Source organism: Urocitellus parryii, chromosome 4 (assembly GCF_045843805.1).
Source record: "Urocitellus parryii isolate mUroPar1 chromosome 4, mUroPar1.hap1, whole genome shotgun sequence".
In the NCBI taxonomy this organism is placed as follows: Eukaryota; Metazoa; Chordata; class Mammalia; order Rodentia; family Sciuridae; genus Urocitellus; species Urocitellus parryii.
In genome coordinates, this window is record NC_135534.1 from 27432397 (window position 1) to 27504485 (window position 72089).

Consider the following 72089-nt stretch of genomic DNA (forward strand, 5'->3'; position numbering starts at 1 on the left):
TCCAGCGTCAAATATATAAAGAAAAATTTGTATGTATATATATTCATGCATATGTATACATATTGGAATACATATAATTTATATATATGAAAATACATAATATGTATTTTAATATAATATTTTAATTTATATGTAACAATACTCAGTCACATAAAGGAGTGAAATTCAGTTATTCTTGATAATATTGGACATGATTGCTAAATGAAATAAGTGACACATAGAAAAGAAGTACCATATAATCAAACTCATATTTATTGAGGTTGATAATGTTGATGATGTGAGTAGAATGAAGGTTAGAGAGACTAGGGAGAAAATGGAGAAGGGGAAAGATTGATCACTGAATATTCAGTTATAGATACATAGGAATAAGAAGTTCTGGTGTGCTATTGCACAATAGGATGACTGTAGCTAACACATATGTACTGTATAGTTCAAAACTCAAAAATAAAGAATTTTGAATCTTTTCATCATGGGAAAGTCTTGGATATTTGAGGCGAGAGATTGAACGTGTGACATGATTTGGCACAGCATAATGCAAACATAATTGATTCATTAAATGATACCCCATTAAAATGTACAGTTTTATGTTTCCTATATAAGTTTAAATAAATTTAATTTGAAAATAAAGTCTAAAATAAGCATGATAAAAGGGTGCTATGTAAATGAAAATTTTCTGAGCTCTGGAGACGAAGTAGACATAATCAGATTGTACATGTGGTTAGAAAACAGTAACTAAAAACCCCAAGAAAGTTGCAGGGAAAACTATGTAGGGTAATTGCTAGACTTTTAGAAGTTTATAATGAGGATTTCTGTGAAAGATAAAGAGAAAAGTTAAAAATATTTTTATCGCTATCTCTTCCATGTCTCCCTTTTTGCTGTCATAAGAAATTAATTTTGTCTTATAGTGGCTATAAGTAAACATGATCCTTCTTGAATTTTTCCAAAGAATACAAAAACAATCAAATTTAAAAATATTACTACTATCTATATATCTCAAAAAAACTTACTATATTATTCTTTATCACATACATATTATGTGGTTTTTATCATAATGACTTTCTAATCTCTTCATGTTAAATTTTTCCCCTTTACTCCTATTTGAAAGTGAAAAATTAACTTTCTTTAGTAATCTTCTCTTTATCTATTACTGTTCAATATGAATGGATAATGTTAGGTAAGTGTTATTATTGTAAAGAAAATTTTAAAATATATATTAAACCATTATGTTGTTCCTGAAAATTTATTACACATTGTAATTTAACCTCATCAATGTTTTACGTAAAATATTTTATTTAATCAATATAATCAATAGTTTGGTAATTAAAACTTTCTTGTCTATGACATTATACCTGGTTTCAACCATTCTCTTTTATCTGTAACCAAGCCAATTTTGGTTAAATTGATCTTTGATTTTATAGTTTCCAACACTTTCCTGGTATGTTTTTCAAAGAGCTGAAAAATAATGCATAATTTAATGATGATCCAATCATTTCCCTTACCTCCAGGTTTAAATTTCCCCAGAAATAACTTTGAATGTAAAATCACAACCTTTGGTGAGACATTTTGTGCTTTAGGCAAGTTTTTTATGAAGTTCATCTCTGACTCTCTGGTTGAATCTTAACCAGTGTATATTAAATCAATTGCAGATCAAATCAGAGACTCCCCCGTGCTGTTTCAGTACCAAATGATACTTTGGGTGTTCCATGTATCACCAATTTGATATTTATATATCAGATTGGTGCAAAGCTGAAATTTGTTTATCATTTGTGGAAATGATGATAACAAGGGAAACTTTGAATTAAAATAAGTAGGTCAGCTCATTTGTGTTTCTGGCCTGATGTATCAAATTGACTAAATTTTAATCATTTTCATGTGATGTGTAAACTACCTGATCTTTTTTTCATGAAAGAAGATTTTTCTTAAATTTTTAGTATTAATAAAAATATTTTATTAGGTATCTTAAATTGTATTTTAAATTTCATTTCATTTTATTCTTGAAATACTGTTCCTTCTCATAATATTTTATGCTTTAGTGTAGGACAAACATCAAAGCAGAACTCCTTGGGAATAGAGGAAATTAGCAATTAGAAAATTATTTTATGAGTAGTCACTCAGAAAAAAAAGTCTGTCAAATTTCTTTTCCATTTAATTAGTTAAGCTGCACATGATTTTGAAAATTTGATTGATCATGTTTGCACTACAGTTTATGCTATGAAATTATATACTTCAGCTATTCAAATAGCTCCGCTAGTTTGTAAAAAGTATTGAGCACATACTTATTCTACTAGAATTGTCTTAAGATTTATGAAGTACAAGTGGGCAATGCTGTTTTATTTTAATGCCATTGAGGCCCATATCATTATAAGGATAGGTTTGAACACATTTTGTAATGATTTAATTATAACTATAGACTCCTAAAAGTACTATTCACTGAAATTAATCAAACTCACAGATAGGTTTACAGATATTGGTTTACAAATTTAACCAAAGCTATATCATACACTTATTTAGTCTATGTATGTATTCAGATGTTAATAATATAAGTTGACAATATAAAAGTGTACCACCAAAGGTGAAAAATGAAAAGTTAGGAAATTTTCTCTCTAGTTACTGAAATATACTAACTTACTTATTTTTTTTTTTCCTCTCTTGGGAGTAGAGCTTTTTGTTATTTTAAAGTAATACATACATGCAAATTTTGATGAAAATGTAATTAACCAGAAACTATGGATATAATTTTTGGATTTGTGATAAAAGTCAATCTATTAAAATATATTTTACATGTAATTTCAAAAAATTTATAGAAAAAAAGTGAAATTGATTTTAAAAATTATTTCTCCAGGAAGAGATATGACAGAAGAAACTGAAAAATTTTCTGAAGCTGTCCTCATTCTGTCCACTAAATTCTGTACAAATATGTTCATCAATTAAGTGAAATGGAATCACTGGTTCCTTTGATTAATATCATGTCTATTTTTTGAATAAGACAGGCTATCCACTTCGATTCCTCAATCTTGGCTGTATCTGTGATTTTTGTCCTAAATTTTTAGAAAATGTAACATCTAATTCTAATTCAATTCTAGAACAAACTAATGCAAATGTATTCTTTTGCTTTCTATCCTAGCCTATCTAGACCATGCTTAATAAATGCATCATTTTGGATATATTCAGGCTTTACTCTTAATGGATTTTTTATTTTCATTATTTTTTCTGAATTACACTCTTTACAGATGCATGACTTATCAAAAATAAATACCATAAGAATGCCTTAGTTATTGCCTGCCAGGAGTTTTATTAAGTAATCTGCATTATGACAATCAACAAAATAAGTTTGTAAGGAAGGTCTGGCAACAGTAGCAACCAAAAGGAGGCAGATTTAAAAAGGCAGCTTAAGGAGGCTTTATTGAAATGTCACTCCTGAATGAAACTCTATCATACTGGCGCAGCAGATAGGAAGAGGGTCTGAGGAGAAACCACCCGGGGGCTGGAAAGGACTAGAATTTTATGGGGCTTAAAGCAGTTAGGGAAGGGCTTGGGACAGGAAAAGGTGTTTTTAGAGTTCCTTTCCCATGAGTTGGTAAGGGGAACCAGCTGAGATCCAGGATTGTCCAGGAGACCCTGGTGATTGACAGGTCATTTCATGGGTGCTTAATTGATGTTTCTTTTGTGCACAGGCTGCTTGGTGCTTTGTTCCTAAGTTACTGCCATTGACCTGACATTTCACCTGAAATGTCCTTCAAGCAAATTAACAAGTGTCTTTATTCTATATCATTTTTCTAATTCCAACTCACTAATTGCTAATAAAAATGCACATTTTTTTCTAGAGTAAACGACAAGATTGACATATTTATCAATGTTAGAGGAAATGAACCACATACCCTGGTCTAGAATTCCTGTAGTAGAGAAGTCTTTATAAATGGAGAACTTTTTTTTTCAAGAACTCGTGGCACTGGCCAAGATAATAGTTCTGGAAAACTTAAGATCTATCTAAAATTATCTGTAAAACCTGGGATAAATTACTCATCTGCAGTTTCCACACTTGTGAAACTGAGATATGATTCACATAGCTGTGGAGAGAGCTAATGAGCTAATAATAAGAATCTTACATGAATAAGATTTCATCATGAGGTTTGCTATGCTTGTTAGAAATATTGGGGTGCTGCAAGAAATCAGTTATGTGCTCAGAAGTTATTCCGCAAGGCAGAAGGGTGTGCTACCTGACAAAGTTTGGCAAGCAAGCACCCTTGGGCAGGCAGTCAGCCTGTTTTTATTTCTGACATAGCACTGCCCTGTGCTCTGAAAAGAGCAATTTGAGATTATAATCTATGTGGTAGGCTAATTTTAAATTGAGAAGGAAAAAGGGAAGGCTATAGTTAAAGTGGTTATGACTGGATACAGGTTTGGAAGATCAAAATGGCTGATTGAATCTTACATCCCAATTTTACATTTAAAGCTAAATACTACTTTCTGAATATGGATCACTGGACTTTCTATTTCTCACACCAGACACTAAGGGTTGTAATTTTTTCCCATTTATTCCATTTTTTAGTTCTTACATTTTCTTTTTCTTATCCTTTCTTCATTTCTTTGATTAAAATTTGTTTTTCTTTCTTGAGAGTTTTTATTTCTTTTTAAATTTTTTTTTCCATTTACTTCAACTATTCTTCTCATAAATAACAAATTTGATCATTGAAGTATTTTTGATCCTGGTTTCTTTAAAATATTTATCAGAAAATTCTAATATTTCTGTCAATCTTATTGCTGTGTTTGCTGGTTATCTTTTTTTTTTTTTCATTTGCTTTCAGTATCTTCTTTGTTCTTGGTAGTGATTTTTGTCTAAAACCTTCATATTTTTATAGTATGCTATGAAACAGGAACTCTTTTAGTTGGTTCCAATGCATAACTTGCACAGAAATTTCAGTGGTGACAGATACTTAAAGGCTTTCTAAGGTCATTGCAACAGAAGAGAGAAAATTAGTGTTTTGAACTCAACTGCTAGGAGAGTCATTAAGAACTGCAGGTTGGGGAATCTTAGGCCATCTGTGGTTGCTAATTGGCCTTTTTGAAAGGCAAAGTAGACTTTCTAGAATCCTCAAGACAGAAGGCAGTTTTACAAGTTGGAGCAAGTGCCAATCAGGGAACCTAATTAAGGGATAGGTGGGTTAAGTCCCTGGAGGATTACATTTCAAAGAGAAGGTCCCAAGGCATTGAGAAAGATAGCCCTCAAGTCTGTACAATGGGCAAATAGCTTTTAAAACATTTCAAAGGAACAGAGATAGAATTTGCAAATATGAGGGGTTTTTTTTATTTTATTATTATTATTTTTTGTACATGCTCTAGGAAACTAAAGTAAAGGGCCTAAAGGCAGAAAAATGTTGTCACAAATCTGGTCAAGGAGAGGAAATGATATGGCCATATTGGTCACTGGATGTTTCTGACACTGCTGCATCAGGAAAAGGGAGGAAAGTACAATTTCATTATTTTCAGGTGGAAACAGAAGGTAGAAGGCCAGCTTCCCCACTCTGCCACCTATAACATTCAGGAAGGTAAAAGCAGTTTTTTTTTTTTTTTTCCCCATGTGGTGATAGGCATTCATTTTCACACTTGCTCACCATTGGTGTCATTGTTGCTCATGTCTCCTTACTTCAGGTGGTAATGAAAGTGCTGCTCTCCACTAGACTTTTCTAAGACCTGGTGAGGAGAGGAAGGAACAATTTGTTACCATTAGCTAGAGTAGAAGTCAGTTGACTCCCTTGATACAGAACAGGGGGAGTTTTATTAAGTGTGGAGCAGGGATGAATGCCTACCTAGCTTCCCCCGACTCCAACTTCAGGGAAGGATTGGCAATCCTATTTAAAGCCTGAAATGGTTTCAGCTTTTCTGCATGGGAGAATAAAGTCAAAATTTATTCTTCATGAGATTTGACTGGATTTCGGCAGGGACAGTCTAAAGGTTTTGCTGTTGTTGTTTTGTTTTGTTTTCCTAGCTCTTCAATAAGACAGCAGATATTTGATGAGGTTTCACTTGGTCTGTGTCCATTAGTACTTCTGGGTTGCCCACTTCCTTATCTCCAAGCATGCACTGTATGAAACAAAAGGAAAACCCAGGAAAATGGTCACCACTCTCTCTGAGTCCTGAGACCCACCCGCTTTCCCACTTTGAGATTCGTCTTCCACTTCTGCCCCCTTCTCTTTCTTCTGTTAATATAATGACCAGTGCTTTGAGTTGGGTTAAACCTAAAAAACTACTTAGGGAAATGAATGGGGAAAAGTATGCCTACTTTATATTTCTGGAAGGACAAATATTATTTAATATTATGTAGATCTTGTCACCTTCAACTGGAAATTTGGTTTTCTGAAGAACAAACTTCTCTTCATTCACCTAAATTGTGTTCCTACTGCTGAAGATCCAAATGTTCTATAGTTTCTTTTTTCAAGAATGTTGAATATTATCTTTGAAACATCAATTCTTTTCTTCTCTCAATTTTACATGATAAAAATTTAAGGTGGGCAAAATAATTAACCTTTTGTGACATAGAATATACATTTTTAGAAATAGGCAACTTGCTAAAATTTTAGATTTGATCCATTTGCTTTAGGTCACCAAAGTTCTATTTTCTTTTTGTAATGAAAATTTAAAAAAAAAATAAAATTGAACTCAGGTTTTAGAAATATTAAAGACAGTTATAATGTCAATTTATCAGCATATTGCACTGTAAGTATATATGCTAATACTCTTATTAGTATATAAGTTACCCCACTTTTTCCACTCTGTCTTTAAGTGTATAGTTTTTGAACTGACAACTGGCAACTTCAACTGGTTGAGATGAGTTTCAGTTTCAAGTATATAATGTGGGCATCACTTTGAATATTATGTGATGAACTAAAAAAGTATTGGCTTTCTATAGGCAAGCTCTACTTGTAAGTGTAAAATTTTAAAACATGAACACAGAGATTTAAAAAAATCTGTCTTAGATGGGAAAATCCCATGGATATGATGCTCTATCACAACCTAAGCAAAGAAATAAAAAATGAGTTGGGAGTCTGCGCTTATGAGAAGACAATAATTCACTAGTACTATATAAATTTGTTTTTATGTTGATATTTTTACATTTGAAACATAGCCTTTTCTACTAAAAATATATAATACAAGTGGAAGAAATGGTTTACAGTAGAGGAGGTAGAGAGAGAAAAGGGGAGGGGAGGGGAGGGGAGGGGAGATAGTAGAGAATAGGATAGAAAGCAGAATACATCAGACACTAGAATGGCAATATGTAAATCAATGGAAGTGTAACTGATGTGATACAGTAATCTGTATACGGGGTAAAATTGGGAGTTCATAACCCACTTGAACAAACTGTGACATATGATATATTAAGAACTATGTAATGTTTTGAACGACCAACAATAAAAAAATAATAATTTATTTAATTTTTAAAATTTATGCACATATGTATATAATGTATATTTATACATATATATGGAGAGAATTGTGAGCTGATGGTGATGATAATTCATAATTTTAAATGCTTTATTTTTCTCAGCACTAAATAATAATTATTTGTTTGCAGGTCAATTTTCACACTGTGGAAAGTGATTGACTCAAAAAGTCCTTTCTATTTTATGCCTAGTATACTGTCTGCACTGCAGGAAGAAGGTAATACTTTTTTTAGTATGAAGAAAACATAACAGCTTTCATATGACTACCTTAAAGCACTCTCAATTTTTCTCTTTATCTTTTGCCTAAACCTGCACTTTATTTCCGCTTGCTCCAAGGAATCTCTTCACTGTGCCCTTCACCTCCTACATTAATTCTTCCCTTGAAGGATTTACACATTGTTTATATAAAAACAGAGTCACAGTTTTTGAGATTTTTTTTTTCCTTCTAAGGATATGACTAAGGGCTCCTTCCTTGGCTCACCCCCAACTGCACAGAAATGTCCTTTGAGGCTTTTCTCTTCAATCACCCAAAATTCACTTCCTATTTAACACTAAGGCTTTCTAATCAGTGCACATGGATGAGATTCACTGGAGACTCACTTGGCACCCATCACCACTATGTCCCTAACAGGACTTTCTCTCCCTTCTCTTTTCTCCTAGCTCTATGAGCATGAGTAGTGCAAAGCAAGTGTGGGAAAAAAAAATCAAACACACAGTTCTCCACCCTTCTCCATAAGGCTCAGGTGAGCAGAGATCTCTGCTGCCATTCTTGGAAAAAGGCACTTTCATGGTCTCTTTCTCAACATTGGCAAAAGAGCTTTGAAGGTACTTTGCGAAATGACTCTGAATCTCATCAAAGTAAAAGTGAAGGTGAAAAAAGGACTTCCCCGTCAAAGGCATGTATCCCTATGGAATTGGGAGAAATAATAACTCACAGTTATTCTTAATTAATCAAATATTATGATAGCTATTTACTTGGCAAAATGGTCAATGAGACAAATATTAAAACCTGCCTTACACAATACTGCTGGAGTAGAGAATTTCCATTTCTACCATGTAATCAAATGAATAATCAATTGATACTGTTTAAAGTGATTTTCAATTCTTTTAAATTGTTGTTTTGAAATCTGGGCTGGTTTGTTATAGATCAGAAGTTAACTAAGGCAAGGCATTTCACATGTAGACTCTCCATTTTTAAACAAAATCTTTCAATACGAATTTCCTGATTCCAATCACTTTCTTCTACTAAACTCCTCTTCAGTCAAAATAGGAATAGCCATTTATTCAGGTGATTCAACCAAAGCATTTGAATTACCTAAATTATCGTCTCATACTCCACTTGGCTGTAGGTGTTCACATATCCATGATGCCATTTGACCTTTAAATTCTCAGACTGACACCTATTTGTCTAGGTTAATTTCAAGGCAGTGTACTTGGAGTCAAGAGAATTAACTATGTGACCTTTGAAGTTTCCTTCCAGCAGTATGATTGTATGATTAACACGGGTTCAACTTCTTTCATGGTAACTTCTAATGGCATTAATTCACCATATGGAGAATCAGAACCTGCAATGCTGTTTTATAACTACTTGCAAAAATTAAAAAGCTTAAACCTCTGTTTCAAGAACAAAGAAACAGAAATGGCAAATAAAACTGCGATAGAAAACATTCACTATGCATGTAATTCAATGCTCCTGGGTAAAATATTTTGATTATTAAAGTAATATCTCAGAGGTAATTAATATGTACATGAACATTAGTGAATCCAATTCAATAGGCAAAGGATTATCTTAAAGTTAGATTATGGAGGTACTTTGGGCAGAAAGTTGCTTATGGTATTTCAGGACTACATGCATAAAACTCCTAGACAGTGCTAATAATGACAAGTAATCGATTCACAATCTGTGTTCAAAGAAATATATCTTATTATCTGGTCTTTTTAAGTCACTCAATAAAGTTTTTTTTTCCTCTAGCTCTTAATTTAAAATGCTATAAAACATTAAATATCACAATATTTGAGCTTACTGCCCCCATTCTCGGTATTTAGTATGTGAGGCAAGTTAACCACTTCCACTTCCATGATGCTACAAAATACTCCTTTTCAATTTCCTTCTTGCGCAGCACAAATCCCTAAAGGTTAAAATCCCCAGAATGGGAGAGAAAAGGAGATGGAAGGAGAGAATAATCTTACAAGAACCATAGAATTTCCAAAAATTTGAAAAATTCCCCAGAAAGATAATGCTGAGAAGACAAAAAAGCATTGATGAATTGTATACCTCACTGCAAAAAGAAGAAAATTGTATTCAAAGAGAGCTAGGCATTTTGGTAAAACTAATAAGTGCATTAGCATTTTAATAAGTACCAAATTAATAAATGTGTTTAGAACACAGTCCTGTCTTTCATGCATGAAGCACTTACCTAAAAGAACAGGTACAGCAGAGTTCATTAGCTATTGTAAAGTTATTAGCCCTCTTTTGGAGAACTTGACAAATATATTTTCAAGTCTAAATTATGCTGGGCAAAATTAGTTCAAGAGAAAACAGCCAAAATCTAGCCCTGTGAAATTCAATTAAAGTTCTTTGAGTCATTTAAAAGTTAATGTAATTTTCCTTAGTCTCTGGTTTCTAATGTTCTGACTTTCTGACAAAAATTCCCCAAATCTATCAGCCACAATTGACTTGAATTTGTACACACATAATTTGATTTTCAGACAGACAGGGATTGTGTGAGAATTGTAGTACAGTGATCAAGAGTGTTGGTCTGCAGTTGGATTACTTGGGTTCAAAATCAGGCTCTGAGAATTATATTGGGCAGGTCACTTATTCTAATCAATTGGTGGAGAAAGAAGTTATTGTAGAGGGTTATCGTGAGGAATAAATTTATGCACATACATATATATTAAATTTACAAACACACACACACACACACACACACACATGCGTGCGCACTCTTGAAACAGTAACTGAGACATATATAAACAATTTCTCTTGTCATGATAACCAACCAAGCTCAGTGTAGAAGTATCTCTTGGTGTCTGTTGGATGTGCATCTGGAGAACCACTGGCTCCACTTCAACTTCTGTGTAATACAAATAGAATGAACAGACACAACAAATTTTGTACCTGAGAATTTTTATGACACTCTTTTATTTTCAAGCAGCTGCAACTGCTATAGCTTGTTTATTAATATAACCCAGTTCAGCAAGTAATTTGAATTATTCTAACAATGTTCACTCTCTCAGTCTTTCTTCTCTTACACTTACAGTATCCAAACTTTCTTTTTTAAAAATAACTGCCTTTCATAGTTCTATAAAAGAATGGATTACTAAATAGATTTGTCTGAAGTATATTGATAGAAATTTAACACCCATAAGAGAAAAAGTTATTATTCGAAGCCATTTAATTTTTTCTTTATCAGGCAAAGCCATAAAATTCCATATTTCTCTATCAGAACACATCTAATAAAAAATTGAAAAGTAATATCAGTGTTATGAATTTTGTCAATAAAAGAAAGGCCTGTAATCCTGTGTGCCTAAGGCTGCTTTGACATCCTGGTATAGAGGAAGTCTGAAAACGCTGTGGTTTCTTCTGTCACTCTGTCATTTCCTTATCTAACAAATATTTATTGAGTACTTGCTAAGTGACAGGTGATATTCTGTACTATGGAGGAAAAATAGTGAACCAGCCATTTTCGGTCTTCATGGGTCTTATAGGAGAAGATAGAAAATTGGAAAATGCATAAAAATGATAATTTTAGTAATAGGAGTCCTAGGAAACATGAGAACAGTGTGATGTGTTGGAGGGTGACTGGAAATGCAGAAATGGTCAGGCCCCATGAGAAGTTCATAGTTCAGCTCAGGAGAAGATGATGGCAATTTGGACCCATGAGACTGTGGGAAATGAAATTTTAGCCCGGAAAGAGTAAGTGCCAAAACTATAGGAAGAGTTTGAAAAAATGTTCGTCAGCTAAATCAGTGATCTAAGTTAGTGCCTTAGAGAGTGGGATGGGAACTCAGGCATGGCTTCTTCATGTAGGTCCTACAATACCTAGTAAGGAATTTGGTTTTTATTCTAGGCACAATGGTAATTCATTGAAGTTTAGTTTTTTTATAATTACAATATTACTGTATTTACATTTTTTAAAATGTTATTTTGACTTTTTAAATAATTTATTTTTGTTGCTGTTTTTATTTACAGTATGATCAAACTGTATTTGACCATGAAACAAATGTTTCTCACACACAAAAGGATTTTATTTAATCTGAATTTTTTTCTCTTCCATTTTGAAGGACTCTCTGTCCTGAATCTATTTTCTCTCTTCTTTCCATGATTTTTGAATATGGCCAGGTAAGATCTCTGTATTGGGAGAAATCGGTCATCTCCATTTTTGTTGTTATTTAATGGCAAAAATGTTTTACATGAAAGTAATAATTTTAGTAATATAGTCAATAAAATGTAATGTATTCACAGATAATTGAATAATTCTGAAAGTACTATCCTTCTTTCCTACCTGTTATATACAAAAGCTCAAATAAGAATCAGTGAGAGGATATTATGATTGTCAAATTATTACTATCAAATTAACAAATAATTATCAAATTATTCTACTATACTTAGAAAACTATCAATTTTTTATAAAAAATAATCTTTGTGAATAATTTATTGCATCATGGAAATATGCAAGAAAAGCTTTAGGGGATGTAGAAATTTCTTTGAAGTTCAAAATAGTAACAGGTCACTTTGACATTGGAAAGAGGAGGCACCAGTTGGTGAACATAAGAGAATTATATGAAGAAATATCAAAAGTAAAATGTGACATGAATGATCCAAGAGCAGACAGTTTAGAAAACTTACCTGAAATATCTAATGTATATATGGCTGAGAATCATGGAAATAAAATATTTGAAACTAATAATCTAAGTTTTGGTTGTTTGTCTTAATTCTGCTACTAATTATAAAAGTGATTATGTCCCTCTGACTTGAATTACAGTGTAATTGGTTATAAGACATCCCAGGTTTAAATAATTTAAAAATTAACATTATAGAGTAAGTATATGTTCTTCCAACTAATGTTTTAGAAAGCAGCCAAGTCTGAGTGCATTTTTTCAAATGCAAATTTTATCAGGGCATACTCCAACACAATATATTTTGGTCATTTTTCTTTCACTTAATACAAAGAGTACCTGAATCCGCTTGGATTGGGCCTACCTACTTGTGTGCCCATATCTTGAACCATCTTCCAACATTCTCTTATTCTCATAAAATGAATTTGAATTCTTCACATTTATAATTTATTTTCTCTGATTCCTGTTCCTGAAATGCTTCTTCTCTTCTGTTTTTCCTTTTTCCTCCTATGAGTCATTTAATACCCTGCTCATTAATTTTAACAAAATCTTCTTTTACAAAATTTTCAGCCTCATGCCACTTTTATAAATAGTACCTATCACATTGACAAAGTTTCATTGAGTTTTATAGAACTAGCATCCTTGAATGACACAAAATTGATGGTCCGTGTAGGTAATAGATTTGCCTGTGTTTATTCCCAGTGGTATTTTGGCACCTTATTTGTGACTAATATGCATTATTACATGAACAAACAAGCCATTATGTAAAGAAATTAATGATGGCAATTGGAATGGAAAGAATCAATATAAAGTTTATTTACCATAGTATCTTCTCTAATGTACTAACTCTCTAATACTGTCCAATAATATTACTGGTTTTCATTAGCTCCTTTCCAATTACTAATGTAAACACAAGAATCAGGAATGGCTGTTGAAAATAATCATCATAATAATTATCAAAGTCGTTTTTGGTCATCATCATCCATGTGATCATCTATGTCCTTATCAACATCATCAGTGTGATCGTTGTCGGTCATCACTGTCATCATCATTATCATCATCATTATTGTGATCAAAATTATAAAACCACATCTGTACAATAGTTTAGCTGAATTGAAATTTAAAGCATACACACATAGTGTCAAGCATATTTTTCACAAATAAAGAGGATTAATGATCATATGAAGGGGAAGAAAGTATAAATCTGTAGAATTTATTCATGGTTTGAGGTATAATGTAAAAATTTAGCTTTGAAAGGGAGCAATAAAATTTGCATTTTTAAATTTATACCTAGTTTGGCACCCTCTGGGCTAGGACAAGGAGCAGATGCTGTCAGTACAAATTGCAATACTTATGTAGTATTGTGAAATAGTTGAGTGAATGTAAATATTTTCCTCAAAGATCTTTCCCTTGTATGGTAATTAGTTTTTTATATTTGTCCTTCATCTATAATACATGATCCTTATCACCTTAAAACTTTACACAATACCACCAAATGCTGCAAACTTTTCAACCTGAATCTATACGCTCAGTATATGACATATTGTCTCTGCTTAGAACACTTCCTTTTTAATATAATACAAATGCACACCATATCTGTCCATGATAGATTATTATAAACATTTTTACATCTCTTTTCAGAAAAAAATAATTAAAATTTATATTTTCAAAAAAGCAGCAACTGTTCAAATTTTACATCATAGTCAAATTTGTATTCTGTAATATGTAGTTTGTGTATATGTTAAATTCCAGTAGATTCCACATACATGAATTTTGCACTGCTCATAACTGGTATTCCAAATTTGTAAGAAGAATAAGTGAATTCACTATACAAATCAATAATCTATTTCAGCAGTTTCATTAGTGATTAAGAAACTGCAATTGCTAAGCACAATTTTATATTTGAAGCATAACCATAGAAGAAAACATGTTTTATTTTAAAAAGAATGCATGCTTTTTTCAAAGGAAAAGAACTGCACATACACAATACCAATTTACTACTTCCTAGGTACAATTACATAGAGTTATCTGTCATTTACAACAAAATGAAACAAAACACACATATTCAAATACAAATGAAAAATTCCAATTTGATATCCAACTTTTAAAAATAATCAATAGATAGCTTGAAGTAAATCAATACATCTTTAATCCTTGTGCTATTTTTATCAATACTAATTTTATGTGTTTACACAATACTAATTTTATTTGTTTGTACAGGACTTCCTCCCCAGGAAAACCCTTGTTCCCTTACCTGTTCCTCTACTCTGGACTAAATACCATCTTCTCATTGTTGCCTCTAGAGGACAGCACTCAGCTGAGTTAGAGAGAAACCTACTGGATCCTCCTTAAATACTAGGAAAAATGGCCTTTTAATCCTGTAAAATACTTGCTCTTGTCCCTTATAGATAGATAGGTTGCCCAAATGCAGGATCTTGTCTTGACCTACTACAGGAACTGGTTCTTTCTTTTTTCTGTTTTTTTGGTCTGTTTGTTTATGCATTGCTGAAGATTAAACCCAGGGACTCGTGCATGCTAGGCAATCACTCTGCTAAGATAAAATTACAGCCCTAGATCTTCAAATTATTATATATTTTTAATAATTGACAAACATTAAATATGAAGTCTTCCCTCTTCATTTGTAAGCAATTCTATTGGCTTACATCACAAGGAAATAGAAAATTTTCACTCATGAAAATGATTAAATTTGAAACAATTAAAATTTGTGATAGGCACATTAAAATTAAATTCTCACTTTTTCCAAGAATAAAACACTTCCTCTACTTCTGGAATTTCCTTTCCTAAATTAAGGTTATTGCTATTAACTATTTCCTTTATTCATTAACCTATGTCATTGTCTGAGAAGTCTGTGATTAACTGATTTTTAAGAAACATAAATGGGAACATTATGAGTGGGCTCACATTTTTAAATCTAATATTTCAAAATTCAATTTTTCAAATTAAAAATATTTAATTACTACTTCCTCATTATTTTCCTTTTCCCATATTATGCCCCCTCTATATTCAACTAGTATCTAAGATGAAGCTTTGAAAATCTATTAATACAAGATACGACTTTGGTCTATCTTATTAAGTTATAATTTTTTTACTGTGACATATAAAATATTGATAATTTTTAAAAGGATGCTAATTGGCAAATTACTAGGTGAACTGAACACTAAAACCAGACTCTGACTTTCACTATAAATAACAAACTTTGATTATGTACAATAGTCTGTATCAATCTCTATTCCATAAACCTTTAAGGTAGAATTGAAATTTAATTTCTCAAATTCTTTTCAGTTATCCTTCTGTTAATATGCATTAATCTTGATGAATTAATGCAGTGATTATCAAGACCAAGTGGTTTCCTAATATGAGCTAGTGTTAGGATGAATTGATAATAGACAAGTAATTTTAATGGCTCAGAAATTGAAGCCTTTTCCAATATTTTGGAATGCCCAGTCATGTAAAACTGAGTCTTTGTCTCACAATATTAACTGTAAAGCTAGATATTGGTCTTCCATCTAAAATATAAATGCATGACTTAGACTTAACCAATCAAAGGCATCTATCCTAAACTAGATTTGTAAATGGAAGATTTTAGAGAAGAAGAAATATTATATATCATTCTGTCAATGATGAGTCAGTAGTAACTATATCCAGTTTCCAGTGGCAGTGATAGAAGAAAATACTGGGAATCATGTCCTAACATTGATATAAAATTGAGAAAAGTAGGAAGGAAATAATCAAGCCAAAATTGATCCCATAATTAACACTAAGAGAAACACATACAGCTTAGAACAATAAACATCTAGTCCTAAAAATGCTTTCACAAATACATGGATTTAAATAAAATCGTGTTACAACAATGTTGTGAGAATGAGGAAAATGAGACAGTGAGAAAACTAGAACTTTATTTTCCAAATTTGAAAATCATTCTATTTATCTAAGTCTCTATCTACCTATTAGGGTATCCAAAGAAATAGAACCAACAGGTACTAACTAGATGGTAGGTAGATAGAGATAGATAGATAGATAGATAGATAGATAGATAGATAGATAGACAGAAACAGACATAATTTATTTTGAGGACTTGGCTCACTTATTGGGGAGGTTTAGTAAGTGCAAACTCCACAGGACAGGACAACAGGCAGAAGGCATTGGGAAACAAAGCAGTTCAAGTTCAAACTTGCAGAATTCCTTTTTGCATGGATCCACCAATCTTTTTCTGCTAAGACCTTAAAATGACTGGATAAATCCTTCCTATGCTATGGAAGATAATCTGCTTTACTGAAACCATTCTAATTTTAGAGTGATCTCATCTAAAAGGTATCTGTCCTCAATATCTTGATATATGCTGAACAAATACATGGGTACTGTGTTCTACCCACCTTGATGCATAATATTTAACACCAAAATATATAATAGCTAAAAATAAAAAAAAAATATAAAGAAACAGTATGAAGAAGTGGGATTGGGTATGGGAGATGATGGAATATAGGACTGTGTTATTTTCATTTTAAGACCGGTGGTGTTCACTGATTACTGAACTTCATGCAACAATTACTTGGATAAAATAATAATTTTTAAGATGATATTTCAGTAAAATTTAAAGCATGTCCCAATGAAAATTTAATGTGTACAATAAGGATCCTGTTGCCTTCACCTCCTCCAAAAGGCAATCAATAAAATAATAACAATATTAATAAAACCATCCATCTATTCATGTCTAACAGGAAAAGGGAAGCCTAAAAAACAATAAATAAATAAATTCTATACTTTATAAATGCTTGCCAAGTCCTAGAAATTGTTATGTATGTTCTGCATATACAATTTTATTAATTTTTTTTAACCATTAATGATATTGTGCTATTATTGCACACATACCAGAAATAAGAAAAATTAAATGTGGAGTACTATAACTTTTCAAGGTCTAAAACTGACAAGAGTATCACAGGCTAAAATCATATCCAGACTGTCTGACTCCAAAGCCATCCTCTTAATCATTATGCTGTTCTGGCCATTTTCCAAAATTTCTGTCCAAAAAGCTCTCTATGTGTTTTGCTGGTGGTTCTTACCTAGAAGACAGACATCTCTGGATGGGCACACTGCTACATGGATTAAAAATCAGAATGTTAATACATAGAAAGAAAGAAGGAAGGTTTTAGCAAATTAGCATGAGTACATCCTACGCATTACAAATTCTACTCCAGATGTAAGTCCTTCTGAAAACTTATACAGTGTATGAGACAAAAAACTATGCACAGGACCTACTCTATAATAATAAATAAATTGGAACTAGTCAGCATAAATTAGTGGGATGCAAACATAACTGCTTGTAGTCAGTTAAAAATAAGGATACAGACCTACATATATGCTCAGGAAAATTGAAAATTGGTGTTGAGAAAAAATAATATTCAAAATAATAATACATTCAACTTGTTACTATTTAAAGTTTATGTACATACCAAGCACCATTGTTCTTGCTACATGCCTCTGTACTGAAATTAGATAATCCTACATGACAATACATATCAACATTATTAATAAGGCAATAGAAAAAGACAATAAACATTACAGGCAAGAATTTAATAGTATCTTTCTTGTTTTATGTCATTTAAAAAGTGGTGATAAGTTTGTCATACAATTACATTGTGTTCAAGGTTATCATGACGGTTCATAATGGGACATTAGTCAATATTTTGAATTTTGTCTGTTTTTAAAATAACTTATCATGATGATATATCATTGTTCATCACAAATTGAAAATACTAATAGCTGCATATGAGGTAAACATTTTTTGTTCAATATGGTTACTCATAATAACAGCCTATGTTAGAGAAGTTCCTTATTCCATGAATCTTGTTGAAAGCCAAAGACTTGCCTACACTAGGAAATCTGTACTCCTCCTTGCCAGAGCCCATAGAATGAGGCAAAATGATGGATGCCTATGACAGATTGAGTCACGAGCTATGATACAAATGAAGGAAAGGGTAGGGAGTTTTCCCTTTCTTACTACAAGGATAGTAACTCTAGCCACAGAACCACACACCTGCAAAGTCACATCCTCAAAGCAGAAGTGGAGTTAAAACAAAGCACAGTTTTCTCCACCTGCAAGAATTGGCAGCTGCTTCCTCTTATTCTAGCTCTGCATTATAGCTTGAGGAATTATTGCTAGAAGCTTTGTCTGAAGCCTAATTGCTAAGCTCTCATACATATTTTTAAAATAATCCAATTTTTGTTCAACCTTTTGGGTGTGTTTGCTAAACCAGAGTCAACTTTTGTGAGGAAAAGATAAACTAGAAATATATTGCAGCCAAAGTAAACTTTATAGTGGAAACAGAAAGCAGTTTGAAACAGAAACGCTATGTAAAACACTAATGGTGCAGACAACCCGCAGATGGAAAACACAGGGCAATAAATGTTATTCACCACATCAATAGACTTAAAGATAAGAACCACATGATCATCTCGATAGATGCAGAAAAAGCATTCGATAAAGTACAGCATCCCTTTATGTTCAAAACATTAGAAAAACTAGGGATAACAGGAACTTACCTCAACATTGTAAAAGCAATCTATGCTAAGCCTCAGGCTAGCATCATTCTAAATGGAGAAAAAACTGAAGGCATTCCCTCTAAAATCTGGAACAAGACAGGGATGCCCTCTCTCACCACTTCTATTCAATTTAGTTCTTGAAAAACTAGCCAGAGCAATTAGACAGACAAAAGAAATTAAAGGCATAAAAATAGGAAAAGAAGAACTTAAATTATCACTGCGGATGATATGGTTCTATACCTAGAAGATCCAAAAGGGTCTACAAAGAAACTACTAGAACTAATAAATGAATTCAGCAAAGTGGCAGGATATAAAATCAACATGCATAAATTAAAGGCATTCCAGCAACAAAACTTCTGAAATGGAAATGAGGAAAGCCACTCCATTCACAATATCCTCAAAAAAAAAAATAAAATACTTGGGAATCAACCTAATAAAAGAGGCGAAAGATCTATACAACAAAAACTACAGAACCCTAAAGAGAGAGATAGAAGAAGATCTTAGAAGATGGAAAAATATACCCTGTTCATGTATAGGCAGAACTAACATCATCAAAATGGCGATATTATCCAAAGTTCTCTACAGGTTTAATTCGATGCCAATCAAAATCCCAACAGCATTTCTTGTGGAAATAGATAAAGCAATCATGAAATTAATATGGAAAAACAAAAGACCCAGAATAGCAAAAGCAATTCTAAGCAGGAAGTGTGAATCTGGAGGTAGAGTGATACCAGATTTCAAACTGTACTACAGAGCAATAGTAACAGAAACATCATGGTACTGGTACCAAAACAGGCAGGTGGACCAATGGTACAGAATAGAGGACACAGAAACCAATCCACAAAATTATAACTTTCTTATATTTTATAAAGGGGCTAAAAGCATGCAATGGAGGAAGGATAGCATCTTCAACAAATGGTTCTGGGAAAATTGGAAATCCATATGCAACAAAATGAAGCTGAATCCCTTTCTCTCGCCATGCACAAAAGTTAACTCAAAATGGATCAAAGAGCTTGATATCAAATCAGAGACTCTGCACCTGATAGAAGAAAAAGTTGGCTCCTATCTACATATTGTGGGGTCGGGCTCCAAAATCCTTAATAGGACGCCCATAGCCCAAGAGTTAATAACAAGAATAAACAAATGGGACTTACTTAAACTAAAAAGTTTTTTCTCAGCAAGAGAAACAATAAGAGAGATAAATAGGGAGCCTACATCCTGGGAACAAATTTTTACCCCTCCCACTTCAGATAGAGCCCTAATATCCAGAATATACAAAGAACTCAAAAAATTAAACAATAAGATAGCAAATAACCCAATCAACAAATGGGCCAAGGACCTGAACAGACACTTCTCAGAGGAGGACATACAATCAATCAATAAGTACATGAAAAAATGCTCACCATCTCTAGCAGTCAGAGAAATGCAAATCAAAACCACCCTAAGATACCATCTCACTCCAGTAAGATTGGCAGCCATTATGAAGTCAAACAACAACAAGTGCTGGCGAGGATGTGGGGAAAAGGGTACTCTTGTATATTGCTGGTGGGACTGCAAATTGGTGCAGCCAATTTGGAAAGCAGTATGGAGATTCCTGGGAAAGCTGGGAATGGAACCACCATTTGACCCAGCTAGCACACTTCTGGGACTATTCCCTGAGGACCTTAAAAGAGCATACTATAGGGATACTGCCACATCAATGATCATAGCAGCACAATTCACAATAGCTAGACTGTGGAACCAACCTAGATGCCCTTCAATAGATGAATGGATAAAAAAAAAATGTGGCATTTATACACAATGGAGTATTATGCAGCACTAAAAAATGACAAAATTATGGAATTTGCAGGGAAATGGATGGCATTAGAGCAGATTAGGCTAAGTGAAGCTAGCCAATCCTTAATAAACAAATGCCAAATGTCTTCTTTGTTATAAGGAGAGCAACTAAGAACAGAGCAGGGAGGAAGAGAATGAGGAAAAGATTAACTTTAAACAGAGACGAGTGGTGGGAGGGAAAGGGAGAGAAAAGGGAAATTGTATGGAAATGGAAGGAGACCCTCAATGTTACACAAAATTACATATAAGAGGTTGTGAGGGGAAAGGGGGGGGAAACAAGGGAGAGAATTGAACAACAGCAGATGAGGTAGAGAGGGAAGATGGGAGAGGAGGGGATGGGGGATAGTAGGGGATAGGAAAGGTAGCAGAATGCAACTGTCACTAATATGGCATTGTGTAAAAATGTGAATGTGTAACTGATGTGATTCTGGAATTTGTATTTGGGGTAAAAATGGGAGTTCATAACCCACTTGAATCAAATGTATGAAAGATGATATGTCATGAGCGTTGTAATGTTTTGAACAACCAATAAAAAAAACAAATAGTCAAGATTGTTGAGATCTCATATAGTATTTTGTTTACTTTTTTAATTTATATAATTTTATGTTGTTTTGTGATCCAAATGTGATCCAATTTTATTTATGCACAATCACTAAGTAACCACTCTTAACTTTTCTTAAATGAGTGATAAATCCTAGATTATAAGGGAGGCAAAACAGATCATTTCAATTTTTTTAATAAAATGTTGTGTGCTATGCACATACTTGGAGAAAGGTTTGTTCTCTGATCAGTAGACATGTAATCTCAGGTCCCATATGGAGTACACACTATTAATATCCTGACTTGCAGATTATGAAAAACAATGATACTGAGGCAAAGAGTCACACAGAAGCTGATAGAAGTAAGATTCAAACCAAGGCCAACCAATACCAGTGGTTATTAAACATTAAAACATATTTCCCCCTAAATGAAGAAGAAGGGGGCAGAAAAGGAGGGGTGAGGAAGAGGAGCCAATGAAGAAGGAGAGATGAGGGAGGGAAAGGAAGAAAAGAAAATAAGTAGGAGCAAGGATATATTTTTCAGTAATGTTTCTTCTCTTCCTCTCTATCCCAAAGACCTTAAAGAGAAACATCAAAGCAGTTAAAATGAAAAGCAGAGCATATTCACAAGTAAATTTGGTCAAAGATAAAGATAAACATTTGCTAATACAGGCTAGGCATTGGTCATCTTTTTTTAACAAAAGGTGCTTAAATGTGTAATGATTGGGGTGATATCAGGTTTAATCCTTTCTGTAAATATCACAATAGATATTTCAATGTAATGAACTGCTTTGGGCCAGATGAATATTTAATGCATCAGCACCAGATGGACAGTGATTAGAGAGTTGCTAAATATAGAATCTCACATCAGTATTTGTAAAACACATTTCTATTTGAAAACAACAATATTAATACACCACTCTGCAAATTATAAACTTCAACATATTAAAAATGTCAGCAGTTAATTTAAAATTCTCATGTAAATATATATATATACACACATATCACAACAGGAACACACACTTTTTAGAGATTCAAGTACACATCTTACATACACATTTCGTATCTCAGTATTCTAAATATTGTTAACAACATGGTGTTTCTAATTTGCCATTGCCTTTAGGTAGCTGAAATTTCCTAAATACATTATAATTCTATAGGATAACTCAATTAGAAGCCAAAGTGAGGAAACAATGTCTGATACTAAGATTTTTCAAGTTGGAAGAAAGAGGAGGTTCAGAAGGAAGGTAGGTGAATGACATGTTGAATATGACTTACTGTCCACATGGAAACTTGTCAGGTAAATAACAGCAGTTGCACTTATTTCTTATTTATAAATTTAATATAAGAGTCCCCCTTACTGGTAGCAAGTTTGCATTCTGAGTGATACACATGCTGGTGGCCCGGAGTGACTAGATTATGCATCTACTTTTACATTCTAGGATGTGGGCTCCACCCAGGCTGTTGCAAAAAGTGCATACAATTTTCTAAAACATTTGCACTTTCTTCACCCCAGGTATTAAAAAATACAAAAGCTATTTGCAGAAGGATTGGGAGTATCTGAGCTCTTTAGATATTTTCTTTTCTGAAGCTTGTTTGAAATTCAGGTCAGAAAAGCTAGTGTAATATTGGAATTGAAAAGAGCAACAGTGTTTTGACATTGTATATCTTGGCATAAGCCTTGCCTCATTCACAGTGTGAGATGTCATGAAACTCAACTCAGCATAACATAAAATCAAACAGGCTAAAGGAGTTCAAATAGCAAACATCCAGGTATCTATGGTGTCCAGCATTTAGTAATGGAAGGAGGTGGGGACAGAATAATATCGTGCTGTTTCTCATTCTACATCCAGCATTTATCTTCTACTTGAAATGTGCCAAGAAAGGTGTCAAAGACATACACATATAAAATAATAAAATACATTTCTTATTCTTCAGAAGGGAACAATCTAGCAACAGGCATTCCAAGAAAAATCAGACACTAAACTCCTACATTTTATATGTATTGCTTTTCCTAACATTAAACACATGAATTTGATTATACTATCATTTTGTACATGTGGAAAGATGTCCCAGAATGTGATTTTCTTATGCTTTTAGTTATAACATCCTCTCTCAAGCTACTAATTGAGGCAACCTATCTGTGGAAACAATTAATTCTCAAATATATTTTTGTGCAACTGTATGCAAATAACTTTTCAGTGAAAAGGAGGGAAGTACGTAATTATACCCTGAAACTCTTGCTGTTTTGTTCTTGCCTGGTGATAGTGATGCATGGAGTGGTTTTTTAACTGGGCTTTTAGAAACCAGTTGAGCAGTATTTTCCAGGAAAAGAAAACGGCATATAAAAAGCATGACGTATTCACAGAATCACAATTGACTTCTTTATACAGAAGACAGAGAAAAAAAACAAAAACTAAGATCATACAAGAAATATCGATGGGATCACCTGTGAAATCATTATAGACCATTTAAAGAATTTTTTTTGTATAGGAAATAAGGGGGTCAAGACATAACTTTAATATCAGAAAAGGATAAAAATATCTACATATATTAACATTGTATATATTTAAAATTTTTAAATATGCAATGTGATTTTTTACCCTAATGCTGTATTTATGTGCAAACATCTTAGCATCATTGACTTACACAATAATGATAGCAAGTATTCAAGGGTTTCTAAGAAGAGAATAGTTTGGTTTGGGATCAAACTCTCAGTGAAAGAAACAAGGATGAGAAGGAGAGGTAGGTAGAGAGAAAGGGCAGAAGATGCAACCCGGGTGGTAAGCATATCAATTTTGGTCGAGAAACCCTTCATAAGTATAGCATTTTACTTGCAAAAGAAGTTTCCTTTGTGAAAGTGGGTGTAGTAATGTCTTTGAAACTTTTAAAGTTTAAAGGAGATAAGAAACAACTCCATCATTTTTAGGACAAATGCTATGTCAGCAAGAAAGGCTTTTGGGGATCCTTGCCTTCTTTTACTTTCTGTTTCACTGGTTTGATACAGAAGTATTGCTACCTTTACCTGCTACTGCCCCTTCCAAGGGAGGCTTTTATAACACCAAGTGAAACCTGATGCTACTACATGCTGTTCTCATGTTCCCGGAATTTTAAACTTTATTCTTAATCCTCTGAAAGTGCTTATCTTTCTACTAACATGTTGCTAGTGACATGTTAACACTGAATGTCCTTTATAGCCATGGATTTATATATTTGTTTATGGTGCGTATTCTTGGATTTTTAAAATGATCTTCATGTAAAAAGTACACAAATTTGGGTGAATTTTCCACATCTATTGTAGGATAGTATATATTGCTAACTGATATAGAGGAAGAAGAGGAAGGACAAGTGAGTATACACCTATTTTGAATATTCTCTCCTTGCTCACCACTTTCAGCTGAGTGGCATTTTAAGCCACTGGATTGTGTTGGCAACAGAAAGCATGTTCACTTGGTATAAAAATCAAGTGCTGGTGCCAATTTACATTTTGGTGATTTTACTCCACTAGTTCGTGTAATATATATGGAAAAAATACACAGTACAAATATTGTAACAGAATCCAGCATGTGCTTACAGGAAAATGTTAGGAGATTTCAAAAGATATATAATATGAAAGGGCAATTTCTCTTGCCTCACGCCTACACTTGTTACTCAGCAACTGCCAACTCTAAAAGATTTTAACTGTGTCCATAAATATACCATGTATCTAAATTCATAACATCATTAGTGAGTCCATTCACTGAGGACTTTTTAAAAAATCTATGATTGGAAATGTAGTATATATCTGTTTCTGCAGCTGTCTCTATTCACTTAAGTCTCCATCTTAGTAATTGTCCAACACCAGTACAAAAATTGACTCAGTTTTTGTGACTTTTTAAATATTTAAAAGTTTTTAATTTGAAATCTATTTTAGTGTAGGGTAAAAATAAAAATCAACTTGTATAGTTTCCCTGAGAAGAATGCTCAACTGGATGATGTGTATTTGTAAATAGAAACACAATTATTTACCCCGAATTTATTAACAATTTTTAACTATGTATTTCAATAAAATATTATTATTTATAATTAATTCAATTTAATATAATAGCAGGTAATTTTTACTGGAAATAGCCATTAGTTTTTTTTATGGGATGAGTTTTTTTTGAGACATAAATCTTATAAGGAATTATCTTAAAACATTTAGTTTCATTGAACCAACCTTGCATTTCTGTAATTAGTGCTATAAGACCATATATAATTTTCTTTACTCTGGTATTGAATTATGTTTGTTAATATTTATTGATTTTTCCATTATTGATCATAGGCAAGTTTGTTTAATTCTATTTAATTTATCTGTTATTATCTCTGAGACTGATTTTGAGTGAATTAAATCACAGAACAAAATTATTTAGGGATATCATTGGAGTGATCTTTTCTTAAAGGCTTGGTATTATACTTTCTGTGAAGTACTTGGGACCTAATTGGGCAATTTTTTATAATTAATTATTAATTTCTATATTGATTATAAATTATCCATAGATATTATTGTTGTTTGGAAGCTTATTAAACTCTTATTTAGTACTCAATAATATGAAATTGATTTTTATGAATGCTACACAAGCACTAAAAAGTGGCAGTCTTTGCTCATCGAACACACATTTAAAATGTATTAATCATGTCAATCTAAAGACTTATGTTTCCAGGTCTTAAATGTCCTCATTAATTTTTAGACAATTCCTTCAAAAAGGACCTCAAAAAGATTAATTAAATTATTGACAAATGATGTATTTTTATTTTCTCTATTACCATTATTTATTCTGTACTAAATAGTGATCTATTTAATTAGGTGCATACACATTGATTATTTTAAGATATTCAAGGGTAACTCAACCACAGTTTTTCATGAATGATAGAATGACGCTTTTCAGTTGCACAAAACAGATTCATTTTTTAAATCTCAGATAGATATCTGATAACTGTATCTAATCCTGCTGATTATTTCTTATTACATTTCTGTGTTCTGGTACATACTTGCACCTCTAGATTCATTTAATTTTACAAAAATGTTTTTAATTTTTATATTAGTATATTTTACTTTTATTTCTCAGTGGGCTTATTTTTTAAATAGGTTTTTTTTTTTTTTCTGAATTCTACAACTCACAATTCTTCCCCACTTCACTAAATTCAGCACCACCTTGGGGCTTTCTTTGAAAGGACCTCTTCTTCCATGCCAACCAACTATTTTCTGAAAATATTTCATGTATTTTTGATTTAATTTTAGCTATCCATTCTTGATTCTTGAGGTGTTATTTATACAAGCATGTTTGGACATGCTTCCACAGCCAGCTTATGTATGTATCTACTTTTAATTTCAAAACTAAAAAAAAAAAATTAAAAAAAAAATTAAGTTTGTTTTGATCATGTTGAATTGAGTTACCTCTGAGATTGCAATTTCTGCTGTCCATAAGACATGTGAACATGTAGGGTGAAAAATACTTCAATAAACAGGGTATCACATGCCTATGCATAAGCCCAGGAACTGGGAAGACTGAGGTAGAAGGCTTGCACTATTGAGAACAGCCTCGGTAACTTAGCAAGACTTAACAAAAACTGGGAACATATATTGCTCAATGGTAAAGTTCTCCTGGTTTTGATGCTCAGGACCAGTAAAATAGTAATAATAATAATAGTAATAAAAATAATAGTACTAATAAGTATTTAGATAAAATTTATGCAAAAATGTTCTAGTAATGGAACATTAAGAATTTAAAAAAAAAGCCAGGCACAGTCACTCACACCTGTAATTGCAACAGCTCAGGAGATTGAAGCAAGAGAATCAAGTGTTCAAAGCCACCCTCAGCAAAAGTGAAACTCTAAGCAACTCACTGAGACCCTGCCTCTAAATTAAAAAAAAAAAAAAAATTGAGCTACAAATGTGGCTCAGTGGTCGAGTGTCCATGAGTTCAATCCCCAATTATCCCCCAAAATATTTCAAATATAAAAAAAATAATAATTCAGAAGACAAGTATGTTTCTTGGAAGAAGAAATGGTGAACAGTTTTTTTGTTGTTGTTGTTGAAAATCTAGTTAAGTAATGAATATTCATGATTGAAATACCAGAGATGTTAGAGGTTAGAATGAGTAAACTTCAAGGAGCTAATAATGTAATTGATATATATGTTGTAATATGAAATATAGAGTCTTTCTGAGTCATAAGCTCTGTGTCTGTAGAAGATAATTTAAAAAAAAAGAAACTCTCAATGCACTGAAACTCAAATACATAATAATAAAAATTTGCTTGAAATCTCCGACCTAAACCAAATAATTATTTGTCATGATTTTTCACACTTTTACCAAAATTTTATGTGGGTGAATTTTTTAAGCATCCAAAGTCTAGAATATTTGAGAGTGAAAGGGATATTGAAACAGTTAAATACAAAGCAGGATATTCCTGGGCAATGGGGACACGTGGTCAACTAATTTTTAGGTCCTCAGTACAATCCATTGTTAGTGGAATGGGCATATCAGATGGTAATAATTTGATTTCATACTTAGTTAATGTAAGTGATCAACAGCTGCTCTTTTTAATATTTGTTCTTTTTTAAACATACACGACAGTAAAATGTATTTTGATATATTGTCCATACATAGGGTATTACTTGGGATCTCATCCTTGTGGTGGTACATGATGTGGTGTCGGGGGCTTCCAGGAACAGGAAGGAGCTGAGCACAGACCATTAGCCTTGAGCAGTGGAGGTGTGGAACTGGCTTCCACTCACAGTTAGAAAGGAATTACAGCTCTGGGAGTGGGTGTCACCTAATGGAAGAGGACTACACCCCCCTGAAACCCAATCCCTTGTCTCATTTGGGTGGAAATTTCTTGAGTGTCTTTCCCCCAAATAAATAGGGTTTCAGGAGCGTGTGTCCTTTTCCCTGACTCTCTGCCTCCTTTGTGAGAGCTGAGGACAAGGAGCCCGCACTTAACCCCAAGGAAAAAGTACTTTCTGTCTCTGGATGGTTATTTAGTAACCAGCCCAATTCGCCTATAGTGACCCTGACTGATTCCGTTTTGTGTTGCAGCAATGTGCAGTTTCACTGTGGTACATTCCTATGTAAAAATAGGAAATTTATGTCTGATTCATTCTACTGTGTTTCCTATTCTCATCCCCCTCCCTTTTCTTCATTCCCCTTTGTCTAATCAGCTGAAATTCTATTTTTCCCCTAACTGCCCCCACCTTATGGGTTAACATACACATATTAGAAAGAACATTGGCTGTTGGTTTTTTGGGATTGGTTCATTTCACTTAGCATAATAGTCTACAGTTCCATCCATAAACCAGAGAAAGTCATAAAGTCATTCCAATGTATATATGTAGCACATTTTCTTTATCCATTCATCAGTTGAAGGGCCCCTAGTTTGGCTCCGTAGTTTATCTGTTGTGAATTGAGCTGCTATAAATATTTATGTGGCTGCATCACTATGGTATGTTCATTTTAAGTCCTTTGAGTATTTTATGAGGAGTGGGATAACCAGGTCCAGTGGTGGTTCCATTCTAAGTTTTCTGAGGAATTTCCATACCGCTTTCCACCACCTCTTAATACACTCAGGTCTTTTCCTTATGTTACATAAATCTACTGATACTTGGTTTCTAAGCAGACTTTCCTGCCACAACAGAGATAGAAGTGACTTAGTTCTCAAACCATGTCTATGTCAGTGCAAATAGGTTAATTGCACACATGCGTACACACACACACACACACACACACACACGTGCTTATCATGAGTGGATGAAGCTTAATTGCTGACCAAGAATGTATGAGGCCAGAGATCTTGGCATATTCCAAGAATAATGAACACAGCAGCAGTGCATGAGCAAAACTTCATGAAATCCAATTTTGGCACCAGTGATCCAAATTTCTTAAAGGATAGCTCCCATCATTGCCTACATAGGCTACTAAGCATCCTCTTCATTCCCATGAAGCACTGAGAAATTATATGCCGCCTTCATCCTCATCATTGATGCTTCTTATCATTGTATGAATTGTCACAGGTCAAACATTTTTTTTTCTGAAGCTTTTTCCACATAGACTATGGTGATTTTAAAATCTAAACAAATGTTCATTTTCCCTTTTCCTCAGTCCTCTATTCATTGCACATATTTTCAGTTCTCATTCTTGTCTCATTTATTTATGAAAGGAGAGCAGGTCAATAAAGTCGGAGATTTGGGCTCCTTTTTTATTGCATTCTTGGTAGTTCTAATCCCCAGCCAGACTTGCTAAGTGACAGACAGCAACAGTGGAGGTAATAAGAATATCTTGATTCTAAACCAAAGTAAACAGGCTATCATAAAAATATGGAATTGAATAGATGACAAACTAAATTCTCTCTCTCTGAAAGCAATTATTTCTGAACCTCAGATTTAATCATCTGCAATTCTGAAGGCCTACGAAAGTGCTCATTTTTTGGTTCAATCAATTTAAAACAGAAATCCGCAGGACAGTGTACACAGCAGCTAAGGGAAAAATCATGTTTCTTTGCTCTGAACAAATAACAGATATCTCTTGTAATACTTATTGGCTTTCAATTTATTACAACAATAACTCTATTATGAAATCACCTATATCATCAAATTATGACTCTGCTGACGAGTATGGCATTTTTGTGCAGTAATACAAAGGCAAATGAATAAGTAAGATAGTGCCTTTCCCCAGGGAGATGGAGATACGTCCCATTAGGCAGACATTTATTTAAAACAATTTAATCTCTGTTTTGGGATTTTTTAAAGTAATATGTTTAAGTGTAGCAGTATGTTAGATCAATAGTAAATATTTGTCTGTTTTTTTTAAAAAATTGGCTTTCTGAGAAATTCAAAGTAGAAATTAAATCCAGTGTATTATAATTGTGTTATACTATGTGATAATTCTTTTTTTTTTTACTATGTGAGAATTCTAAGTAGAAATGGGTCAATATATGGTTCTCATATACCAGAGCTAAATGTTATACTATTTTTAATCCCCAACCAATAAATAACTATCATTTCCATTTTCAGCTTCAGGTAAAAGTAAGCTCAGTGTTGAGAAATATTTATATGACTTTACATTTAAAAATTACAAAGTCAATTTGCACCCATCTGTCAATCATATTCCAAGACCCAGAAATATTCTACTATATTATCCCTACTTATGTTATAGTATAGACTGAATCCAAAATGTACTTTTTATATATTTATAGGTGATCTTATTGTAGTTTCAAAACAACCTTACCCATCAGGTACTATAAGCCCATTTTTTATGTATGCAGAAAAACAGAGGCACAGATAAAGTGATCTGCTGTGCAAACTGAGATGAGAAATCTGATTTAAACTCAGCCTGTAAACCTTGAGGCTTTTGTTGAATTACATCTCTTTTTAAAATTTATTTATTTAATTTTTTAAAACATGATAGCAGAATGCATTTCAATTCATAGGGCACATATAAAGCACATTTTTTCATGTCACTGTTTATACACAAAGTAGAATCACACCATACATGTCTTCATAGGGCAATGATGAGCATCTCATTCCACCATCTTTCCTACATCCATGCGCAGTCTCTTCCCCTCCCTCCCCTTTGCCCTATCTAAAGTCCCTTCATTACATCCATGCTCTCCCCCAAACTCCATTATGGATTAGCATCCACATATCAGAGAAAATATTCAGCATTTTTTTGGGGGGGATTAGCTTACTTCACTTAGCATAATATTATCCAGCTCTATTAATTTACCTGCAAATGTTATGATTTCATTTTCTTTTAATGCTGAGTAATATTCCATTATGTGTATATACCAAAGTTTCTTTGGATGTTCATCTACTGGAGAATATCTAGGTTGGTTCCACTATTTAGCAATTGTGAATTGTGCTGCTATAAACACTGATGTGGCTGCATTACTATAGTATACTGTTTTTAAGTCCTTGGGGTATAAACCAAGGAGTGGGATAGCTGGGTCAAATTGTGGTTCCATTCCAAGTTTTCCAAGTAATCGCTATATTGCTTTCCATATTGGTTGCACCAACTTACAGCCCCACCAGCAATGTGTGAATGTGTCTCTTTTTTTCCCACATCCTCACCAACACTTACTGATATTTGTATTCTTAATAGATGCCATTCTGATTGGAGTGAGATGAAATCTTGGAGTAGTTTGGATTGTCATTTCTCTAATTGCTAGGGATGTTTATGAGGTTTTCATATATTTGTTGATAGATTGTATATCATCTTCTGAGAAGTGTCTATTCAGTTTCTTAGCCCTTTAATTGATCAAAATGCACTTCTTATTTTAGCACAATTAGGTAAATACAGAATGCAGTTATAATATAGTTAGCCTTAGGCAAATTTATTTATTAATAAAAGTGGTGATTAAATACTTGATTCATCACATTGAAAGTGAAGAATAAGAGTAAAAATAATCTACAAAGTTATGTTATTGTTTGTATTCTTCACTTGAACTTGAATTAAGCAATAAGTAGTAGGTGTGCCAAGATTATGTAAATAGGTGAATATCCACATTTCTCATTATCATCTTGGGTCCTTAAAATTACGAGTTTTCATTATTATTTTTATCTGAAATCAAAGAGGTCCACAGCTGGGAATTTTGAATCAGTATATGTTTATTTTCTTGATATGGGAATTCATGCTTGGAGAAGGAAGGTGTCTCTATTAAGATTTAAATTTATAAAACCATAATTATTTTATGTATATGCATAGATTTTTTTCTTATTAATTATACATCATAGTAGAAAGTATTTTGACATTTTATTCACATGTGAAGTATAACTTCTCATTCTTCAGGTTGTACATGATGTAGAATTACAATGGTTGTGTACTCATATATACCCACTGGATAGTAATTTCAGTTCATTCTACTATCTGTCTTATCCCCATTCCCCTTATATTTCATTAATTTACTTTGTCTAATCCAATGTACTTCTATTCTTCCCTACTTCCACCCCTTATTGTGAGTTAGCATATGACTATCAGAGAAAATGTTAGGCCTTTGATTTTTGTGATAGTGTTATTTCACTTATAATGATATTCTCCAGTTCCATCCATTTACCAGAAAATCCCATAATTCATTCTTCTGTATGGCTGAGTAATATTCTATTGTGTATATATACCACATTTTCTTTATCCATATAATTCAGATTCAAATTCTCTTAAACTTGAAAAATATAGCCAAATATTCAGTGGCCATGACATTACTTCAATTATGATGATACCTATAAGAAAATGCTTCTATGAATTCTTGTATGTCTTTCTATTCTCATTAGAATGCTCTGAATTGTCTAGAGATGTTCCACTCATTTCAGAGTTTTCTGTACTTTCTATTTGGGCTATAAATATAACTGGCAACTATAATATAGGGTTATATAAATGCTATCCAGAACTACAAAAAAATATTCACTTTAAATGATACACAATGGAAAAGGCAAGATAATGATTGGAAGATGGTTTAAATTTTGAAGGACCGGTATACAGAGAAACAAAAAAGAAATCAAATTTATAACAGAATGAGTCTAGTTTGGTGATGGATGTATATAAGAAAACAAAATTGTTCACATGATTGGAAGATGGTATTTGTTGCTTGGATACATGTGTTCCACAGTTGTGATGGTTTCAATCTTTCTCTCAAATTTTATTATGTTTTTCATGTGAAAGTGGAGACACATGATGCAGGACTAATCCTAAGGAAACTTGAATAAGACAAAGTACATGGTGATGTAATGCTTAGAATAAGACAAATATTATTCTATGTCCATTATGTATATTAACTTATTTAACCTCAGAATAATACCTGAAGATTTGTATTCTGTCACCCCCAATTTATAGATGAATATCTCCAGCACACAGTTTACCCAGCCTGTATTTTTCTACAATTGTGTTTTTTTTTCATTTTTCTTGAACATTTTTGGAACATTAAATTTTAGGTCCCACCACTTAATCTTTACAGAATTCTGTTTTTAAACAGAGAAGTATTATCTTTGCATCACCTAGCAGTTTAAATATGTTTTATAGATAAAGCTGAAACTGACAGCAGATGGTGGTTGGAGGCAATCCAGTATTTTCCCTTCTTCATTGATGTATTAGCAATTCTTTTTTTTTTTTGTCTTTTCCCTTACTAAACATTCTTGTTCCATTAGAACAATTTTCCAAGACATTTAACTAATGAAGCTGTTTTTACAAACATATCCTTGGTATGCCTATATACATATGTAAATAAAACAGATCCGTGCCGCGAGTAAAAAATGGTTAAAAAACCATTCTGTTCTCATATTGTCCCCAGGGAACGCTTTTACCTTTACCATTCTTAGCCTTCAAATGATGTAAAGTGTGAGCACTGGTTAGTAATGACTTTATTCTTTAAGGACTCTAAAGGTTACATGAAGCATGACTTCTTCATTTCAGAGGACAGGAAAAGGTCCTCAGCTAATTAGAAATTTTCTAAAGTTCAAATGCTAATAAGATTGAAAACACATAACATTCTTTGTCTAGCCATATAAACACAATCACAAGGTTTGGCACAAAGCTATGACCAGAGGAAGTATTTGATGTCTCAAAACTTCAAAGAGTAAATTCCTAAAAATAAAAACAAACATATAAAACAAAAGCTCAAGGTGATGCTCTGAAATAGTTTTACAAAGTTTTAAAATCGGAACAGCTTGCTATCATACATGATTGAATGATTAGTAGATATGATGGGTTCATTTAAAATAAGAAAAAATCTTGAACTTTTACCCTTAGACCAAATTTAAATTGGTAATTTTCTAAAGCATGTTTGTGAGTATTGTAAACTAATAATATAATTTATAAAAAGTAACCTAGTGACTACATGGTTTAGGTCTTTGTTGGATGAAGAAAATATTTGATGGGAAGTTGAAAAATGCTTACAATTTCATTTAGAAATCTCACAACAAACATTTGAATCCCCACAAAGTGAAATAAATTCTTCATTAATTTTAAACTATTAGGTTGTAATTTAGTTTTAGATCTAACATGGTGCATAACAAGATACATGAACTACTATTTGTTTGTTAAAAAAATACTTGTTTAATGTATCCTATGTGCAATGGATTTAAGTAAATTCCTAAATAACCAGATAATACAAGATAAAACATGTTCTGTATATAATTATCTTAGAATAATTGCCAAAGTACTATGTATTCACATTTTTAAATGTTTACCATTTGTTTACATTCAACATCATTTTGTTGCATTAGTGTGTAATAGTTCCTATGCATTTACTTCTGAATAAATTTCATTTTGTATTTTTACTGTCTTTGAGAAAAACAGAGGCAGCTGTTCCTTTTTTTGGTAAATATAAGTCAAACTGCTTGTTATGGTTATATTTAGATAATACTTGGGTTAATAGCCCCAAAACAAATGAGAATGTATATTCAATTTTCTTCAAGAATATTAGTGTATTCTAATTCACTGTGAGTTGGTATTTCGTTTTGGAATTTACATCTATTCAAGAAGATACTATACGATTTGATCTAGTATTTTTCTCAATGTTAAAATATGGAAGAAAACTTAACCTTTCTGGACCTATTGCTATATATTTATCTGGAGAAAAATGCAGAAGACTTTTGAAATTACTGTATATTTTATGCAAAACTCATGCACAAAGGATGACACCGTAAACTGAGAACATTTATGTTGATTTCTAAAAGTCAGTGTCTTTCAAGTCTAAAACAGTTGAAAGAAATGCTGAATTTAACTTAGAAATTGGGTAATATTGAATGGCTTTTTTATATATAAAATATTCTCATTACGTATGTCAGTTATCCATTGGTACCTACCTACCTACCTACATAAATAAATAAATAAATAAATTAATTAATTAATTAATTAATTAAAAGGCCTACAATTTTCCTTCATTCTTTAATGGGAAATACCAATTAGTGAATGTAATGCACAGGGAGAGGTGAAGACCTGGTGCCTGAGACAGTACTTACCACATGAAGACTGGCATCAGTGTACTCTCAGCAAGTGGATGGTGTTGATAAAAATAAAATTATTTTGAATTTTAAATAAACAGAAACAAAAATGGAAGTAATTAAAACAAAAGTACTTCTGTCCACAAAACTCAAATGGTTTGATGGAGTAATCTTAAAGACATGAAGTTTTGAAAAAATATTCTATAAATTTATACTTCATATTAAGATGTTGTTGACTATTTGAGTCAGTATTTTTAAGCATCATTACCACCAATTTTCCATAAATGTTGCAGTGAATTTTTATTAGGAAATTGTGTTCTTTTATTTTTTAAGAGTTATAACAGCCAATTCAGTGTTACTGTATTGCCAGGCCCCATTCCATAAACAGTTTGAACTTAACCAGCTCTTGTAACAGTTGCCAACTGTTGAAAACATTTAAAGTGTCTTGATTTCTTTGCATCTCTTCTTAATGCTCTTATCTCATTCTCATCTCAACTCAGTTTATGGATTATATCTTCCTTTTTTTTCCATATTTCAGGTGTTGGCCCTCAATTTTGTGTTCAGACTCTGGTCAAGTCATCATATTTGTTCCATGTTCTTCAAATGCACCCCCAACCTTAATAGCTCTGAAATCTTTATCACAAATAAAACATCTCAGTTCACTTGCCAGTGTTTTACTCCTATTTTTCTCTACCCTTTCTCCATTCGCAACCCAAAGCTGTACTCATGTTACTTAATTGTATCTACATTTGGCCTACTTCCTAAGCATTAATCCTAATTTACATTTCATTTCTCCTTCTCCTTCACCTTATGGATTCATTAAAACCCAACTCTACAGGTAAAATAGTTTCCAACCCATTTCTAGGGCCTCTTTTTCATTATTCATCCTGGATTACTTAATAATTGGGCCACCATGTTTCTTCTTTTTCCTGTTTGGTATATTACCTCATCTTTGCTGTGAGGAATATTAACTTTTGTTATATATTTAACTATTATCACATGTCTAAGGCCAATGCTTTTCATGAGTTTCTCAAGTGTAAAAGAAAAGAATGTCTTAAGTTCTTTGTACGACAAGGCACTTCATGATCTGAAGTTATATTCTCAGCATTTTTAATTATTTTCAATTGAGTCTCAAGGAAAAGTGACATGGTTCTTCCTTTCTTTGTTTCTTTGTTTCTTTCTTTCTTTGCTTCTTTCTTTCTTTCTTTCTTTCTTTCTTTCTTTCTTTCTTTCTTTATTTCTTTCTTTCTTTCTTTCTTTTAATTTCTGAATTTGTCTCTTCTTGTCCAAAAAGATTCCATGTATATAACTCCTCATTAGCCATGCCTTAGTTTAAGTTTTTGTACCTTGTTATAAATGTATTGCATCCTGTAACAGTCCACTGGCTTTTCTTATTTTTAATGACTTTGACAGCTTTAAGGAGTACTCATCCGTTACTTTACTTAATGTTCTTCAATTTTGACTGAAATGATTTTATTTTATTAACTACTCTGGGGTTGTGGATTTGGAAGAGAAAGACCAGGGAGATAAAGTGTCATTTTAATAAAGAACCAAACATACATGTTATGCACATGACTTAGCAATGACCATGTTGACCTTGATATCTGCATAAGTCATGTTGACCTTGATACCTGAATATTGTCAGCATTCTCAAAGTAATGCTTTCCCCCTTTTCCATTATGTACTTATTGAAATTAATATGTGCATCCCACATTTTAGGAATAAAGGGTTAGCCTACAACTCTGAGTGACGGTTGTCAAAATAAATTAACAGTCATTCTCCTGTGTGAGAAATTTGTCCATTATTCTTCTTTAATTTATTTATAAGCCACTTGTTTACATCAGTTTAGACTTAAATATATGTAATTTAAAAAATATATAATACTGTTTTGTGTCGTTTCTTGCTCAAATTTCCTAGATTTGTTCAATGAGAGCTCCTATGGCTGTATTCTGTGTTGTGTTAATATACTAATGTCATTGTCTTTGTGTACATGGTATTTTTATTTATTCGCTTGATTGAGCATTTTTTGCTGTCTAGAGTTGAAGCTTCCCCAGATTCATCTTGAAAATTTCCTGTCCATTTTCTAGAGTCAGACATTTTTACAGTGATCCCTGGTTCCTTTTATTTGAGAAAGGTGTTAGAAACCAAAATCTGGGTTCTAGGTGCTTATTGCTACTGGAAAATCACTGTTTCCAGATAGAGGGAAAAGATTCATGTGTATACTCTAAACCATGTATACACGCATATGCATAGATAGTCTGTATATAAACAACTTATCTGAGTTCATTCTCATGTACTCAACTTTAATTCATTGCCCCATTAATCATTCTGTCCTCCCCTTGCTTATCTGTAAAATTCTACCACAGAGTTCCCACCACCCATATGCTTAAGTGTTCAGTTATATTATACATTTATAACTAAGACAAAATTATTAACTTCTCCCCCTTGGAAAACAATGTTATTAATTGTAATATAAATCTATATGATTTTTTTATTTATAAATGCTGTTACTTACATTAGCATCTTCCTAACCATTCCCTTCAATGAAGTTGTACATTGTAATACAGTTCAATGGTTTAGTGACATTCTGTATCCATTCATGGATTCTTCAACTACTGAGATTTAAAAAACAAGTTATTAAATTTACTCTTTGTGATGTGAAGTATTATAGGTTTTAAGAAATACATAGTGTCATCAATCTACCATTGAAACATCTTACAGAACTGACTCATTATTCAAACAAACAAACAAACAAACAAACAAAAATCCCCTTGCTTTATCTATGTAAACATTCTTCTTCTCCTAAGCTCAGTGGTAAAGTCACCCTGGGGGTTCAATTCTCAGTAGAAAAAAATAGATGGTTCATTATAAGTACCTATACTCAAAAACAATTTCTAAAAAATAAATATAATTCTCCATAGACAAAATACAGAAATATATGTTCTTTACTATAAGCAGAGGATTTTATTTTTCCAATCAGGTATACTTAATTTTTTATGTCATTAAGCATTTGAGTAATATTTACTTTCTAATTGAGCATATAACTACTTAACTATATCATTTATGGACACAGTGAGATAATGTTAATGGTAAATATAATAAAGGTCATATATAAAAAAATACATGACATTAAAATTCCTAAAATCAGTACAAGTTTAGTAAGTCATTATTATTCCACTTATTGTACTAGATTCCTTACATCAAAATTCTTAAGGTATTTAATTGTCATTTCAGAAACTGAAATTATAATCAAGGGAATTTAAGGAATTTGACTAATATCACATTCTATTAATTGTCAGATCAGGATTTGGAGTTTCAAAATCAAGTTCATTTTGTACTTTAACAATTCATTCTTATGAAGTGTACATTTGATCATAGTTAAAATTGCTCAAATATAGTTAGATTTTATTAAGCTACCAAATCTCAAATACCTTAAAACACAGCTATGTGACATTATCTCTCTTTATTGAAAAGCATTTATTTTTTTTTCCAATACCAAATTTATTTGCACTTTTTATGCATATTTCTTGATACACTGTAAACATTCAACAAATGTCATCTATTGCTATAAAATTTTAAAAAAGTAATTTTAATATTGCTGCTATTTTAAAATATGAAATACTACTTCTTAGAATTTAAGCTAGATACATATACACATAAATAAATTTTTATTTAATAAATTGCAAAGAATCAGCATTTTTAAAAATTAAATGCAGTTTTCTAAGAGAAAAAAATAAAATGATTTCCTTGGAGGAAAATAATAATTTGAATGGACAGAGTTTGAAGAAAATCAAATTATTGAATTATAGTATAAATTCAAGATGACTTTTTTTGGTAGATCTTTGACTTTATATAATTTATCTTCTTTTATTTTTTTTTTTCTTTTTTTTTTAGGTTTTTTTTTTTTATTGGTCGTTCATAACATTACATAGTTCTTAATACATCATATTACATGGTTTGATTCAAGTGGATTATGAACTCCCGCTTTTACCCCGTATACAAATTGCTGTATCACATCAGTTACCCTTCCATTGATTGACATATTGCCTTTCTAGTGTCTGATGTATTCTGCTGTCTGTCCTATTGTCTACTATCCCCCCTCCCCTCCCCTCCCCTCCCCTCCCCTTTTCTCTCTCTACCCCTTCTACTGTAAATCATTTCTTCCATTTGTATTCTCTTGTCTTACCCCTCCTTTCCTCTTATATGACATTTTGTATAACCCTGAGGATCGCCTTCCATTTCCATGCAATTTCCCTTCTCACTCCCTTTCCCTCCCACCTCTCATCCCTGTTTACTGTAAATATTCTTCTCAAGCTCTTCGTCCCTACCCTGTCCTTGTTTACACCCCTTATATCAAAGGAGTCATTTGGTATTTGTTTTTTAAAGATTGACTAGCTTCACTTAGCATAATCTGCTCTAATGCCATCCATTTCCCTCCAAATTCTATGATTTTGTCATTTTTTAATGCAGAGTAATACTCCATAGTGTATAAATGCCACATTTTTTTTATCCATTCATCTATTGAAGGGCATCTAGGCTGGTTCCACAGTCTTGCTATCGTGAATTGAGCTGCTATGAACATCAATGTAGCAGTGTCCCTGTAGCATGCTCTTGTTAGGGCTTTAGGGAATAGACCAAGAAGGGGAATAGCTGGGTCAAATGGTGGTTCCATTCCCAGCTTTCCGAGAAATCTCCATACTGCTTTCCAAATTGGCTGCACCAATTTGCAGTCCCACCAGCAATGAACAAGAGTGCCCTTTTCCCCGCATCCTCTCCAGCACTTATTGTTGTTTGACTTCCTAATGGCTGCCAGTCTTACTGGAGTGAGATGGTATCTTAGGGTAGTTTTGATTTGCATTTCTCTGACTGCTAGCGATGGTGAGCATTTTTTCATGTACTTGTTGATTGATTGTATGTCCTCCTCTGAGAAGTGTCTGTTCAGGTCCTTGGTCCATTTATTGATTGGGTTATTTGTTATCTTATTGTCTAATTTTTTGAGTTCTTTGTATATTCTGGTTATTAGGGCTCTATCTGAAGTGTGTGGAGTAAAGATTTGTTCCCAGGATGTAGGCTCCCTGTTTATCTCTCTTATTGTTTCTTTTGCTGAGAAAAAACTTTTTAGTTTGAGTAAGTCCCATTTGTTGATTCTATTTGTTAACTCTAGCGCTATGGGTGTCCTATTGAGGAATTTGGAGCCCGATCCCACAGCGTGTAGATCATAACCAACTTTTTCTTCTATTAGATGCCCTGTCTCTGATTTAATATCAAGCTCCTTGATCCATTTTGAGTTAACTTTTGTGCACGGCGAGAGATAGGGATTCAGATTCATTTTGGTGCAAATGGATTTCCAGTTTTCCCAGCACCATTTGTTGAAGATGCTATCCTTCCTCCATTGCATGCTTTTAGCCCCTTTATCAAAAATAAGATAGTTGTAGTTTTGTGGATTGGTTACTGTGTCCTCTATTCTGTACCATTGGTCCACCCGCCTGTTTTGGTACCAGTACCATGCTGTTTTTGTTACTATTGCTCTGTAGTATAGTTTGAAGTCTGGTATCACTATACCGCCTGATTCACACTTCCTGCTTAGTATTGTTTTTGCTATTCTGGGTCTTTTATTATTCCATATGAATTTCATGATTCTTTTATCTATTTCTACAAGATATGCTGTTGGGATTTTAATTGGCATTGCATTGAACTTATAGAGAACTTTTGGTAATATCGCCATTTTGATGATGTTAGTTCTGCCTATCCATGAGCAGGGTATGTTTTTCCATCTTCTAAGGTCTTCTTCTATGTCTTTCTTTAGGGTTCTGTAATTTTCATTGTATAAATCTTTCACCTCTTTTGTTAGGTTGATTCCCAAATATTTTATTTTTTGGGGGGATATTGTGAATGGAGTAGTTGTCCTAATTTCCGTTTCAGAGGATTTGTCGCTGATATACAGGAATGCCTTTGATTTATGCGTGTTGATCTTATATCCTGCCACTTTGCTGAATTCATTTATTAGCTCTAATAGCTTCTTTGTAGACCCTTTTGGGTCTGCTAGGTATAGAATCGTATCATCTGCAAATAGTGATAATTTAAGTTCTTCTTTTCCTATTTTTATGCCTTTAATTTCTTTTGACTGTCTAATTGCTCTGGCCAGTGTTTCGAGGACTATGTTGAACAGAAGTGGTGAGAGAGGGCATCCCTGTCTTGTACCAGATCTTAGAGGGAATGCCTTCAATTTTTCTGCATTCAGAATGATGCTGGCCTGTGGCTTATCATAGATTGCTTTTACAATGTTGAGGTATGATCCTGTTATCCCTAATTTTTCTAGCGTTTTGAACATAAAGGGATGCTGTACTTTGTCGAATGCTTTTTCTGCATCTATTGAGATGATCATATGGTTCTTATTTTTAAGTCTATTGATGTGGTGAATAACATTTATTGATTTCTGTATATTAAACCAGCCTTGCATCCCAGGGATGAATCCTACTTGATCATGATGTATAATTTTTTTGATATGTATTTGAATCCTATTCGCCAGAATTTTATTGAGGATTTTTGCGTCAAGGTTCATTAGAGATATTGGTCTGTAGTTTTCCTTCTTTGATGTGTCTTTGTCTGGTTTCGGAATCAGGGTGATGTTGGCCTCGTAGAATGAATTTGGAAGTTCTCCCTCTTTTTCTATTTCCTGAAATAGCTTGAAAAGTATTGGTGTTAGTTCCTCTTTAAAGGTTTTGTAAAACTCTGCTGTATACCCATCCGGTCCTGGGCTTTTCTTAGTTGGTAGTCTTTTGACGGTTTCTTCTATTTCCTCTATTGTTATTGGTCTGTTTAGGTTGTCTATATCCTCCTGGCTCAATGTGGGCAGATCATAGGACTCAAGGAATTTATCTATGCCTTCAGTATCTTCTATTTTATTGGAGTATAAGGATTCAAAGTAATTTCTGATTATCTTCTGTATTTCTGAAGTGTCTGTTGTGATATTGCCTTTTTCATCCCGTATGCTAGTAATTTGGGTTCTCTCTCTTCTTCTCTTCGTTAGCATGGCTAAGGGTCTGTCAATTTTATTTATTTTTTCAAAGAACCAGCTTTTAGTTTTGTCAATTTTTTCAATTGTTTCTTTTGTTTCAATTTCATTAATTTCAGCTCTGATTTTAATTATTTCTTGCCTTCTACTTCTTTTGCTGTTGTTTTGCTCTTCTTTTTCTAGGATTTTGAGATGAAGTATGAGATCATTTATTTGTTGGTTTTTTCTTTTTTTGAGGAATTAACTCCAAGCAATGAATTTTCCTCTTAGAACTGCTTTCAATGTGTCCCATAGATTCCGATATGTTGTGTCTGTGTTTTCATTTAACTCTAGGAATTTTTTAATTTCCTCCTTGATGTCTTCTAAAACCCATTGATCACTCAGCAACCTATTGTTCATTCTCCAGGTGATGCTTGATTTTTCCTTTCTTCTTTTATCATTGATTTTCAGTTTCATTCCATTATGATCAGATAAGATGCATGGTATTATCTCTACCCCTTTGTATTGTCTAAGAGTTGCCCTGTGACATAGTATATGGTCTATTTTTGAGAAGGTTCCATGTGCTGCTGAGAAAAAAGTGTAGCTACTTGATGTTGGGTGGTATAGTCTATATATGTCAATTAAGTCTAGGTTGTTAATTGTGTTATTGAGTTCTATAGTTTCCTTATTTAACTTTTGTTTGGAAGATCTGTCCAGTGGTGAGAGAGGTGTGTTGAAGTCTCCCATGATTATTGTATGTTGGTCTATTAGACTCTTGAACTTGAGAAGAGTTTGCTTGATGAACACAGCTGCACCATTATTTGGGGCATATATATTTATGATTGTTATGTGTTGTTGGTGTATGGTTCCCTTGAGCAGTATGAAGTGTCCTTCTATATCCCTTTTGATTAGCTTTGGCTTGAAATCTATTTTATTAGATATGAGTATGGACACTCCTGCTTGTTTCCGCGGTCCATATGAGTGATATGATTTTTCCCAACCTTTCACCTTCAGTCTATGTATATCTTTTCCTATCAAATGCGTCTCCTGTAGACAGCATATTGTTGGGTCTTGTTTTTTGATCCATTCTACTAGCCTGTGTCTCTTAATTGGTGAGTTTAAGCCATTAACATTTAGGGTTATTATTGAGATATGGTTTGTTCTTCTATCCATCTTTGTTTATTGATGTTACTAAACCTGATTTGTTATCCTCTTTGACTACTTTCCCCCCTTTACTGTCCTACCTCCCATTGTTGGTTTTCAATGTTATTTTCCATTTCCTCTTCCTGTAATGTTTTGACAAGGATTTTTTGAAGAGAAGGTTTTCTAGCTGCGAATTCTTTTAACTTTTGTTTATCGTGGAAGGTTTTAATTTCATCTTCTAACCTGAAGCTTAATTTCGCTGGATACACGATTCTTGGTTGGAGCCCATTGTCTTTCAGTGTTTGAAATATGTTATTCCAGGATCTTCTAGCTTTCAGAGTCTGTGTTGAGAGATCAGCTGTCATCCTGATTGGTTTACCCCTAAATGTAATCTGCTTTCTTTCTCTTGCAGCTTTTAAAATTCTCTCCTTATTCTGTATGTTGGACATCTTCATTATAATGTGTCTAGGTGTGGATCTCTTATGATTTTGCACATTCAGCGTCCTGTAGGCTTCTAGGATTTGGGATTCTGTCTCAATCTTCAATTCTGGGAAGTTTTCTCGTATTATTTCACTGAATAGACTGTTTATTCCTTTGGAATGGAGCTCTGTGCCTTACTGTATCCCAATGACTCTTAAATTTGGTCTTTTGATATTGTCCCATAATTCTTGGATGTTCTGCTCATGGTTTCTTAGCAGACTTGCTGAGCTGTCTATGTTCTTTTCCAGTTGAAATACTTTGTCTTCATTGTCTGATGTTCTCTCTTCTAAGTGATCTACTCTGCTGGTAGTATTCTCAATTGAGTTTTTAAGTTGGTTTATTGTTTCCTGCATTTCTAGAATTTCAATTTGTTTGTTTTTTATTACCTCTATCTCCCTGTGAAATTGATCTTTTACTTCCTGGTTTTGTTTGTCAATGTGATCTTTCATTGTCTGATTTTGCTGTCTCATGTCTTCCTTGAGACTCCAGATCATCTGAAGCATATATATCCTGAACTCTTTATCTGACATTCCATCTGTTGCAGCTATTACCTCTTCTAAAGTTGAGTTGACCTGCATTGCTTGTGGTCCTTTCTTTCCTTGTCTTTTCATACTGCTCGTGTTTCTTTCTGTTTGGTGCAACTGTTGTGTTTTGAAATTTACCCCCTATTTATTTATGTTGCTCTTGTATACTTGAAGAGTCTCCCTTGCAGGTGCGGGCGGCGGCTGTACCCCTACTCCAATTGGGGTGACGTGTCTACCACGCTGGCGGCTCTCTGGGCCTGTTCCGGGAATGGAAGGCGGCTCTGCTCTGTCCCTATTCCGATTGGGGTATCGTGACTACAATGCTGGCAGGTCGCTGGGCCTGTTCCGGGCGTGGGCCGTGGGCTTGGCTGGCGGGATTCCACCTAATGGCAGTCCCTAACCTCCCTGCTTGCTAATTAATGGCTTCTCTGAGGCGCCACGCCTTCTGTAGCTGCGGGGCAGGCCGCGCGAATCAGTTGGCCTGGATCTCCGGGGTCCTGCTGCTGGCTGTTTTGATGTTGCAAGCTGTTGGAGAGTGGTGGTGTTCTTCAGCTTTCCTGGATGGTGGCCGCTGACTGCCTGGATGGAGTGTCCGCTGTTTTGATGTTGCACTCTGAAGGAGAGTGGCGGTGTATCCTTCAGCTTTCCCGGATGGTGGCCGCTGATTGCCTCGGTGGAGTGTCCGCTGTGGGGGATGGGACTGTACCGCTTCCTTCCCCTTCTGAGATCCCGTGCTCGGCCCAAGGGTCCGTGTGGGCTTGGCTGGTGGGATTCCACCTAATGGCCTTCCCTAACCTCCCTGCTTGCTAATTAATGGCTTCACTGAGGCGCCACGCCTTCTGTAGCCGCAGGGCAGGCCACGCGAATCAGTTGGCCTGGATCTCCGGGGCCCTGCTGCAGGCTGCTGGGATCCCTGGCACTCTATCACTTTGATTTTTTCTGCTTGCCCCTCCCCCAGCGCTGGCTAGCCAGGTTTCGTTTTGGCTGCTACTAGGAGGAGGGGTTGGAGGTCAGGTGTCTCTAGATTCCCCCTAGTCTTTATGGAGGCTCAGCTTGATACTCCCTCTCCCGGCAAGCCTAGGAGAGATTTTATGCGAAATCCCGCTGTCTGGGGGGTGAGCTGAATGACACCGACGTGTTTTGATGTTGCACTCTGAAGGAGAGTGGCGGTGTATCCTTCAGCTTTCCCGGATGGTGGCCGCTGACTGCCTCGGTGGAGTGTCCGCTCGAAAAGCATTTATTTTTATGTGGGGTACTGTATAGCAAAATGTGGTGTAAATATCAAAATAAGCAATAAGGAAAAAGAAAGCTAAAGAGTAAATTCATCAGAACACACCATCATCTTACAAGATGATTCATTTCCTGATTTTCTTTTCTACTTCAGCTATAGCTATAAAATCATTTTTTTTCTGTAGTACCCTAAGGCATTTAGCAAGTTATTCTCAATGTCATTGCTTTACTTCCCACATAGACCCATTCTTTTAGAAATAAAATTAGAGAGAGCAGAAGAAAGTGACTCAGAGATACTCAAATTTGTGCTATGTGAAAATTTATTCTCCAACCCATCTCCTGCCTCTCTTGCCAAGTTTCTGGACTTTCTTGTATTTTTTGCTGACTCCTTGGAATTTATATTCTTTTCTCCTACTCTTTCTGAGATGGAACTTGGATGGATGTCTACTTCCAACAGTAAATCAGTTTCTCTATGCACAAAGAACATTTGTTCCGGTAAATATTTTTCCTTCATTCCTGCACAAAGTAGGAGCCAAGAACTAGTTAAGCTTATGAAATGACATGAGGTTGATGCCACCGGAATGTTTTATGTTGATTGATAATGTGGGAGCCGAACATTAGTGAAACAGTGAGAGAAATATGATAGGCATTAGCTGTGCTGTTAAAAGATAGCTACCAACTTTCAAGTTACTAAGAGAACAAAAGAGAAAAGGCCATCAAAAGGAAAGTGTAACAATGTTAACACTTGCATTAACTGAAAGTTTGCTCACTTTCAGAATTATGGAGAAAAACATTGGATTCATTCTCCGATCCTAGTTTGAAGGGTGGAATAAACATTGTCATTGTCCTATATTATGAAGAAACAGTGTGGCTTTTATATCCTGGCCCTACTATGGTACCAAAAGAAAGGTTTCCAAATATTTCTTTTTTTTTTCTTTTTGTGTATAAGGAAGGATATCAATGAACCCAAGTGGCTGAATTAAAGAAGAAAGGGGTTTATTCAGCTTAGATAGATCAGGAAACACCTGAAGACCACTAGTGAGATAACTTGCAAATATAGCCCTTTAGAAAGAAACTTTGGCTTGATTTAACAGAATAGTCTTGAAAAAAAAAAAAGAATCAAATATATTAGCAGGGCACAGTGACTCATGTCTATAATCCCAGCGGTTCAGGAGACTGCAGAATCAAAATAAAAATATAAAAAGGTCTGGGCATTTGGCTCAGTGGTTGATTGCCCCTGGATTCTAGCCCTGGGATGGGTAAATACATAATAAATAAATAAATAAATAAATAAATAAATAAATAAATAAATACAGTATTTCCCAGAGGAAAAGTGAAATTGAGCTTCTAGCTCCCAATAGGCCCCTTACTGGGTGAGGAATAAATCCAACAGATAGTCCTCTCACACTACCTGTAGGTAAAGCAGTTTGGGATAGCCCCAAAGTAGTTCTACTCAAAATACAGCCAGACAAAAGAATTAAGTTCTAGTGTTCTCCAATGTGTGGAGGGGAGACTATACTTCACCATAATAATCTGTTGAATACTTTATGAATGGCTAGAACAGGAGCACTTAAAGTCACTAATAACAAAGTAATGATAAGGACATAGAAATGTTAATTACCCTAATTTGATCAGTACATACTGTATATATATGTTGAAATGTCACATTGTACCTTATAATGAAGTTTAAAATGGAAATGTTAACTTCTCTGATCTGAACATGACCCAGGGCATACATACACAACATTATCACAGCATGTACCCCAAATCTCTACTATTAAAGTTACAATTAATTTAAAAGTTAAAATATAATTTCAAAAGATAACCAGTGCTGGATATTGGAAGTGAGCTAGTGAGCACAGATATAAAGGAGAACTTTTAAGATTTGTAAGTTGTATTCAAATATGACAAAAAATAAGAAAAATGATATAATTACATAATCAGATATCTCACTGGAAAAGCTAAGTTGTAGAATGCAGCCTGCATATTACTCAGTTATGGAGGGAGAGAGCAGGAGAGATAGAGGATGAGGGGTAAGAGAGCAGGAGTGAGCCTGGGAGACCAAGGTGAGAGGGCTTTGTCTCTGCAGCACTCTCTGACAACACAGAGTCCTTACAGGAATGCTTCTTTCTCCTATTTAAAGATCAAAGCAAGGGAATGGAAGTAAACCTGGGCACTTTTGAGAATTTCTGACAGCCTGAGAACTTTGGTGGGTGTTTTTTGTTCCTCTAGGTCAACACATGACAAAGTTGAGGCACATGGAGTTTTAATAATTTTCCCACTGGTAAGCAATAGAGCTTCGACTTTTCCAGGCACTGTGAATCCAGAGTTAGTAATCTCAACAAAAATATTCTATTGTCCTTATTGAGTCACAAAATAGGACAATTAAAAATTATTCATGTCCCCAAGGGCCTCTTTCTAACCAGACTGTGTCAGACTGACTACAGGAGATATGTTAATTTCCCTTTCTGAAATAACACAGTGGTAAAGATTTCTGGTGAACAGGAAGGATTTCATTTTCCTGGGTCTTCATACTCTTAGAATTTCACAAACTTTGGAGAGAGGGGAGAATGGAAATCCTCCTTGATGTAACAATAGATAAGTTGACCTTCAGCCTAGGTTTTTGATTACCAATGAAGTATGAACTCTACAAATAAAAGCTAAAATGGAGTTATTAAATCATGTTGAAGACGATCAGAATGTGCAAAAATAATCTATAATTTCCTCTTCAAATATTGTTCTACAATGTATCAAGCCAATGGCTTTCTCTATGCATGACCCCTATGACATGAGTAATATAAAAAGAGTTTGAGAATTTCTTTTCTTTCCTGTCTTTACCAAAAGACTACTTTTTAGATTGCTCCATCCAAAGATACTGTCATATTACTAAGTGATCTCATGATGATGAAGAGGAGGTCTTTCAGGAAGATTTTTCAAGTTGCAGAATTAATTAACTTTTAATTTATAAATGAATAATTTAATGTTAAATAATGTATAATCATTAATTAGAAACTGGTGAGGGGCAATAAGTGATTAAGAAAGACAAAACCAACCAACCAAACAAACAACAACAACAACAACAACAACAAAACCACTTATAGATAGAAGGCTCGTACCAGGTGCAACATCATCCTCTGATGGATAAACATTGACCTAGAACAAGTACAGCACCCTTATTATATAGGTTTCATCATCAAAAGGTTATTAGTGGGAAAGTTACTTCAAAGCAGCCAGACTTGAAAGTTGTGGTCAGTTGCAAGATATTGTGGTTATCTTATTATGTCTAGAAGTCTCTATTCCAGGCAGCTGGTGGCTGAGCTCAAGGTCCAGATTGATACAGTTCTGTGCCTTTAAACAAAGCCTCCTCAGGCAGGACATCACCATAGCAACCGGGCAATCTTGACCTGCATCTTTGCACAAGAAGTTCCCAGTGCAAACACAACCATGAGGCAGTCAGAGATCATGATCCAAGTCACAACTCTCCATAAAGTAATTTGGCCAATATTATATTAACTTGCTTCAATTAATGCTACCCATCTCTAGTTCAGTGGTTTTCAACCTTGAGCGATTTTTTTCTTTACCCCAGGGAAAATCTGGTAGTGTTGAGAGTCATTTTTGATTGGCATCATTTGGGGAAAGGGATTTCTATTGGTATCAGGAGTAAGGAGGTCAAGGACACTGTTAAATGTCTTACAAGGTGCAGGACATGATTCACAGCAAACCATTATTCAGTCCAATATATCAGCAAGTCCAAAATTCAGAATTTTATGACCTAGCTTTAGGGGTCACATACCATTGCATTAGCCTCACTCACTCTAGACACTAGCTGAGTTAATTAGGCTAATGCAATATGTAAAATCAAATTTTAGTTGATTACATAACAAATGTGTAGCCTTCTATTGAAGTCCAGTGCAACTGTTTATGACTGAGAAACTATCCTTCAAAGTATGATTCAGATTCCGATATATTATCTATCTATTGATATGTAATAAGTTACTTCTCAGATTAATTTACTCAAAAATTTAAGTGACTTAAATAACAAAAGTAACAACAGAAAATTAATTATCTTACAGGTTTTACGGAGAAAAATTTAGGAGCATCTTGAATGGTCAGTTTTAGTTAAGAGTTTCCTCATGCAGAGTCAGATATTGGCTGGAGATACATTTTTTTTTGGGGGGAAATGAAGAAGAATAAGAACTTGCAGTTACTTTGAAGGGACTCTGACATAGCTAGCAATGCTGGCTACTGAAAGTTTTTTTTTCCTCCACATAGGTTTCTCCACATACTTCCTTTGGTAAAAGAAGCAAGTAGAGAACCAAAGTGGGACTTACAATCTTTTTATGACCTAGCTTTAGGGGTCACCTATCATCACCTTCACATTACTTATCATACTGTTGAATCCTGATTCAGTTTGAAAAATTTTTTCCAATGTGAAAAACATTGAGAGATCTCTTTAATGTTGGTTGCATAACTTCCATTGAGCAATTCCACTATATTTTATACCAGAGCTTAAAAATCACCATTAGCATCATCTTTATCACAACCAACTTAAAAAGGAAAAAAAAAAGCAGAGAACATCATATGCATAAGGGTATAGTCCAGGACCTAAAAATATATACCTCTTCTTTTAGTCACGAAAATCACAGGGATGTTTGAAAAATGTAACTAACCTATATGCTCAGTTGGAGGTGTAAGCAAATGTGGCAAAGTGTGTACCAGTCTGTGTAATACTTGCAGAAGATTACTTAACACAATGTATTAGGTAATGGCATGCCAAATTGCCACTCTCTTTAGAAATCAGAAACTTATGGAAATATAATTGGGAGAGAACAAACATAACGAATAACCAAAATGAGAGTTGTTGTTTAACAAGAGTGTGTTGTGCAACATAGTTTGCTGTATATGAAAAAATGGAATAAAAATTAAGTTTAGCATTCAGAGTGATAGGGCTAATAAGTAAAATATGGTAAATTCAAACCTAGGACAGTCTCACCCTAATAGCTATGAAAAGTCATTTTTGTTTATAACACCACATTGATGTTGGTCCACTCTCCCTAATAAATATCTGTATATGTTTTACAAAATTTTTGTTCCTTCATGGATTTATTAGAATTCTCTCTATAGATAAGTACTTACATATAACAGATTTGTTTAAAACTATAGAAGGGCATACTGCAAAATAATGGGAAATTCCATCTTTCAAATAGTATTGTATTAGCTTGCTTATATTATACTTGGAAATGTTTTTAGAGTGTGAATTCATGCATGCAAATAAAGTGTTGCATAAACAAAGAAATTAAATTATAGAATATTTAGTTTATATAAACCAGAAGATACAAATACTTTTTGAAAGGGCAGATTGCACAGAAATCTATCAGAAAACAATATATTCCCCTCAAAAGAAGTCTTTCAGACACAGAGCACATATTTTTGCTTATTTCCCACATATTTAATATGACAAGCTACTCAATGCTGTTGAATGCTTGGAATTGTATTTTATGACCAAGTGATGATTACTTCAGGGTGATGAGATTTGAAAGGTATGCAAATGTGCTCTTTGATGGAAGAGCCTTTTACCTATGAAAAGCAACATTACTAGAAAAAGGATACATTTAGAAGCAAATGGCAAACCAAGTGTGCCCCATAATATTTGGATGGCTCTTAATTCACAAAATATCCAGAAACATCCAGTGCCAAGATCAGAAAATGGTAATGTAGTCAGGCACTGGAAAAGTCTCTCATTTTTCAATCTAAGTACAACACTAAATCAGATCTAAAATACACACATTAAGACACATGGGGCATCTGCTTCAGAGAATGCTTACAGACTTCTGATATCTTGTTGCTCTTCTATTAAATTCAGTTCAAGAAAAAAAGCCTATTTTTAATGGTTGCTGTGGCTATTGTCGTGTGTATGTATTTTGGGGGAATGGGGACTGAGCAGAGGTTATGTTTTTATGATTGAGACCAAAGCATTTTTTTTCACTTTGCATGTAATTTGCATGTGTGTTCTTATTGTTGGGAGACTTTTTTCTATTCACTATAAGTTGAAATCATTTGATAATATATTAGGGATAAACTGTCAGACTTTTGAGAAGTAGAGGGTTTGCTCAGCCCTTTATCTCTTTCCTCTTGAGTTATCAGTATACACACCAGCATCTCATTTCTACCATCACTTACAAATAGTGCATATTTGGTTGGAAGACTAGTGGTACAAACTTCTCCTTCTCTCTCCACCACAGCATTCTTTCTCCCTCACTTTTATTATTATTTTTAACTAAAAATAATAAAATTATTGAATCGTAGACATAAGATGCTACATGGACCCACTGCTAATAAATATTCACATAAGAGTCTCATTTAAAAATTCCCTGTAGAGTCCTCACTAAACAAACCATGGACCATGCTTTTATATCAACAGAAATAAGTATAAACATAATGGAGAACTTACATTGTATCCTATTATATCACAAAACATTAAGTGTATTTTTTTTTGTCCATTAAGAAAAATGACTCCAAATAAAGTAGGAGGCATTGCAGAAAATCTCATAGCTCATCTGAATTTCATTTATTTCAGGCACTACACAAAGATCACTCAAAACAAAATAAAAATCAAATACACAAAAATAAAAAGTTACTTTTCCTCACACTAATGCCCAGATGTTTCTACCCCTCTATTACGGACTGTTATGAAGTTACATTCAAGAGAGATGGTCCTTGCCTCCTGTCCCCAACACTAATAAGCAAATATAGAACAAATCTAATTGGGTAAGAAGACAGAGTTTACTGAATGTGTGAAAATATTGGAATAATTATTTAAATTCCAGAAGTTTCTAAAATTTCATCTATAACTTAGAGCCATTAAAATTAATACCAAGGTTGCCAGAGGAGAATTAAGTACATTTACAAACTCTAGGCCCAATACTCATTTAGTTAATGATGATTGAATTTTCATTGCATAAGAACATCTGAAGATTTCACTCACGAAATCTAAGCAATCCCAAAGGCACAGGAATACTAGGCAAAGGCAGGTATTTCTTTGTGGCTTTTTAAATCATATTCTCTATTTTCTCAGGTTTTTTTTACATATATGCTTGTTTCATGTATATTCAAATACTTTTGGGGACCCTATCACAGCTAAGTTGAAGTCAATTTAACCTCTGCTTTCAAATATTTGTGTGACGGGGAATCCATAGGATTTATTGACTATTTGTTTTGTTTTGCAAGTTTATAATTTCAACTGCAAAGAAATTCCTTATCATTCTAATATCTTTTTCTGTTAGAAGAAAAAAATGGTGATATTTATGATATTCAAAGATTCAGTGTTATTTTTGAGGGGGAAAAATAAACACTGCTCAGAACTAATTGTATATGATTACCTAAACATAGCATATCCCATGCCACTGAGGGTTATCTTTTCTTATACTATGCTAAACTGAGAAGCAGGAAAGCAATACAATGTTGTCTTATTGACAGAACACAGGATTTGAGATGAAATTTGCCAGGGGTCCACCCTGTCTGGACATTTTAACAAATCTGTAAGTTTTACTCCTGCCTTCAGATACTGCTGGCTATGGGTGATGAGTTCTGCTCCCTCACCTGTTGAAGTTTGAACATTAGCGAAGCCTGCCTCAGGGATAATATAAAGCAGGGTTTGTTTTAAAAGGGGTAACATAGACTCCTCCTGGTAGGGAGACTGGGGCCATAGCTGGTATTCCAAGAAGTGAGGGTGTTCTGCCTTTTTTTTATATGTCCTAAGCTTCCTTTGTTCTCTTGGTCTCTTCCCCTTATCTCTCTCCTTCCTACCTGTATGTCTAGGCCCAGGGGATACTTGGTGAGAGGGCCAAAAGATGAGAAGCAGACGGGCTGGATGGGTCAAGGTGGCATGATCTGGGCTTGAAGGGGGCAAAATTAATAATTCCTTGTAGGGAGGGATAATCCCTGGGCCAGGTTACCTTAGCAGCAAGTTGCAGCAGGGGAAGGTTATCTTGATAAGGGTGGAAGAAGGACTCTGAAGGCGTTAGAATTCCAATCCCTCTCTTAACTTCCTGGGCTCACTCAAATTGCCCTCCTTGGTATGACCTGAGTCAATTTACCTATCGATACTGACTGCCTGTCTAATTCTGGCTTCACTTCTGTCCAATGAGGCTCACCTTTCCTCATATTATCATCACAGTGAGCAGGTACTATTAAACTTATTTTTATAGTACCTGCTCACTGTGATGATGAGGTGACCACATCACAAACATCTCTCATAAGCTGTTTCCATTTTGGACATTCAAGTCTTTCAGACTTCTGGTTCTTATCCTAGCAGTCAGCCAAATTGAAAGTTCTGGGAAACATGTATGATCACTTTGAGCATCTTCAATGTAAATTGCATGTCAATAGTCCTTCTGTCGGTAAGATACAAAAAGTAAAGGGGAGACTCTCTGGTTCGTGGGTTTTGTTTTGTTTTCTTTTTGTTGTTATTTTTTCAAAAGTCTGGCATTCTTTAAGACATACAAGTCTTTATCAGTAAAGGAAAGTCACATAAAATTTCAAACAAAAGAAAAATGTTCAAACCTCACTACAAAGACAGAAATCATTGAATTTTCAGGGGTGTCTTCGGTAAAGTCACAACACCAGGGTTGTATGTCTGTACACATGTATGTACTACACTTCAAAACACGTGTGACATTTTGAACATGTTTCTGTGTACTATGAATGATAGGAAAAATTTCATATTGGAAAATATACATCCATATTGTCTTTTATATGCTTACAATTTTGTGAGTGTGAATATACTTTAAAAAGTTTTTTTAATTCTCTGCTAAAAGATCTATAAAAGTGAAGTTCCAGGAAATAACTATTTAGGTCATGCTTCTGATAAGCATTGAAAAAGTAAAAATAAACTGAAATTTTATTGTTTTCAAAGCCCATGCAACTCCCACAACTGAACATTGTTTGGTTTTTCTAACATAGAATTTCTAATTATTTGAATGCATGTGATTTATCCAGGCACATCTTTCTAGGAAGTAAAGACAAGGTCAATTCTGTAAGTTAAGTAGATCATTCATATGTGCTTTCCCACTTATGCAATAGAATGTCCTGTTGGGCATGGTGGTGTATGTCTATAATCCTCAAAACTTGAGGATTATAGACATACATTATAGGCTAAGGGTAGAGGCCCACAGGTTTGAGGCCAACCTAGGCAGTTTAGAGAAACCCTCAGCAACTTCTGAGAACTTGTCTCAAAATAAAGAATAAAATGGCCCTGGGATGTTGGTTAGGGATAAAGCACCTCTGGATTCAATCCTCAGTAACATTAAAAAAAGAAAAATCCCCATCAATATGTTTGTAGCTCCCTATGCTCTGATGCTTTGAATACGAGGATATCACAGAAAAAGACCTCTTGTTTTATGTAATTCTGAAAGTTAATGTGGAAAATTCCATCATATAAATGCCCCCAGCTGCATTAGTAGAAGCATTAGCCTTAGGCTTAGCTTGCACTGAACTAAAATGAGCAGTTAGAACAATAAAACAATGCTCTCCCGTCATCTGGCATTGTGTAAACCCAGTAATAAAGTGCATGTTATGATGTAACACCCACTGGGCCTAACCATTCCCTTTTATGTGCAGAAAAGAACAAGCTGTGCAACCTTTGGGGATATTGACTGCTCAGAAAGCCTTCCATCCCCCTCTCCTCCCACTCTCTGCCCACAACAGGAATTGTCCCATCCAGCCACCATTCTACTGAGAGAGAGAATAGAATCTTTGGTAATTGATAGTCTCTGTTCTGGCATGAAGTGGTGCAAAAGCCTGCAATTGTCACTCCTCTACTGAGACACATTTAATGGATTTCCAGTACCAACAGGAAAAAATCTTTAACACTGCCTGAGATCCTCAGGTACAGAGCTGGGCTTGGCTTCACAGTCTTGATTTCACTACAGCTACTCTGAAGCTCTTTTATTTCCTAGGTCAAGACTGCCCCTTGTTTCCAAAGCAAATACAAATAAATGAATGTGCAAAATTACATTCAAATGTAAAAATTAAAAATATCCTCGCACCTCCCCTTTCTAAACCTTACTGCATCTTTTGTAAACACCTTCACAACTCTTCTACATCTGTGAATTCAATTCTTTTACATGGTCACTTTAATATACCACCTTCTCCCAAAAGTATTCCAAACAACCCTTGGGTTTGGGGGAAGCCTCATATCTTTATGTGTAGTGCTTACTTGTGCCTATGTAAATTGTTCTGTTTTTGTTCATGATTTTGTTTCCTCTGCCAAGAAAAATATAATTGTCTTTATTCTGGCTCTAGTTATTCTAACTCTAATATATCCTCTTAGGTTCTAAAATATAGTGATTGATTAATATTTTGGGGGAACTGTGACCATACCCTTTCTGAGAAAGACTTTCACATTAGAGTATATTTAAAAAGAGACTCTTTCTTCATTTCTTTCTCCACACCGAAAACTATCTTTACTCTCACTTTTAAATCACTGTTTAAAACCCTCTTTCATATTAAGTCTGCTTCAGACCATCTGAGATTATTGGATGCCAATTAGCACCTGTCAATGCAGGTAGTGTCTTCAATACTGATAAAGGCAATTTGAGATGTAAAAAGAAAATACCTTGATGCATTTGATAACAACAGAAGACACATAGCTCCATCAAAGGATCTCCTGGGGTCCTTTTTGCCTATCACAACTAGGAAGGAATGCAGACTGCTTAGTATGAAAGTAAAATGTTGAACTTTTAAGCAGTCATGCTGGTTTAATACCAAGAATATTTAAAGAGGCTTTTAGCTATTTTGCTGTTCTCATATTATAGGCAAATAGTCATAGTTTATCTTCTGCTGTGCTGCTGTAGGGTCTTCTAAGCCAATCTCAATAGGTAAATATCAATTGTTTAGCCATAAAAGTCCATAAAAACCAGAGTTCCAGAAAAAGCATTATGTTTTGCATACAGTAATGTGTTTGTAAGTGTTTTATAAGCCCTGTGCTACAAAAATGGCAATATGAATATCAACAATGTGATATTTCAGTTACTCTTTGGGACACTTAATAATATTAGCAATATGTTTCAATCAAGCTCATCCTACATTATTAAGGAACTTCATGTGGTTTTCTTTTTCAATTTGAAGCTAACTCATTGCTAAAAGGAACTCCAAATAACTCCGTGCCATCAATTCTTATATACCAACTGATGTTTATAACAGTATACCATGGGACATTACTTCCAGAATGACTTGAAAGCCAAAGCATGAATTTAGAGGGCTACATAAGTTCCCATTATCAATTTCCAACAGCCCAGACAATTCTGTAAGCCATAAACTAAAGCAACTGCACATCATAAATGTGGTCCCAAATCCATTTATCCTGTTAATTGCCCCTCTTCTACAATTCTCAAACTAGGCCCTGGGAGATGGTGTGGAAGATCAAATTGATCCAGTTTTGATGACATGTAGGCTCTTATTTATCACTCAAAAGAATGTACACTTACCCTTTTGCAAAATGAGGAAACATTTAGTGTATTTTGACCTTATCAACAGATTGTTGACCTGGAATCTATGCAATTGTGAGGTGTTCGGTAATCTAAGAATCAGTGCTTCAGTGGTATCTATTTTAAGTCTAGTTTTTGGGCGAGTTTCTGATTTGGGTTTTCTATTCATGCATTACTGCTTTTGTATAAAACCGATGTCACCAAAACATGAGGTGCTCTATCCAGGTGCTTTTGAATCTCTTCTCTAATTCTGTAGTCTGTTCTCAGAGCTTCAGTGTATTTGTTAATGGTCTACACTTGCAGCTCTCTTCCTCTGGGTTACCCTCAGGCTACTGGAGCTACTTTGACCTGTAAGCACAGAAAGCTTACATCCTTCTGAAGCAGTTTTTAGCCAGTGAGACAAAGACTGACAGATTGCTGTATGAAAACTCAGTTCTCTGGCCTTAGGACAAAGAAACATTGTCTAGTGAAACTAGACAAAACCTACTTGCATGGGGCCTTGCTTCCAATCTCATCCTTGTTTGGCTTCTTCCTCTTCCTTTGCTGCTGCTTCTTTCAGGGTTCTATCTTAGGAGTTCTTCCTCATAATTTAAAAATTCACTTGAATGCAAATGCTCACCTACTTCTGCCTCTGTAGAACTTGAACTACAGTAATTTTCTTACACCTCAATATCAGCTTAGAGATTGTGGTTCTTAGTCTACGGGTAAATAATGAAAGCAAAATAATTTATCAGTAACACATTCTTGTCAACAATAATATTTTCCAAAAATTTCTTTTGGAGAGAGCATGCTTTTAGAAGTTGTAGCAAGATTCAAAATCCATCTAGGCTGCCCAATGGCTATGGGATAACTATGCATTACACATTGGGTGAATAGGTCTAGCCTCATGCTTTGCTTATTGAATTTCCCATGAATGTTTTCCCTTATAGAATTCTTTCATTAGTCTACCCCTCTATTAATTTGACCTACCAAATGCATAGTATATGTAATTGAAATTTAGAAAAGCATTATATATTGACACTTAATTGCATCTGCTAAAATCCTATTCTCAAAACCAGGTCACATTCAGAGGTACTAAGGTTCAGGCTTGGACCTGTCTTTTTGGCAGGGCACAATTTAACCCAATACAGTTGAGATTTTACTGTTTGAAGACCTACTCATTCTGACTCATGGACTATGACACAACTGAAATAAATGATTTACTTATTCTGTGATAAAACTATTGGATCTTGAACTTATAAAATGATTGACTTCATGTTTTTCATTACATCTATATCACTTCCAGAGTATTTTGACCATTAGAAATTTTATATGACCAAAAAGCATATTCTGCATTTTATGATCTCCAGTTGTGTAGCTTACATAATATGAAAGATGATTGTAGATCATTTTGGGAGCCCTAAAATTATGGTGCTAAAATAATTATATAAACCAATGAGTTAGATTAAGAAATGGAATAGGAAAAGTTAAACTTTGAATTAGCAAAATTTCTACACGGTTTACTTCATAAGATTTTTTTCCCCTCATGACCTCAATCAATGTAAAATTTGCTACTACTACACATAGAGGATGTTGAAATGAAATTTGTGGACTTTGAACAGCTAATATGTAATGCTCATTTTCTCTGGCATACAATAAAATTAGGGAGAGACATGAAGCATGCAGAAATAATAAATGGGAAAAATGCCATGGATTTGACATTTTGTTTCTAATTTGATGATGTTTTTTATGTTTGCATTCAAAAAACACCCAATGAGATCAGCTTATATTTTCTGACACTTCCTTTCAAGACTATCAATAATTAATTATTTATAATGTTTGAAGAAATAAATTTACTCTTTAAAGAAACAATACTACAGGGTTAGGTTTTTCAAAGACTCTTTTAAAGCAATATTGGGTAAGTTTCAAATGCAGTGTAGAAGACTGAATGTGAAGTACACAATTTGATAGAACTCTATAGGTTCCTAAGACTCTGGAGATAAAGACAAATAACCCTTCTCTCAAACACAGATCAAACTGCACACCCACTAAAATGTCAACCCTTAGACTGGAACCATCTCAAAACAGATAAAAAGTAGTATGTATTAAAGGAATACCAATAAATATGTTAGGGAAACGTGAGTGGGAAAGACTCATCATAGCATACTATTCAATCTCCTTGTGGTAAAAAGGTTTCTGCTTTTTATCTTGTTGATAACTAATTTCATTTCATTATGATTTGATAGATTACAAGAAATCCTTTGTATTTTCTAAGACTTGCTTTGTGTCCTGAAATATGATCCATTCTAGAAAAGATTCCATATGTAGCTGAAAAAAAGTAAATTCAGTTGCTGATGGATAAAATATTCTATAGATGTCTGTTAGATGTATTTAATTAAGAGTATTTTTAATTCTGAAGATTTTAATTTTTTAATTCACTCTGTTTATGGCTGGATGACCTAACTTTGGGTAAGAGAGGTGTGTTGAAATTACCCAGTATTATTGTACTGGGGTCAATTTGAGTCTTTTTATGGAGTATGGTTTGTTTTATGTGCATAGATAACCTGATGTTTTGGGTACAAAGATTTATAAAGATGATATCTTGTTTTTGTTGTATGATTTCCTTAACTACTATGAAGTGAACTTTATTGTCTCTTCTTATTAATTTTGACTCAAAGTCTTCTTTTATTTTGGTCTCCATTTGCCTGGCATATCTTTTTCTATTCTTTGCCTTCAACCTGTAAATGTTGTTCTCTGTAATTTGAGTGTAAACAACATATGTCTGTGTCTTTGACAAATTTTGATACAATTTGTCAATCTGTCATTTGATTAAAGAGTTTAGATCATTTTGCATTCAGTGTTATTATAGAGATTGAGAGAAATTTAAAAATTCTAAGAAACAAATAAGAATAGAGATACAATGTCTGGGTGCAGTGGTGCACACCTCTAATCCCAGTGGCTTAGGAGGAGGAGAAGGGGGATCATGAGTCTCAGCAAAATCTAGGAGTTAAACAAATCAGTGAGACCCTGATCAGAATAAAATATAAAATAGGGCTGGGGGTGTGGCTCAGTGGCCGAGTGCCCCTGAGTTCAATCCCTGGAACCTCCCCCTCTCCCCCCCCCCAAAAAAAAAAATAGAGATACAACATATAAAAATCTCTGGGATGGTGTGAAGGCACCTCTAAAAGGAAAGTTTATGGCATTGAATTTCTATATACAAAATAAGATCCCATATAATTAATCTTATGCTACACCTCAAGGCTTGAGGAAAATAAGAACAAACTAATTCTGAAATCAGAGGAAGACAGGAAATAATAAAACCAGAGCTAAAATCAGTGAAATTGAGGATACAATTCTCAAATTTTGTTCACTGCACAAAGTGTCAACATAACTAAGAGTTGATTCTTTGAAAAGGTAAAGATATTGACAAACTTTAATCTAAACTAACAAAATAAACAGAGAAAAAGAAAAAATTACAAACTTACGTATGAAAAAATGTTATATCAACATAGACATTCCAGAAATATAGAAGATCATTAGGAAGTATTTTGAAAAATTACACTACAATAGCCTGAAAAATCTACAAAATATTAACAAAGTTTTAGAGACATATGGCCCATCCGAATTAATTCAAGACAATAAAGAATATAAAGACCAATATCAAGCAATGAGATTGAAGCAGCAGTTAAGAAAGTCTTCCAAAGATAATCCCAGGACCAGAATTATTTTCAGCCAAGTTCTACCAGATCTTTAAATAAGTAAAGCCAATCTTCCTCAAACCACTCCATTAAATGGAAATGGAGACAAAAGTTCCAAATTTATTCTATGAAGTCAGTAACACCATTGTCTCCAAAATAGGGAATGAAATATCAAAGAAACAAACTAAGAATAAGATCCCTGATGGACATAGTTTAAAAAATATTTAATAAAATATTAGCAAGCCACATTCAATAACATATTAAGAAGATTGTTCTAGGTGTTGTGGTACATACATATAATCCAGTGGCTCAAGAGGCTGAGGGAGGAACATTACATGTCCAAAGACAGCCTCAGCAACTTAGTAAGTCCTAAAGCAACTTAACAAGGACCTGTGTCAAAATAAAAATAAATAAATAAAAACAAAAAGAGTTTGGGGGATATGGCTTAGTGGTTAAATGTCCTGGATTCAATTCCCAGTACAGAGGAGGAGGAGGAGAAGGAGTTAAAGAAGAAGAGGAGGAGGAGGAAGAGAAAGAAGAAGTTTGTACTCCATGATCAACAGTATTTTATAGTGGTGATTCAAGCTTATTTAAAAATATATAAATGGTACAAATCATTAAATGTTAAATTGATAGAATTGAGGACCAGCATCACATGATCATTTCAAGAGATGCAGAAAAAACCTTTGACAAAATTCAGAACTCATTCATGTTAAAACCACTGGAGAAAGTAAGGCTAGAAGGAAATTATTTCAACATTATAAAAGATATACAACAAATTCAAAGCTAACAGCATATTGAATAGAGAAAAACTGAAAGCATTTCCTCTAAAATCAGGAAATGGATAAAGGTGTCTACTCTCACATCTCCTATTCAATGTAATTCTTGAAGTTCTAGGCAGCATAATCAGGCAAGATAAGGAAGTAAAAGAGATCCAAACAGGACAAGAAGAAGTCAAATTGTCTCTGCAGATTGCATGATCCTATATGTAGAAGACACAAAGAAACGCCATCAAAAGACTTCTGGAACTGATGAACAAATTAATCAAAGTAGCAAGATTCAAAATCAACATACATAAATCAATAGTTTACCTGTACTCCAGTAACAAACCTGCTGAGAAAGAAATTAGGATAACTATTGTATTCTCAATAACCTCAAAAAACAATTAAAAAAAACTTCAAATAAATTTAACCAAATAGGTGAAAGATATTTACAATGAAAACTATAGAACACTGTAAAAGTGGAGAAGATCTTAGAAGGCAGATATATCTCCCATATTCATGGATAGGCAGAATTGATAACATTAAAATAGCCATACTACCATAGCAATATACACACTCAATGCATTTCCCATGAAGATACAAATGACATTCTTCTCAAAACTAGAACAACCAAATTCATATCCAAGAATAAAAGACAGAATAGTCAAAGCAATACTCAGAAAGAAGAGTGATGCTAGAACCATCATTATATCTTATCTATCTTATCTCAAATTACACCACAGAGTTACAGTAAATACAAAGAAAAAAAAACACTCATGGCATTACCATCAAAACAGACATGATGACAAACCTGCACAGATGCAATTATCTGACCCTCAAAAGTGACAAAAACTTGTTGGAGGAAAGAGAACATTTCTGGATATCAATATGTAGATGACTAAAACTTGACCTTTCTCATCCTTTACAAAGGTCAAGGTTTATCAAAGAAGAATGTAGAAGAGAAACTTGGCAACTGCTAGAAGAAAACATAGGGCCAACACTCCAACATATTGCTATAGATACTGACTTCCTTAACAAGACTTCTAAAACTCAATATATAAAACCAAGAATCAACAAGTGTGACAGCATCAAATCAAATATTCTGCACTGCAAATATATCAATTAAGAGAATGAAGAGAAAGCTTGCACTGTGTGAAAAAAAATCTTTGCCAGCTATTCCTCCAATAGGGGATTGATAGCCATAATAGATAAAGAAATAAAAAATCTTAAAACTAAAAAAAAAAATCAAATAACCCAATCAATAAATGAGCCAAAGAACTAAACAGACATTTCTCAAAGTAAGAAATGCAAATATCTCAAAAATACAAGAAAAATGATGAACATCTCTAGCAGTTGCAATTCAAATATACATCAAGACTTCATAATACTTCCATTAGAATGACAACCATCAAAAATAAAAGTAAGAAATGCTGTCAAGGATGTTGGGAAGAAGGTACACTCATACATTGCTGAGGAGATTGTAAATTAATACAACTACTTTGACAATCAGTACAGAGATTCTCCAAAAGAGTAAGAATGAAACCACTATATGACCCAGCTACCCCATTCCTTGGCATTCATCTGAAAGAAATAAACACAGCCTAGTACAGTGATACAGAATATCAATTATCAATTTTTATTGCAGTGCAGTTCACAGTAGCCAAGTTTGGACCCAGCTCAGGTGCCCAACAACAGCTGAAATGATAAAGAAAATGTGGTACATACAAAAAAGGGGAGTTTTACTTATCCATAAAGAAGGAAATTATGTCACCTTCTGGTAAGTGGGTGGAACTGGAGAACGTCATGCTAAGTGAAATAAACTAGACTCAGCGTGTTAAAGGTTAAATGTTACTCTTATATACAGAAGCTAGAATAAAATAAGAGGGCAAAAGAGGGTACTTCATGAAAATATACAGTAGAACAGTGGCATTTAGGAAGGGGAATCAAAAGGGAGAGGGGAGGGAAAAAAGGAACCATAGAACACAGCTGGCCAAATGTGCTATTAAATGTACGTGAATATACCTCAGTGAATATCACCTTTATGGATATCTATGAAGCACAAATAATAGAAAAAAAAATAAACACATAGAAAGAAGACTAGTGCAGTAGAGAAAAGGGGAGCAATGGAAAGGAGAAGGAGAGTGAAAGTTGACTTAGTGGAGATTGAAATGGAGCAAATTATACTCCATGCTTACATGATTTTGAAAAAAATGAACACCACTCTTATGTATAACTGTAATGCACTAACAAAAACATTAAAAAGCACTTTGCAAAATATTTCTCAGTCTTTTATTTATCTATTTATTTTGGGGTAGTGGACATTGAACTCAGGGGCACTTGATCACTGAGCCACTTCCCCAGCCTTATTTTGTATTTAATTTAGAGTCAGAGTCTCACTGAGTTGCTTATTGCCTCACCATTGCTGAGGCTGGCTTTGAACTCATGATCCTCCTGCCTCAGCCTCCTGAGACTCTGGGATTACATGCATGTGCCACTGCACCCAGCCTACCAGTGTATTTTTTCATCATATACCCAATTTTCTATTTAATAAACACCACATAATTTATGTTACTAAATGCTGTTAAATATTATTAAATAATAATATTCAATTTTTAATTCAATAAATATATATTATACACTTAATATAACCAAGAAATTCTTTTATTTAATCAGAATTCCATTGTAAACTTGTAACAGAAGTTATCTGTGCTCTTGAAATTGGAATTTCCATGAAAAGGGAATGTAATTAATTAAAAGAATAATCTAAAATAATATATTTTTATTTGCTGATCAGTGTTTTCTAAAAACAATAATACTGTCTATGTGCTACAGTCTATTTTATCTTTTTTACAAACATTTATTTGTCCTTTTTAAATATACATGACAGTAAAGTGTATGTTTTCATATTTATACAAACATCATGTATGTGTCATTTTCATTGGTATCATAGTCCTGTAATGTACATTATGTGAAGAATCACGGTGTTGTATTCATATATGTACATAGAAAAAGTATGTTATATCCATTCCATTATCTTTTCTATTCCTATCTACCCTTTATTCTCTTCATTCCCTTTGTATAATATACCGAATTTTCTATTCTTCTCTTCCCCTCCTTATTGTATGTTACAATCCACATATCAGAAGGAATATTTGACCTTTGTTTCTTGGGGATTGGCTTATTTCATTCAGCAGGATAGCCTGTAGTTCCATCCATTTACTTGCAAAAGTCATGAAGTCATCATTTTTATGCCTGAATTATATTCCGCTGTGTATATATAAGACATTTTCTTTATCCATTCATCTGTTTAAGGGCTGCAGGGTTAGTTCCATAGCTTAGCTATTATAAATTGAGCTCCTATAAATATTGATGTAGCTGCATCACTATAGAATGCTGAATTTAACACCTTTAGGTACATACTAAGGAGTATTATAACCAAGTGAGATGGTGTAAGGCATAGACAATAGTGAATATTTGATCAGTAGAATATGTTTAAATATTTTAAACATTTGAATACCAATATATTATTTTTTTTCTTTTAGTATGCCTTTGTCCTCTTAAAAAATAAAACAAATCTCTGCTTTACGTAATATAATAATATAATCTCCTAAATGTTCTTCCAGTATCTTTATTGTCTTAACTATATACTTAATTTATTTTTACATTGAAGTTTATGATTCATCTCATATTGGTGACATGAATGGTTAATTAATGGTCAAATTTACTTTTATACAAATGGATATTCAGTTTTTCTACCATCAGTTACTGAAGAAAAATGTCTTTCTTCTTTGAATCAGTTTGGTAAACTTGTCAAAAATCACAACTGGGTCATATTTATTTGAAGTAATTCTAGACTTCTTATTTTGTCTACTGACTTTCTGTGTTTTTACTTAAATCATCATCTTGATCATGATAACAGAGTAACTCTTGAAGTCAACTAATATAATTAATTCCTCCAAACATTTCTTTTTTTAAAAAATGTTATTTTGCCTATTATATATTCTTGCCACTCTGATGGCATTTCCAAGTTAACTTATAGATTTCTATAAATAGGTGGTAATTTTGATTGAAATTACACTGAATCTATTGATTAGTTTAAGGAAAATTATCATTTTATCATACTAAATATCGTGATTATACTTTATTGCATATCTCACAATTTTTTTTTCTATTTTGATCTTTTGCACAATTTTAGGGGAACTGTTTATTATTTCATGAAGGTATATATTAGATTTAGGTTTTTCATAGATACCACTTATCAGATAAGAAAGTAATTTTGTTTTAATTCAGGTTTATTCAAAGTTTTATAACATAAATATGTGTTGCATTTTACCAAATATCTTCTTCAAATTTTTAAACAAATTATAATAATTTCTTTCTTTATTTCTTAATGTGGTTAAAGATGAATTTTTTCTCACATAAAAATGAATAAAGACAATAATAATGGCCAAATGTTAATGAATATAAGTTCTAATACAAATTAAAAATAAATGTCGTAATTCTTCCTGTTGCAAATAAGGGAAGAGATATTTTCCTCTCCCTTTCTTAGGGCATTTATTTTAAGAAAATAGTAATTTCAAGTTCTTTTCTGTTTCTTTGAAATGCATGTAAATCTTTTTAAAAGCTAAATAAGCCTCTTGACAGCTTTAAGACCCAGAGATGTCTTTCTCAAGGAGCTAGGAACTATCTGTGAAATTAATCGCAAAGAAAAAAAGAACACTTCATCTCTTGGTTTTGCAGGGTATGTAGGAGATGAACCTCAGTGGGCACTTGGCTTGAAATTTTAAAACTATCTTTGATCACAAATGTATGAAAGGTCTAATTTTCTGTTGGATAAAACCACCCAGTTAACACAGATGGTCACAACAACTACCAAGTGGGGAGGACACACCCATATTCTAGGATAAAATATGTGTGACAAATGCTGCTGTCAATTCCTCTGAGGCTAGGAATGGTTGCTATTTATTTTGAGAATATGTATGTAATGGCTTGTATTCATTTGGCTATTTAGAAGGGAAAGATTTATTTCTGAATCTGCAATCTCTTAGCAGATTGCCTATGATGCACATCACACTCTGGTTTAATGATCATTCAATGAAAAAAATCATGTGGTTTCTCTTCTACCTTTGGGGAAAGGTTTTCTAGAGTAGAATTACATATTTGTTTTTAATTACATTCCCTCAACATGGGATAGAGAGTTATGCAACAGAATGTTTGTGAGAATGTAAATTCAGGGAGAAATGGTCAACAAAATTATCTCTAGGCAGAGGATAGTGGAGTATAGATTTGAAAATTAAGAAGAAACCAGGCATATGAAGATATCTATGGAGAAGAGTGCAAGTGTAATAATAGCAAATATTCTGTGAAACAAAGATAAGTTTAACTTATGCTAATAGCAGAAAGTGTGCAGATATATGAAAACTTTCCAGAAGGATAGAAAAAGTGGTAATCAGATAAGGTAGTAGTCATCACCCAGAGGTTTTACAAAATATCCTAATTGTATGTTGGAATCTGGCACATGATCAGGTCTGTTTTTAAAGGGGAAAAAGTTCTGAGAAGGAACTTTTTATTCCCCAGGCAAGATATAGATCTAGAGTAACAGTGGTAGATATTTGAGAAGTGATTGAAAAAGGGAGTAAATTTTAGAAGTTGACAAGTTCATTTGGAAATGAATACAAAGAAAAAGACAAAGCAAGAATTATTCCTAGGTCCTTGTCCACTGCAACTGGATGAATGATGATATCATTAAGGGCAGTGGTGGACTAGGAAGACTTATTTTAAGGAGGAAATCAAAACTTCTGCTTCAATCATGTAGTGTTTGAGATACCATTAAATATTCAAATAGAAACTTCGAGTTGTCAGTTAAAGATATCAATCTGTAGTTCAGAAATCTATTTTGGAAAATCAGTTGTTAAGATGGCATTTGAAATCATGAATCTAAATAACGTCACATAGAATAGAGTAGAGCTAGTGGTAAAAAATTACATGCAGGCTGTGCTCTGAGACATACTGACAGTGCAGAGAGCTGAAAGCAGAGGAGAAGTCAGGAAAGGAGAAAGAGAATTTTTGGCCTAGTGAGAAGAAAACAAGACTGTTAGGTATGCCATGCCAGACCATTTTGATTTAAAATGAAATTCTCAGTGGTGTCAGAAACTGAGTTCAAGTGTGATAAGAACAAATATTTCACTTTTGAATTCTGAAACCAAGCCATTGTTGACTTTGATGTGATCAACTTCAATGGCAAATTGGGGAAGAACATTTAATAAACAGATGAAAAAAGAGAGACTGAGATGAGGTAGTGCTGTTCATAGCTGGTGAGAACCATTGCTATTACTTTTCTTTTTCATAATGGGAGTTGATTTTGTTTCAGGTTCCAAGGTTCTGCCTATTTTGTTATATATTTTTTTCTTGATGATATAGATATTACTTTCAGAATTTATTATTTTTTGTAATTATAGTAAGAAAAAATACCATCTCTTTATAATTTATTGTTTTGTTCTTTTTATTTTGCTTTCTTGATTTCTATTTTTTAATTTAAAATTTGGAGCCAAGCTCTGTCATGCACACCTGTATGTCTAAAGACTTGGAAGGCTGAGCAAGAGGATCACAAGTTCAAAGCCAGCTTTAGCAGCAGCAAGACAATAACCTAAGGAACTAACCAAGGGGCCTTTAAACAGATAAATGGATAAAGAAAATGTGATATATATACACAATGGAATATTATTCAGCATCTTAAAGTAATCTGCCTAACAATCCTTCCTGATGTGTAATCAGAGGAAAGGACAGACAAAAGAAAGAAAGTCATTTGAAAAATAACAATGTGCAATCCATTGCATGTGAGTCATCCGCACCAACTTCCAATTCTTAATGTGAACACAAATCACAGGGATTTCTTGACGTCAGCTCCTGTTTACTTGGATAAAGGACAAAGCCATTTCATATACGTTTACAATTGTTATATTAATTATGTCTTTTGGTCCACTACATGCTAGTTTTCAAGTTCTCTGGATGACAATATCTATTACCGTTATGGCTTAGATATGAGGTGTCTCTCAAAAGGTCACCTAGGAGACAAGGTAAGAAAGTTTAGAGGTAAACTGACGGGGTAATGAGACTTTGAACCTAATCAATGCATTGATCCCCTGGTAGGAATTCACTGGATGGTAACTGTTATAGAGGTTGTGTGGTTGAAGGATGTGGGTCTGGGGATGAGCTTCTGGGGTATAGATTTTGTCCTTGTTGATGAGAGCTCTCTCTCTCTCTCTCTCTCTCTGCTTTCTGATCATGTCTTCAGCTGCTTTCTTCCACCACACTCTATCACCATAATGGTCTTTGTTCTATGTACTGACACCTCTGAAACCTTGAGTGTTAAATAAACTTTGGTTCCTCTAAACTTGTTCTTATCAGATATTATGGACTTAGTGATGTAAAAAAAACTGCCTAAAACAATTACAAAGCCTATGAAAGATATGTTAACAATTTATTTGAATAAACCGAAATAAAATTATGTCTGACCTTAAGATTCTAAAAAAAAAATATACACTTACATTTAAATTTAATTCATCTTATACTGAAAATTCTGGCCTAGAAACTGGAATCATGAGGCTGGGAATGAGAGGGCAGCATTCAGTGTTTTTAAATATTATGTGTGTGTGTGCTCAGACATACATATATGTATATTTTTAGGCTATGACCTACCTAGTTAAATCAAAAAGGAGGAGATAGGCTTTGGCCTAATTAAAAAGAAATCCAGCACTTATTATTTCTCAGTAAATAATGTATTCATGACTATATCTACTAGTAACCAGGATCTCTGCTGGAAATTGATGGAAAAGTCTAAACAAAGAATTAATTTAGAGGTGTGTCAAAAGTCAAGGGTGCCACCTAATCAAAAGTCACTAGATGGGGAATCTCAGAGGTTTGTCTCTCATTAATTTACAGTGACTCAGAAAGGCCTTCTTCAAGTAAATCAAGGCTTGAAACAAATACATCTATGCTGGGGAAGTGTCTGAACAACAATCAAGCCGTGTATGCTGCTTCCAGAGATTAATGGAATACACATTATCTCTGAAATATACTTATAAACAACTGATTAAGCAACATAGCAAAATGTTCTGGCCAGGCATAGTCACAGGTGCCTGTAATTCTAGAGGCTTAGGAGGCTGAGGCAGAGGATTACAAGTTCAAAGCCAGCCTCATCAACTGAGCAAGGCCCTAAGCAATTTAGCAAGACCCTGTCTTTAAAGAAAACACTAAAAGGGCTAGAAATGTGGCTCAATGGTTAAAAGCCCCTGGGTTCCATCTCAGGTACCAAATAAATAAATAAAACTTCTGGTGAGAGTTCCAAAAGAATCAGCTTCATCATGAGGTTGAAAAAGAATGATTGTTTATACTTGATAATCTCAAGACCCTAAAATTCTTATAAAACCCCTATGTTATCCTCCAAGTTTTCACGCATTAAATTAATTCAACAAAAATATATAGTATATACTTTCTTGTTAAGTTTGAGATCTCCTCTTTTAAAATTGCAGTAGAAATAGGGAACATATTTTTAGGAATTAAAATTTAAAAAAAACCTCATAAACACGTGAAACTTGTCAGCCATAGAGAAACACATAAATATTCTGTTATTTCCAGTATTTAATAGCACACTGTTTGACCTGCTGCAGATTCTCAATTAATATTTTTGTATAACTTTTACTTCAGGTAAATATAAAAACAAAATTCAGAAATTGGGTCGGGAATGAAAGTACCAAATAACTGTATTCCCTCAGGGGATGGATGAAGTAAATTGAGTCACATATACACATGAGACTAAGAAAGATAAGGGTGCTAAATATATAATGGGTCTCAAAAATATGATTGTGGGCCAGATACAGTGGCACACGCCTGTAATCCCAGCAGTTTGGGGCTGAGGCAGGAGGATTTTGAGTTCAAAACCATCCTCAGCAATTTACTGAGGCACTTAGCAACTCAGCGAGATCTTGTCTATAAATAAAGTATATAAAAAGAGCTGGGGATGTGGCTCAGTGGTTGAGCACCCCTGGATTCAGTCTTCAGTACCAAAAATAACATATATATATATGGGAAAATATATATATATTTTCTAGTCCACAATCATTCATATATACATGTATATATGTATATAAGTATCATGTATATATGATTGTGGAGTAGAACATGGGTAAGTACTGTCACCTTTTTGTTAAGGATAAAAGTTTCAACCCATGATCAATTGGCTCTATTTTTTTGAGTGAGGCAGCACATAATGGGCCATATGGTAGAACAGAACCCCAGACATCATCACCAGATAGCAAAAGAAAAAGAGACAAAAGAGAAGAGGGGGTCAGGTTCCTACTACTCCCTATAGGTTAAGCCTCTGATAACCTAAAGACCTTTTCCACTTAAGCCTCTTAGAGTCTCCTGTTAGAGTCTCTACCACCTTCCAATAGTGCCACTCCAGGACCACAGCTTTAAGAAAGACATGGACCTTGGGGAAATAAATAAGATTCAAGGTGCAGACTGGAGTACAGCTCAGTGGCCCAATGCTTGCCTAGCATATGTGAGCACTGGGTTTCATGCCCCAGCACAAAATTCCAAAATAAAACAAGATCCAAACCATCTCAGCCCCTTGGAATCATTGTATCGGTCCCTGTAATTTTCCTATTGCCTCCAGAAATATGCTCCTTGTGGATGAGATAAATACACTTCCAAAGTTTTTGCTTTTCAAAATAGAATATTCCTTAAGCTGTACATACATGAGCCAAACAGGAATCAACCTAAGGACAGATTTGTTGGTTCTATTAATAAATTAAACTATTTATGACTATTTTTTAAAAATTGATTTCATTTATTTTATTCTGCAGCAGTTTCGAGTCTGAGAAAAAAACATTTGATATCATCAGTAAATGAGTCATGTTAGGAGAGGCCAGTCCCAGAAGCCTCTCTGTGCCCTGTTCAGATAATGAAATCCTCTAAAAAAGCTATGATGCATTTTGTCTATGAAATGTTTTCTTTTTCCCATTTCATAAAATTCAGGATATGAGTCAAGGCAACCAGGAGGGTTCATTCTAGGATAATCATAATGTTTTAAACCACTTGATGGCTGATTAGGAATTCTGAGCTTTATTGATATAACCTTTCAAATACCCTTCAAAAATTTTCCTCTAAATTGAATTTGTCATACTGTATACTCACTGGATAGGAAAAAATGGAAATAGGAGACACATATTTTTTTCTGATTCTATTATAAAAGGAATTAACCAATAGGGAACAAACCATGTTGGGAAACATAACAAACATCAGTCTCAGAAAGTGCCATAAGAGCAGAGCGTAGCAAGCTGTCTGTTCCAGAAAGCATCCCCTTTCATAGGGCAAGACCTCCACCACCACCTGAGCTTCTAACAGTGCTTCCAAAAGGTCAATATGGACATTGCAAGTTTGCCTACAAACTCAGACCTTTCTGTTTTCTTGCTCCAACTGGTACATTTGTAAAGTATTTTTTAATTTGAACTGGATACAATGTAACTTTAACTTTTTGACTTTTAAATGACCCATAATAATTTTATATATTTACAGGACATGAATAGAGTGATCTGCTACAAAAAATTAATGTGGAATTATCCATTT